The sequence below is a fragment of the Lactuca sativa genome, chromosome 8, assembly GCF_002870075.4.
Source record: "Lactuca sativa cultivar Salinas chromosome 8, Lsat_Salinas_v11, whole genome shotgun sequence".
NCBI classification, from domain to species: Eukaryota; Viridiplantae; Streptophyta; class Magnoliopsida; order Asterales; family Asteraceae; genus Lactuca; species Lactuca sativa.
This window is the reverse complement of record NC_056630.2, coordinates 127,233,419-127,305,507: the sequence shown is the minus strand read 5'-3', so window position 1 is coordinate 127,305,507 and position 72,089 is coordinate 127,233,419. Positions and strand designations below refer to the sequence as shown.

Here is a 72,089-nt window from a genome sequence, read left to right as displayed (position 1 = left end):
GTCATATCAACATGGTTACCCGACTTACAATATGTATTAATATAAGTTTATTCACAGCTTTGGTTTTAGAATATATATCTAGTTCGGGATAGTGATCCCATGGTTTTATCAAACTATCATGTATCTAGTCCGGGATGGTAGTCCCATGGTTTTCAGTCTATCGAACTTGTATCTAGTACGGGATGATAGTCCCATGATTTCAACCTATATCTTGTACGGGATAATAATCCCATGGCTTTATCCATCTATCTTATATCTAGTTTGGGATAGTGATCCCATGGTTTTATCAAACAATCTTATATCTAGTTCGGGATAGTATTCCCATGGTTTTCAATCTATAATTTCAAGTATATCAAACTATCTTATAACTAGTTCGGGATGATAGTCCCAAGGTTTTCAAACTACATTTTATCTACAATTCATGTATATTAAAGTACTTCATATCTGATTCGGGATAGTAATCCCATGATTTTCAATATATAGTTTGTGTATTAAACTATACTTTGTGTTATTCAATCAATCTTACATTTAGGAAAATATGGGATTTTCCTGGGGTTAACATATAACGTGTAACTGAACTATGACGAAAGATAACTAAACTGAGAAACATAAGAAAATATGGGATTTTCTTGGATACCAAACCTTTTCGGAAAACTAAAGGAAACCAATACATTTTCATAAAACAAAACCGCTTATGAACTCACCAGCTTTATGCTGATTTTCAAACTACTTGTATTCTCAGGTACACATTAGACAGGTACCCAGTGATCTCTTTTGGTGAAGATAGAGTGCGTGGAAGACTCGTCTCGTTTTGTTCATATGATATATGTATAACTTTTGTACAATTTACTTTTGAACCAAATGTAAACTTTCATATATATGTAATGTAATGGTTGTTTACTGTGATTACTATGTACATTGGATTTGATACACAACTTGGAGTCAACCCCGAAAATGTTTCCGCCTTTGATTTTTGGGGTGTGACAAATTTGCAACGAATTTGTTTACGAAAATACATTCCATTGTAATTTTGCCACCAAATTAAATATTATGGTTAATTTGAAGTTGAATTTTCTAATGGAAAGAAATCCCATAGTTACTATGCTATGGAAGTAGCATTCATATCTATTTACCTACGAAATTATGATACAAAATTTTATTTATGTTGCTTGTTTACTATGGAAAAAAGGCCTAGCTACATTGTTAGGAATTTCACTACGAAATTAAATTTTTGATCAAATTTGTTGAGGAGTTCAAATTCATTACTATTTAGATCTGGAGTAAATTAACTGTTGTGTTTTGTTACAATTATTGTTATGGAATGAAATTATGTTGGTATTTTGATGAGCTCCATATGGTTTCCTGTATATTTTTGTGCCTAGGGGTTTAGGATTGAGGTCTAGTGGTTATAGCTTACGACGTACGTATTGCTTGTAACCCTTAAATGTTACATTGCATATGTATTGAGCCTTACGCCCTACATTGTAAACTATAAACTATACACACTAAGTCTTATACCGTAGACCATACAATGTAATTTATAAGCGATAAACCATAACCCGTAAACCCATAATTATAACCCTTAAATATTAAATTTTATTTGAGTACATGTTAACCTTATTAACAAAATTTAAATTGTAATTTTGAATAAAAGAATACATTTGTGTTTCCATAGGACAATTTATATAATTAAATTAAAGCTAAAGGGTTTTGGAGTAATTTTGCAAAGTATTTTTGCCACATTAGGAAATTTATTTTCATAAACCGGGCCTTCGAGCACCCATATTCGAAACCCACAAGCCAAACTGTAACATCTAGTTTCGAATGGTCCTGATTTCAGGATAATGGATCGTGATTTGACCGAGAAAAGGTTGATATGTGCATAATTAGTTCATATTAAGTATACATTTTTATTCATTTATTAGCTTAATTATCGCATATTATGGACAAAAGGTACTTAAAAGTGTTAAATTATGTTTTTCAGTCCAAAGATGAAGCTCGGAAGCGAAAGGAAGCGGGAGAAACAGTTAGAAGATCGAGAATGGAATAAAGAATAAAAACACTATAAAAGGAACCTACTCGGCGAGTCAGATCGACTACTCGGCGAGTCCAATCGAAGAATCGAGAAGATAATGACTCGGGATCCCAGAGAGTTATCGCAATACGGGGAATGTGAGAGGGACTCGACGAGTCGATTCGTATATTTAAAGATAATTCCACAGATCGATTGAGGAGAGTTCTGGGACGATTCAGAAGTGCTTTGCTACGATTGAGAAGCCAGAAAAACCCTAGAAGACGACGAAGGAAGCTAGAATTCAATTCCGGAGAGTAATTAAGGCAAAATTTCATCATTCCATTTATTCTTTTGTTTATTCATTATGATTAAGCAACTTGACTTTGTTTGTCTGCTGTTATTTACTTTAATTATGAGCTAAAACCTTTAGACTTCTGTTTGGGGATACAAAGTTGACAATATGGTTTGATTGATTGGTAGGATCAATTCCAAGTTGGTGAATTTTTGTTATTTTAGCTTGTTAAAGAACCTTGTGTGTGAATAATAATTAATTTTCTGTTAATAGGAAGATAATTGATTAGCATGAACATCTATTGATTATTGACCTCATATGCTATGTGATCACTATGCTATATGTCTAGGATTAATGAATATGAAACTAGAATTAATAAGAAAATTGAGTAAATTCATGTGCAAGCTTGTAAGATGACTATCAAACAAGAGGTTAATTAAAAAGAATAAATTAGTTAACTATTGCAAGTCTAACTTAACCCGAATAATTAATCTAGTGAATATAATTAAATTAGACAATTGGCCACTGTTTGAGTTAGTTTATTTGCTAAGGATTAGGGTAGTGAACACGAATCTAATCACTTGAATCGGTAACCAACGAAAGAATTAATCCATTGCACTATTACCTTGAAATCAACCATAGAGTTAACCAAGTTGAACTAAACAGAAGTTCCTTTCCAATTATTAAATGTAGTTAAATCGTTATTTTCTAGTCTTAAATTAGTAATAGTTAGTAAGTTTCTAGTCTTGTAAAACTAGAGAAAAACCCCTACTTCTTAATTAACTTAGATTAAATTAGTTTTTAGTTTAATTTGTCGTTCCCTGTGTTCGATACCCTACTTATTTAGCTATACCACAATTGATAGGTTCACTGCCTTTTGTGTGTTATTTGATAATTAAAAGTAGGTTTAAAACTAAGTGAGTTTGCACACATCAAAGGTCGTGGGTTCAAAGGAATAGATTTTAAACCTTATTCGATGTTAATAATGTTGGTTAAGTGTTTTAATCCCTCAAACTATGCATTGGAGCAAAATGGGTAAATTGGGAAAAGTAATATTCTATACTTTTGTGTGTACTAATAAATTAATTTATGTATGATTTAAGACAAAAATAAGTAGATAGAACCGTAAGGCTTGTCAATACATTGGTGCACATATAAAGATCACTGAAACGGAGTTACGATCGTTTTGAAACTGAAGTTGAAAACCAGAAAAATCTAGAGTTTATCGGAAAACGTGAAGCGCCCTTTAAAAGTGTGAGGCACCCCTGGCCTAGTGGCTTGCACGTTTTCTAAGATTTTTTGAGGTATTTAAAGGCTATTACTCTTATGGTTTGATCATTTCTAGCCTCCAAAACCTCTATATCATTCCTTAAGTGAAACCCTAGCCTCCTTTGAGTAAAGTGAGCTTATCCTATCTCCTTGAATCATTTTTGGGTGCATTTTGGTGGTGATTTGATGAAGACTGAAGATCAAGAAAGTCTAGTTGGTTGCAAGGAATATTTTTTCAAGCTTGGATCCATAAATTTCATACCTTTTTTGGACTTTTATAATTAAAAAGCTGTAACATTTCCTTTCTAGTTGTTAGATCTTGCTAATGGTCCCTTTTATTCACTTTTGGTCCATTTTATGGGTGATCTTGGATTTGAGTGGACTCTATCATCTTTTAATCAGCTTGGATTGCTTTTTGGAGCTCATGGACTAGGAAAGTTATGAACTTTTGCCTTCCCTTTAAGTCATGCAAGTTATCTTGGTCCTTTAGGTCATTTTGGTGTATTAAAATTTAGATCTTGAAAGTGTGTGGCATTATTATGGATAAAGTTGGAAGCTTTATCCATCTAAACATCATGTTCATTTAGATATGAAGGTTGGAGACCTGCACTTAATGGATTAAGTTGAGAACGATATATTCTTGGCGCCTTTAAGACTTAAAGTCAAGATCTTGGTTGTTTAGGCCATCCTAATTGATAAAGTTGGAAACTTTATCCATTATGAAGCTATTAATTACCAGATTTGAGGTTATGAGTCTATGTTTTTAAGGATTAAACCCTTAATGAAGAAAATGATTGAAGGTTTGTATTGATCAGATACACTTCAAGTATAAAGACTAAAGAGAAACTTAAAGAACAAAAAATAAAGAACATAATTAAAAGACGCAGAGAGTTCTCCAAATTGTTTCTTTCACCATAATAAAGGTTTTGTCCTCACCAAGAAGACAGTTGTCCCAAAGACAAATACGACACCAAGCCGTGTTCTCACAACTTTAGGGTTTTCCCTAATGTTGTATATATACTTATCTATACATATCAATCCCATGATTAAATGGATTGTATAAGAACCGATCTGATCACAAAGATACTGGATCTATGGTCTATTTTATAATTATCTATATCATTACCTAATATACACAAGAATACATAGAATAACTATGTTATACGCTAACACAGATAAGCATGATATGTTGGCGATGTCGTCGTAGTTGAGGCTGACATTGATAGGTAGTGTAGAGTGTTTGACTCATCAGATCATAAGGTGTGACCTTACAGTCTCCCCCTATCAGATGATGCCAAAACTAATCTTCAATGAATTCTTTAGTCATTCTGCCCTTGAGAATAGGAATGAATGTTTAACTCATCAATGTTAATGAGTGCTCCCCCTGAGAATAAAAGTGACTTCCCATTTTTTATTTTTCAAGCAGTTGAGATAACAAATTTGACATGGTTATGAAGAACAACAAACTAACAAAGACACGATTAGTTGAGGATGAAAATATCAACAATCAACTTAACTCCCCCTTAAATTGAGAATAGTTCCCTTTAGCTTAACTCCCCCACAAATTTAGCACGTTCCCTTTAACTCCTAGTTGAATATCCAGTTCTCCCCCTTTTGATATCAGTAGGAGAACAAAAGTGAAGGAGAGTATCGGTGATGCAGCTTTGTAGTAAAGGATTATGATGGCTCCTAATAGTGTAGGTTTAAACCATCATTCATCGACATAGTATTGCAAGATCTCATCAGCGTGTGGTGTCATACACTGATTCATAAATCTCTTTTATTAGAAGAAAAATGGCAAGAGTAGATAGGTGCGTGTAATATATCACAGACAAAGATATACACATCAGCACAAAATTTTCAAGCTCTCATCAACGTATGGTACATTACGTTGAATCATAAAACTTTAAAGAAGAATATAAGGGAAATAATGGATTCTTTCAGTCATGCAAAGGTGAAATCAACGTGAATCCCTAACGGTTTAACTCATCAATAAGAAGTAGTTTAAGCTTCTGTATCATAGATTAAGTTGCAATCTAGAATAAAATATTCATCATTATTTCATAATGGTACCACATCATACCTCAAACTATGAGGTGAAGGAAATGAACAACCATTTTTCATTAAGGACAAGACAAGTATCTCTTATGCTAATGACTATGCAATCAGGGTAAGCCATTTGGTTTTCCTCAATGTTTCAGCAGAACATAAGAATTGATGCATACGACAAACATGCGTCATGGGACAGAGTCAGGTAAGTTAATTAATTTTAAAATAAACACCCAACCCTTAAGATAACTTTTTTATTAGGACCAGGAAATCTCACATTGAAAGTTTAGACAATGCTAGACAATCAGTGTAAGTGGGTGACTCAATGTTCTCAGCAAATGGTCTCGCTGATGAGAAACTTAGAGAGATTTTGTCACATACAACAACATGCTTCTAGTAATGATGATGCGTCAAAACCTGCATATTAGGCTTAAAGTTGCCACCGTCATATTCCTTTTCATAAAAATGATACATAATAAGAATACAAAAGAGTTAGTCAAACAAGGAAATATGTGTAACTTTTTCGAAAAGGAGATTAAACCTTTTCCATTAAATCTTTGGAATTGAATGGTCATTAACGCATTCCCGTTTTCCAAGATATCTACCCCTTGAATTTTTAGCTATAAAAGAAAGCATAAGAAAAGATAAACTCATCAGTAAACATCTCATTATGAATCAAGAGTGATGAGGCCATTTATCATTGAAGAATTTCATATGCTTTCCAAGGTTCATGTTCAACATGGGCAAGAGAAGAGCCATTTGTAACCTACAAGTTAAATGACTCAAATCCATAAAAACATTGTGTCTTCAAGATCAACAGGAAAGGTTTTATCAGATTATGATTCAGTAGATGATAACAAGAATTATTACTTTGATGGTTGCTCTTTTGTAACGCCTACAGATTCGGGCTAGTCAATTTAGAGACAATACGCGTTCAAAATATTTTTTTATAGAAGAATATTTAGAATAAATAATCTTAACCAAAGTTATAGCATATGTCGCAACGATTCCATACATATAAAGAGCACTAAAATTCAACTTATAACAAAGAAGTCATGACCCATTGAAGTTATGTGACTATACCGACACAACGTCATGTAATGTAAAAAGTGGACTTTTGATAAACAACTTTTTAGCCTGAGAGATCTAAACAAAATTCATAGTTTATGTTAAACCGAGAGCGTGCATATAGTGAACGTCAAAATTTGACTTTGTTTGTGGAAGTTATGATTTTTTTTCTATGATTTAGCATAGCAGTGCACAGCCTGGAAATCGAATTTTAGATTGATTAATTTTTAGCCAACACAACCTAAATGAGAATTACATATCTCATTAATAAGAGCTCATCCATATAAAGACAGTCGAAAAAGGATGTCGGATGACAAAGTTATGAATTTTTAACGGACTTTAACTGTCTAAGCCAATTAAAATATAACTTTAAAAATAAAGTCAAACTTAGCCGACGGAGACTAAACTAAAGTTGTAGATCCCGTCGATACCTATGGGTGGATATAAAGAACGTAAAAAACGGAGCTCGTATGCAAAAGTTACATATTTTAGAAGATAATTAGTTTTTGGAGTAACTAGCGAGGGACATGTGGTGTGATCTGAGCCATGGCTTCCTCCTCACGCCTTACCACCAGATGGTGACACATGGCATGAGTATGCCCAGTGTACCCATCGAGTATGCCCAGCGTACGACCTTCGGGCATGCTATAAATAGGGGCGCAAATCACTTTATTCATTCACACATTCTAACCCTTTCTCTCCCAAACACTCCCAAACCCTCTATGCCTTTCCCTAGCACCTCCTAGGTGTTAGAAGCGAGTCCCAGAGCGCCATAAAGCCCCGATAAGAAGAGCTTTCAGCTCAGAAGTTCTATCCACATAGAGCCCAGTTCCTAGCTAAACTCCCTTGTAAGTGAGTTATGATTACCCTACTTTAAGTATAACTTATGTTTAAGTTCATTATCATTATTATGAACCTATAAACAAGATTTATCAATGATTCCAAGTTGTTATATTGATTGAACTACTTACGGGGATGATGTCGAGGTTGTGATTTAGTGAGGTGTTTAAAGTGGGATTTCCGAACAGTATACTTTGTAAACCAAACAAACCCTACCTCTAATATAATCCTACCTGGTTGTTCTTTACTTGATAGATCTTGAAGTAGATTTTTAGTTAATGATGAATCTAGACTAATAATTAGTCACAATAAATATTAGACTAAAACTTAGCGATAATAATGCTTGGTTACGTCAAAGGAAAAGACAGTTGCTAGAAGCGAAGTGCTACCCAAAATTCAAGTCGTCACTTTAACAAGTGAGTGCATAGTACCTTTCATGAACATGATTTTAATACAAGTGTTAATAAAAGTATTATATATATATATATATATATATATATATATATATATATATATATATATATATGTTGAAAGTTTACTTGTTAGTTATATGCTTATTATACGGGAATATGTGTTATATGTATATTTGATGATATACGCTATGCGAACTAAACATGGTTCTATATGTGTTGAGATGTATTTACATGATAATAATCATAGAAGTATTATAAATAAGAAGATAAATGTATGTAAATACTTAATACTCTGTATAAAACATTACGAAATTGCTGAAACAAAGTTAGTATTGAAAGTTGATTATAAGCATTGTAGGCTTGCTTAATGATGAAATACGACTTAAAAGATATGTTTAGTACTATTAAGTTTGGATATTGGGTAGTATCATATTAAGGGTACGCGTGTGATTGGAATAGAGAGTAGAAACTTTTTTTGAGGAGATTGATGCTCGATGGAGTATGTCCTACGTACAAAAGTACTTTCTATGTACCAAGTCCTTTTTCAAAGATTTGTGTCTTTGGTTTTGCTTGTGCCGGGGTATTATTATGTTCTAGGGTACGAGTCCTACTCATGCCAGGGTACTATAATGTGCCAGAAATAGTGTCATGTACAAAGTCCATCTTTTAGACACTATTGTGTGTCGGGGTACTGGAGCGTACGAGAGTGCTTTATTAGTATTTCCCCATACTTTTTATATTGAAGAGTTTTGGATTTATCATTTCTTTTATGAAGTGATCGGACGAGCTTCATGTGTCAGCATTTCCTTTCACGAAAAATTTGAGGGAACTTCATAGACTACCTAATAGAGTGTGTCAGTAATAGACCACTACCAGGTATGTTCGATGTTGTATTTCTAGATAGGGTACGTCTGGGGGGAAAATACCTGACGGTGTCAGACCACTGCTAGGAAAATTGTGATGTTGTATTACCGGATAGGGTTAGTCTGGGGGTAAAATACCTCGCGGTATCATACCGCTACTAGGCATAGTTATCTAGATAACCATCCGTTACTTAATTGTCTTGTTTTACGAACAGAGGTTAATGGTGAAACTTATTCCATTCCCCTCATTTGATGTATTTATTGATCCTCATTTTCTGTCAGGGAATTTCCAAAACAGCATCGTCAGTTTTTTGTTCATATTGATCGTTTAGGCTAGATCTTGTAAGATCATTGTATAGGATCTATACTTAGGAATCGACGAAATATGATAAATTGTTTTAGAGATATGATATATCTATGTTAATGATAATAGTTGGATTTTCAAGTTTGAGTTATACCTTATTATCACATTGTAGGATTGAAATCCATATGTACTTACCAGGTTTCCCAACCTGACCCACTCAGTTTATTGTATCACAGGTGGCTATATGAAAGATACATTATGCTGAAAAATTCAAGGAGTATTAGGCCATTAGTTTAATTACTGTAAGCCTTGTAATATTTCGTTATACTTATGTTTCTTTATTGACGATGACATCCTAATGTTTTAATACCAATAAAATACATTACATCAGAAATGATTTGATAATATCATTATCATGCTTTATGGGAACAAATTTCGCAATACTATTTTTCAAAAAGGATACTCTTATTTTAAAATTAGAATAAACAAATCGGTCTTTTCTGGATGTGAAAATGGGGATGTCAGAGTTGATATCATAGCACTAGTTTAAGCGAACTAGGAGTAAGGATTTATTTCTAAACTTAAAATTAGAATGCTAAGTGATGACTGTTAGATGAGTGTATGCTATGTTTAGGATGTATGCCTGAATAGACACGAGCACTAGCTTATTTAGGAGGGATGCCTAAATTGCTTTATATGTTAAATGATTTATGTTATAATATGCCTTATATGCTTTACGATGCTATCAGATCAATGGTCTATTGCCAACCAGATTTGGAAATTTTATCTGTTCAGATTTATAAAGTTTTAATTACGATACTAGAACTGGCATGTAAGTCTTCAGAGTGATAAGGAGATTTATACGTCTATCATAAATAAAGATTTCCCTATCTTAATTCTCGTCACTGCACACCGAACGTCTGATTTGGTGTATAGATCGATATGGTGAGAACTCGAAGTGGATTTGAAAACGGTAATCATGTAACGCCCGTGTTTTTGGGCTTGTCATTAATAGCAATGTAATACTCTAGGTTAACCCTTGTAACCCATCTTGATATAATAAAGATGTATTATTTGAGTATTATGTGTTTTGTGCTTAGTTGTGTGACTTAATTAAATTAAAAATGAAAATAAGCGTCAAAATAAAATGTTAGATAAAGTGGATATATATATATATATATATATATATATATATATATATATATATATATATATATATATATATATATATATATATATATGGATAATGTTGTAGTAGTTGAAACGAGGTTTCTGAATATATAAAGAATGCCGAAATCCGAGTTACAACGAAGAAGTTTTAACCCCTCGAAGTTTCGCAACAGAACCGGCAACGCTGAATGACGTAAAAAGTGAAATTTAAGTTAGAGCGATATTTAGCCTTAGTGATCTAAACAAAATTCGTAGAGTTCGTTAAACCGAGAGCGTGCATAAAAAGATCGTCCAAATCTGACTTCGTATGAGGAAGTTATGATTTTTCGAAGTTTCGACTTAACAATATGCAGCCCGAATACTCGATTTGAGACCGAGTGTTTTTTAGCCGAAACAATCTAAATGAGAATCGAAGATCTCGTTAATAGTAGTGAAACGATAAAAAGATAGGCAAAAACAGATGTCGGATGAAGAAGTTATGAATTTATAACGGAGTTTTCCTGTCCCGGCCTACTAAAAATAAATAATAAAAATAATGTCAAAATTAGCCGACGGAGTCTAAACGAAAGTTGTAGAGCGTAGTCTCACCTACGTGTGGATATAAATAACGTCGAAAACGGTGCTCGTATGCAAAAATTATGAATTTTTGAAGATTGTGGCATGCATACCAAAGCTTATCCGAAGGAGTCGCTGATCCTATCCGAACTATGCCCAACGTACATCGAAGCATGACTCGCCTCGCACTCGAGTGCTCCGATGACACATGCAGTGAAGATCCGAAGCGTACGCCTTGCACACCGGAGCATTACGCCCAGCGTAATGCGAGGTTCAGCCCCTATATAAGGGCATGCAAGGCTGCTGATTTCTTTTGCCATTTTCTTCCTTTCTCTCTAAGTTTTGCATCGTTTTGCGTGCCAATCATATCCCGAAGCCCCGGTATTATTCCCGAGCCCCGAATCAAGTCTCGAAGCCCCTAAGATCCCAAGAAGTGCAGTTCCCGAGCCGAAGCTCTGCCCGCAAGGAGCCCGGTTTTTGTGAAGATCTTCCAGATTTACCGAAGAATACTACTTCTGCAAGTCGTAGTGCTGTCCGATCATCTTCTGATCAAGTGAGTGTGTAGTCACTTTCTTCTAATGCATAATTATGAAGTATTTTATACGAAATACGTGTTATGTGTATATTTTTTGTTATATGTGTGAATGTATATTCACTTTCTTCTATCTCATAGATATGAGTTATTCTCTATGTAATACGTGTTATGTGTTTGTGTCTCATCTGTTGGTTGGAATATGTATCGAATGGGAATGCTATGTAGGTTTTAAACTATGTATAAAAATACATATTTATATATATTTTTATCTACTAATATGTTGGGTAGAACATGGGTAGATAGTTGATGTGTGATAAAAAGATGAGAGGCCTCGATGTTGTTTTTGATTCAGTCATCTAGCGGAGTTTAGATGACGACCACAGACTTTTCTAGACAGTCCTGTGGAATGCCAGCAGGCTCGCCACTTGTAGGTGTTAATGAACTTGGGTGTTCATTCGCTGTACTCCATCCCCCTCATGGTTGCCTTATTTGACATATATTGCTGGGAAACCCCCGAACACATGTGTTGTCGCCCCGATGAAATATTCTTAGACTAGGTCCCTTGTGTTAGTTGTTTTAGGGACATAAAGTGAGAATAACGGGAATGGGTAATTGGGTTATTGTTGGTTAATGAAAATAAAGTTAATTACTTATTATGGGTTGAAAACCCTATATGCTCACCAGGCTCCCAAGCCTGACCCACTCAGTTTTATTTGTATTACAGGAAGTGGCGCAAGGGCATAAGATGGATGAATCATCAAGTTGTTTTGTTTATAAGTCTTTATATGTATATATTTGTTGAATGACTTGTAATGTTATCGTTTATGCTTTATGGTCTGTATCGGAACATGACATCCCAAGTTTTGATTATATAATAAAAATACATTTCTTTATGAAATGCTTTGGTAAATATTATTTTATCATACTTTGTTTTTGGGAACAAATTCCGCAACTCTTTCAAATCAAAAGGATTTACTCTGAAATTATTTTAAAAGCATAAATGAAAAATCGGTCTTTTTTGGCCGAGATTTTGGGGATGTCACAAATCAACAACCTAAGCCATGAGTGATTGAGTTTGCACCAGAGGTAGTAGCTGTACCCGAGCCAATCACGATGGCAGGAGTCCAAGAAATGATTCGGGCTATGATGGACGAACAAAGGGAAGAGATGAGGAAAATATTGTTGAACAATAAGGATGAACCATTGGCACCCATTACACAACCTGAACTAAACATTGAACAGTCAGAAGAAGGAAACTATAATAGAACCATTAGTCAAGCCAAACCATAAGTGGTTAGGATAAATAACCAGGATGAAGGAATTAAAAAGAAAGAATGTAAGTATAAAGACTTTACGACTTGAAAACCATCAACCTTTACTGCGAAAGAAGATCCATTCAGAGTTATGGACTGGATCTCTGAGATGGAGCTAGGTTTCATAACATGTGGTTGCAAGGGCAAGCTGCAAATCACTTATGTGTGCGTCAGTTTAATGGTGGGGCTGTTCGTTGATGGAACACCTTAGGAAAGATCATAAGCCCCAATGAGCCACTAGAACTGACATGGGCAGAATTCTTGGTACACTTTAAACACAAGTTTGCTCTGTCCAAAACATGCTAGAGCTAGAGAACCAGTTTCTGACATTAAAAAAGGGAAATAGGTCCATTGATGAGTACACTAATGCCTTCACAGACAAGATGGAGTTTTCTTTGTGCATCGTCCCTGACGAGCTAACAAAAATCAATAAGTATACAAAGTGACTGCCATGGGAGTACACTATGCCAGTGCGCCATGCACCTACTCTTGAGGCAGACATCTGGGCTGCTAAGTCTGTTGAAGAAATGATCAAAGGCAGAACCGCCAATACTGTTGAAGTTGGCGAGCAGAGGAAGTTTGAGGGGTCTTCGAGATCCAAAAAGAAAAATAGGTTCCCGAAGTCTGACCCTAACAACAAGATGTATGGGGATAGAAATGAAGAAAAGTGGTGTGAAAAGTGCAGAAGGAAGCACATTGGGAGATGCTCTAAATAGGTTACTAGCTTCAAATGCGGGAAGACTGGTCACTATGCCAACAAATACACAACGAAGAGAGAATTATGCTTTAAGTGTGGTGAAGAAGGACACTTCAAGCAAGACTGCCCAAAGAGGGAAGGAGCTACAAAGCGAAACGCACCGCCAAAGCCAATGGCAAGAGTGTTCCAAATGATCCTTAATGAAGCAGGTGAGGATGCAAGGGATTAGGAGTAAGGATCTATAAAGTAGCCATATAAGTAGTATCATGTGGTGTAGCCTAATATAAGAGGCATAGTACAGGGTGAACTTGAACATCTATGTAATCGTTTCAAGAAATAATATAAACCTTGGTATGTTATGATGTGTTACGTTGCTATATGATTTTTCATTTTTTGTGCCTTGGAGAATTACGAGACAATACTTGGGACGAGTATGAGTAGATGTGAAAGGTAGTAAAGGCCTATACTGCCGGAATCGCATGACTCACACTTGGATCAAGGAAAGTCACAAGGTTACCAAGGTGCTATTAATTGATTCTTTTTTATTCATGTCTGTCGTTACCACCATTTCGGCAATGACTAAGAAAATTATTATTATTCCTACCCTAGTGGTCATATCAAATCGAGTCCAGATAAGATAAGTATGTTACGTGATTCGGAGAACCAAGATCGATGTAGCATCTGACTTAAGCCAGAAGATTGAAGTGAAAGATAATTGAAGCGATCAATAGAAGTATTACGATCGTTGTTAAGAAGCTTGTAGCTAGAAGTGCTACATGCTAGAATGTGATTATATCACATTATAACATGAAGGAAGGTATATTACATTCTAGAACTTGACTCTAAAAGACCTAAGTCTAAGCGTTGCATCATACGATGAAAGGTCATTAGAACATGACACATCGGTCTGTTACGATAATCGAAATAAAGACCTTATATTAAGTTAAGTCTGTTTAGGTAGAAGCAGTAGTCTCCAATAAGTATTGATTTTGTAACTCAAAGGTTACGATTGAAAGTCCAACATAGGATAAAGAGCGGGTGCAAGATTACGTACCGTCTGCAGTCAAGAAGTTCAAGAATTCGATAGTCATTTGACAGGACAAAAGAGTCACGATTATTAACTAGGATGAAAAGATAACTTATGGAGTCATTATTGAAGCAATGCTTTGTTGATGATTCCAGGACGTAATCATCGTAAAAGGGAGATAATTGTAACGCTCGCAGATTCGGGCTCGTCAATTTAGAGACAATAAACGTTAAAAATGACTTTTTGATAGAAGATTATTTAGAATAAATAATATTAACCAAAGTTATTGTATATGTCGCAAGGATTCCGTACATATAAAGAACACTAAAATCCGACTTATAAGAAATAAGTTATGACCTGTTGAAGTTTCGCGACTAAACTGGCACGACGTCGCGTATCGTAAAAAATAACTACTTTCTAGCCTTAGAGATCTAAACTAAAGTCGTAGTTTATGTTAAACTGAGAGTGTGCATATAGAGAACGTCTAAATCTGCTTCATTTGAGGAAGTTATGATTTTTCTAAGATTTAGCACAGTAGCACACAGCTCGAAAATCGAATTTTAGATCGATCGATTTTTAGCTGACACGGCCTAAATGAGAATTAAAGATCTCATTAATGGGAGCTCAACGATATAAAGACAGTCCAAAACGGACGTCGGATGACAAAGTTATGATTTTTTAACGGACTTTAAGTGTCTAAGCTGTTAAAATATAACTTGAAAAATGAATTCAAAACTAGGCGACAAATTCTAAATGAAAGTTGTAGATCCCATCGATACCTATGGGTGGATATAAAGAACATTAAAAACAGAGCTCATATGCAAAAGTTACGGATTTTAGAAGATAATTAGTTTTTGGAGTAACCAACGAGTGACACGTGGTGCGATCTGAGCCACTGCTTCCTCCCCACGCCTTGCCACCAGATAGTGACACATGGCATGAGTACGCCCAACGTACCCATCTACTACGCCCAATGTACGACCTTCAGACATGCTATAAATAGAGGCGAAAATCACTTCATGTCTTCAAACCTTCTAACCCATTCAATCCCAAACACTCCCAGACCCTCTAAGCCTTTCCCTGGCACATTCTAAGTGTTAGAAGCGAGTCACAGAGTGTCGGAAAGCCCCGTGAAGAAGAGATTTAGACTCAGAAGTTATGCCCGCGCGGAGCCCGGTTCCACGCAAAACTCCCTTGTAAGTGAGTTATTTGTACCCTACTTTAAGTATAACTTAGGTTTAAATTCATTATCGTTATTATGAATAGATAAACAAGATTTATCAGTGATTCCAAGTCGTTATACTGGTTGATCTACTTATGGGGATCATTTCTAGGGTGTGATTTAGTGTGGTGTTTAAAGTCGGATTTCCAAACAGTATACTTCGTATACCAAACAGACCCTACTTCCGATATGATCCTACCTGGTTGTTCCTTACTTAATAGATCTTGAAGTAGACTTTGAGTTAATGATGAATTTAGACTAACAATTAGTCGCAATTAATATTAGACTAAAACTTAGCGATAATAATGTTAGGTTACGTCAAAGGAAAAGACAGTTGCTAGAAGCGAAGTGATGCCCGAATTTCAAGTTGTCACTTTTACAAGTAAGTGCATAGTACATTTCATGGACATGACTTTAATACAAGTATTAATAAAAGTATTAAATATACGTTGAACTTTTATTTGTGAGTTATATGCTTATTATCTAGGAATATGTGTTATATGTATATTTGATGATATACGATATGCGAAATAGACATGGTTGTATATGTGGTGAGATGTATTTACATGATAATAATAATACAAGTATTATAAATGAGAGGATAAATGTTTGTTAATACTTAATACTCTGTATAAAACATTACAGTATTGCCGAAACAGAGTTAGTATTGAAAGTTGATTATAAACATTGTAGGCTTGCTTAGTGATGAAATAAGACTTAAAAGAGATGTTTAGTTCTATTAAGTTTGGATATTGGGTAGTATCATATTAAGGGTACGTGTGTGATCAGAATAGAGAGTAGATACTTTGTTTGAGAAGATTGATGCTCGATGGAGCATGTCCTACATACAAAAGTACTTTCTATGTACAAAGTCCTTTTTCAAAGCTCTGTCTCCTAGGTGTTGCTTGTGTCAGGGTCTTATTATGTCCGCATACACTTGGGCAAGAATGATATGGGATCTTGAATTCTTTATGAACAAAGTATTGTCAATCTTTACTCGATTGTATCCATTTGAAAGAAGATAGATTGCCAATGTGTCAAGACGATACACACGGTTTGGAAATTCGACACTTTCGAACCCTGGTGGTTGCTTTAGAAAAACATTTTCATGAAGATCACCGTGTAGAAAAGTAGTGTTGACGTCCATCTCATAAAATTTGAAGTTCTTGAAGGAAGAAAACACAAAAAACAGGGAAATTGCTTCAAGTCTAGCAACAGGAGCAAAAGTTTCATCATAGTCCAACCCTTCAAGCTAATAGAAACCTTGAGCCAAAAGTATAGCTTTGTTTCTTATAATAATCACATCCACATCAATTTGTTCCTAAAAACTCAACGAGTGCGAATGATAGTCTTCCCTTGAGATTTTGGAACAAGAGTCCACACAAGATGTCTTTGAAATTCATTCAGCTCATCCTGCATAACCTTGATCCAGTCAACCTATTTCAAAGCATCAACAATATTTTTTTGGTTCAATCAATAAGATAAATTGACAAACATGCATAAGTTGTTGTTGACTTTGCTGCGGGTGAGAATTCCAGAATTTACATCTCACTAAACTAACACTCACAAAATGGGTCTTACATAATGGGAGTCACTCACTTCCTAATTAGAAGAAAGACACAACCCATTTACACATCCAAGAGGGTAAGCCTAAACTCCACATCCAAGGAGAACTTTGCACCTGAATATTCTCCCCCTCAAAGTTAGGATTGGATGTCCATGCTTTAGTTTCCAAACGAGCTTGCGTGATCAAGACCAACTCCCCCTCGAACTAACACCAATCTTCAAATCCGCAAATGAATACCTGAGAAGCTTCTAATACCGTTTATTCATTCTCCCCATTTTTATAATCAACAAGTGATTATAAAACTCACAAAGGACGAGAAACGCTTGAGGAATAAATATGATGAATCTCCCCCTCGATGTGTACCAAAAATGAAACTGCGAAAATCTTGCATGAAAAATAATCACAAAAAGTCAAGAAAATTTTCCAAATTTTGTGAAATTTTTTGACTTTTAGGTGAAACTTACAAGAATTTCAAAATCTGGGTATAAACTGTCAATTTCATAATTCTGTAGAGATCCGTTGCGCCAAAACAACTTTCAATTGCAAAACTTTACTCCAATTGCGAAGCCGGACATAAAGTGTCAAGTTGCAAAAACTGCAAGGGACTGAGCTCGAACGACAAGTTTTACATATCGAAATCGATTTCGAAATTAACATAACTCGACTCCAAAACCTTTAACTCCAAATCAAGTTTTGTTTAACACCATTCGAATTCTAACTTTCTGCTTCAAGCTTTCATTCCCAAGACTTATTACGTTCGACTCCAAGTATATCCAAATCAGATACGTTCGACACTCATGGCTTTGACTTTTGATTCCTAGTCTTCTTTTAATCGTCGATTCCAAATCAATCAACTTTGGAGAAGTCGTTTCAATCACCTTCCCAAACTATGTTCATCATGAAATATCGAATTGTTTTCTTCCCCGCTTATTTCACAATATCAGTCAATATGAATTTCAATCCCAAGCAACTGATTCGAATTCAAAGCATTCGATTCCAAGACTACCTCTGCTTTCGACTTGGACTCAATTAACAAACACCAATCGAAATTAGGATGTTTGAAATTTTCATTTAACCATCGAAACACCAACTGTCGATTCCAAGACATTCAATTCCAAACAACAGTCAAATTCGACTCTAATCCAAATACGACCCTAGTCAAAATCGTATCCAAATACAATGACTTTCAACCATTGACTACCAATTTCTCAAAATTCTTTCAATTCGAACAGCAAACATCCAGTTGAATCTATGTTCGGCTCTTAATGGACTCAAACCAAGTACAACTCCAGTCAAAATCGAAATTGTTTCCACATTCATCGAAAACTCATTCGATTTCACCTTCTTTCTATTTACAATTCGACTTAACTAATTGCAAATCGAAATCAACATTTATCGATGATAGGTACTATTTGAAATCGATTTCAAACATCTTAAATCAAGTTTCGATTCAAGCAATTTTACAATATTCAAATACAAATAGCAAACAACAGTCAAACTTTGACTTTCATACATCTCATGCCTCTGATTTCGAACAGTGTAACCAATAATCTGGGATTCAAAAAATAATACTGTTTGAATTTGGGCTCAAGAAATCATGGATCAAACGAATAGAGAAAGATTGAGTTATGTGGGCTGAATATGGATTGATGAACAAGTATGAAGGTCAGATTATAATTTTGGGCTCATATTTTGTTCAATCAATGGACAGTAATATAAATCAAATGAATTTTAATGTTTTCTTTAAACTTGATCAAATTTTTTTTTATTGGATCATCAATGGGATTTGAAACAAAATAGATCCAATGAATCAAAACGATCAAAAATAAAAAACGAAACGAATAATTGATTAAATTTGAGTTTTGAGAAAAGCCTTGGTCGTTCATCGTTGATCTCAACATGAATTTTCGCAATCCATTTAAGAATTTGAGACACCTTCTTGATGATTGTTTTTATGTTTGTAACACACAAAGCAGTCATTGAAGATCTTGGTTCTTTGGTTGGAACAAGAAAATCTCCAATATTCACATTGTACCACCCACAATGCATGTTGTACAAACCGTTCTTCGTGTTCTTTGACGATCTAACATCATCTTCATAAGAACCATCAACACTTTTGGGTTTTGAATTCAAATTCATTGCAACACTTGATGATTGTTGCTTTGGAACCCAAATTAGCTTAAGAAATTTCAGATTCATAACAACTTTTGAAGCTTTTTGTGAAGAAACCCAATTTTTTTTTGCTTTTGATCTTTTTCTTCTTTTTCTTCCTTTTCATCATTTTGGATCTTGAAGATTTGAATTCAAGAACAACTTCAACTTTGCAAGTTTGAATCAAATGTTTTGGAGTTTGATACATTTGGACTTCTCGGATTGAAGGCTTTTGATAAGGCATCGTTCCTTCAAACGAATCATAAGAACTCAAGCAATCACCAATTTGAACTCCAACTGAACGAAGAAATTTCAAATATTCATCAAAATCACATTGAATTCCCATTCTTGAAATTCAACAAACTTAAGAACATGAAGATCTTCTGGGTCTTCAATAAGAGAAACATATTCCTTCTTGAATAATTCTTTTTCTTTTCCTTCCTTTTGATTTTCACACCAAGGTAACATAATCATGGTGATTTCAATCAAACTTCCAATCTTTAAAAGTGGTTGAAATATCAATCTTCCATGATCATCTTTCAAGCCTCCATAGGACATCAAAGTTTCCCATGTAATCAATCCGCATTTCAACAATAACCCACAAAATTGTTTCTCATTCACTTTGTATTTGACATCTCCATTTATCACAACCCAAAAACCATAAGCCAAATACACCATGATCACAAGAACTTGAAAATTTTATAGAGAGAAATGGAATATGAATAAATATTCTAGAGAGAGAAACTTGAATTTTGGATGAAATCAAGGAATAAATTCGATTTCTAGAACATAAACACTCTGAATCACGAATAGCTCACAACAATGAAGATTCTCTCAAATCATATAGTCATCATGGACCAATTCGTGAGAGCTTCAAGAACACCCGCTATGATACCAATTGTAGCGATCTTAATTATGATGACATGTGCGGAATTGAAAAAATCTAGTGAATTATACAAAAATCAAGAACACCAAGAGTAAATAGTCATGTTTAAGCTCTATTAGAATAGTAAGAGTACAAGTGGGTTTGTTCTTTCTCTCACTAAACTAACACTCATAAAATGGGTCATACATAATGGGAGTTGCTCACTTCCTAAATATAGGAATGACTCAACCCATTTACACATCCAAGAGGGTAAGCCTACACTCCACATCCAATGAGAAATTTGCACCGTAACAAAATATCAATAGATTTATTGGACATATTGGATGTGTTTTGGAATGTACCATCATAGCAGCATTTACAAGCATATGCCTCATAAGATATCAAATATTCATGAAAACTTTAACTAAGGAGAGTTTTCTAGGAATATAAACTGATAAAGGCACATAAAACTCATAAAACTTTCTATTCTCCCCATTTTTCTAAATAAATCATCAAAATACAAACAAAAACGGATCTGAGTAGATCTTCTTAGGTCTGAGAAATGATTTGATGAGAAAAAACCAAACAGATCTGGATATATGAAGGAAAAACGAGGTAGATCAAGAGATTTGAATGTTTGGTAAATAGATCCGGACAGATTTTGGCGAGAGTCAAACGAATCTGAACAAATAATGGTAGAAATGAACAGAGCTGAGCTAATATGAGACAAAGAACAGTTAATCTGAACAGATCAGAGGCGAAACTGAGGTTGAGACCAAGAGACGATAACTATTTGTTCTTTGTCCCATGGATGGCACCAAATGTTGCGACATGTGCTCAGGCTGTCGGGTGTTCTGTGTTGGATCCGGATCGGAGATCCGGAGGAGGTGCCGTCAACAATTTTTCGGTGAGGTACCTAAGTTGCAGTCCCAACAAAGTCATTAGAGTCGCCCTAAGGATTGTGCCCTGGGAGCAAGCTCCGACGATCAGGTCAGATTGGTTGGTAGAGATGAGATGGTTCTCCCTAGCTGGAGAGAACCATCTTGGTATGCGTTTTGTGTATGTTTAGCCATGGAGGCTGATATGAAGGTCTAGGTTATAGTGGGTGACTAGAGGTTGGTTAGAATCTCTAGGGTTTCAGATCCCTCCTCACGGTGGATATTATGTTCTATTTATATGGGAAAATTAGGTCAAGGGAGAGGTAGGTCAGGCCTTGGGCCAACCGAACTTAGGTACAACTAGCAAGGAGCTGGGAGAGATCGCCCGGGCGCAAGTCGAGTGCCAGTGCGGGCACTAGGCGAATGTCATGCGGGCGCCAGACAAGACTAGAATACAAGTTCCAGGAGAGCACCAGGAAAGACTAGCGCACCAAGTCTTGACGTCTGGGCCAAGGTAATGGACCATACGTTAACATGTACCATCCTAATTCATTCATCAAATAATTTACTAGAATTAGCATAAATCCTAAAGCATTTCTTTATTAACACATAATAGGCATAAAAGGCATTACTCTAATAGGAATTCTAGCATGCAACCCTAAGAAGATTCTTAGCATAGTACTAGCATACAACTCATATCATATCATGCTAAACATAAAATTCATGTATGTTTATTCTGGTAATTAATTACTTGGGCTCGGTTGATTGCATGCATCACACCCCATTTTTTCTTTTGAAAACCCCTTATTAGAAAATGTTTTCTTGTGAAAAGATTTGTTTTAGTTCAAACGCACCCTATGCTAGCTTGAACCCTCAAACCAACGCTCTGATACTAACTTGTATTATTCGACAAATACTAGAAAATCTCTAAATTTTAAAGTAAATAAAACCATTCAATAAACTTCAGAAGTCAAGTCATCCAAAACATAAGTATATTTTTGTCATAAAAATATGAGAGTAATCCCAAAATCTCTTAGTGTGGAAATCGTTGATGGATGCAACACAATCATACTTGCTCTTTTCCCTTGCTATTGGTGGTACCTGAACATTTAAACTTAAACTTTAAGCACAATGATCAGTGACTTTCCCATAGTACCACATACCATACATAAAACTGGGCCCTACGCTAGGGTGTATTTTAACTTTTGCGCATTCTACGATCCCACCATAGTCTTACAATCACTTCTGTTGCTATAGCTCCACTGCAATGTTTTCGGCCATAGTCTCACCATGGTCTTTCCATGAAAGTATTGTGATCCAAACACAGTCTTTTATAAAAGTGTTGTGTTCCCACCACAGTTTTTCATGTAAAAGTCATATATATAATCTAGCATACCACGACACCTAGTGTCCTACATAGTATAGTGAGAAAACTCACCTGATCAAAGAGTTATAATCCACTCGAAATTCCACAAAATCAACTATAAGAACCACTTAAACCAACCAGAAGCCAAACCTCATGTCATAACTCAAAACCTCTCCACGTTTGACCAAAAGTCTATGTGGTCAAAAAGTTAACGACCAAAGTCAACATTCAACCATCGTGTCGTGGCCAACCAGTGACCACGCCGTAGTAGCCACTCTACAAAACAGTCACGATGAAACCCATCACCACGTCATGGCGAGCCATACTAAGCGTCATGGAAACTGTCCCAAAACAGCTTAATGGATTAAGCCCTTAATCCATTAAGCCAACCACTGATACTTTCTAAAAGGTTTCGTAGCACCTAAAAGGGTCATAAAAATCATAACTTTGCGGACATGCACACCCATGCATGTCTTACACCATTCTAGGTAAAAAATAGTGAGAAATGAGACCATTATTGTTTGCATGGTCCCAAATCACTCCCTAGTTCCAAATCTAAAATATAAAACACTCAAGGGACACTATATATTGGTAAAGTTTTAAGCTTTACCTGGAGTTCTTCCATAAGTTCTAACAAAATCTAAAAGAAGGACTCAAAATGCTAGATCTATGAATTTAAAACCATAAATTGAAATTTTGAGCACTTACAATGGTTTAGAAGGTAATAAAGGTGTTGGATCTTCCACAAGATACTCTAAAAATCCAACGAGTGGTGATTCTTCCTTTAAAATGGCACATCACACACACACATACAAAAGGCTTAGAACACAATAGTGGAGTCTAGTGTTTGGAGGAAATGTTTTAGAAAGATGGAGGTTGGGGTTGGGAAGAAACCCTAGCCCCATCATTCCTTAAATAGGGCTCAAGATTCGAGCCATAGGTTTTGAGCCCATTACGGGGCCATGGCGTGGTTATAGTAGTCACCACGCTGTGGTACGCTTATCACCACGTCGTGGTCTGTGTTATAAAGCCAAATCTCAACTCTTTTACTTAGGCTTACAAAGCATAAAATGATACCTGGAGTGGATATTAAATTTTGGTCCATATTTTTGACAAAAATTGCAAAAATGGTCCTTATGGTTGTCAAAATTATATGGTTTTGGTCCAAAATGTTTGATGGTGCATTAGTGGTCAAATTTTGGATACTTTGTGCATTTTTTTGTCACAAAACATTAACTTTAACAGGTTGTCTATTAAGTTTTTTATAATGTCAATTTTACCCTTAAGGACCATTTCTACCACCAAACTATAAGGACCATTCATTCATCTTTTAAAAAAAATATTCAGTTATTGTACATTAATTACTTTAGCTAATTCTTTTTCAATTTCTTTTTATTGGATTAATTCTTTTTATTGAAATATTATATATTAATAGATATTATTTTTAATATATAATATTTATATTTGAATAAATATTAATTTATTGGATTATTAACCTATTTAATTAACTCTTTTTAGAATTTCTTTTTTAATGGATTTATTTTTTATTGGACTGTTATATATTAATAAATATTATTTTGATTGTATAATAGTTATATATTAATAACTATTAATTTATTGGATTGTTAATTTTTTAGTTAATTTTTAAATTACATTTTTATTGTATTAATTCGTTTTTTTTTGGACAACACTACCACCATCCTTATATTATTTTTAAGAATCCCACCCAGAATGGGTGATGGTGGTGGTGTTTGATGGGTGTTGAACCCATCAAACAAGGAATCATATTTGAACATATGATTTAAAAATAATAGTAACAGTCACAAACATTGTCAATTTATGAAGTTGGTACTTGAATATACTAACAAGCTCTAACATCTTCTATTCACGAAATTGTTTAATCAAAACAAGCTCTTCGAATTAAATCAAACCTTAATAACTTAGTCTAAACAACATCTTATAAATAGATTGAAAGATAACATTAAGTTTTGTGTGAATGTTCCCAACAACGTTCAATGCTTCTTACAAGGTCGGAAGCGTAAAAACATGCAATTTTAGTTTACATTGAAGTTAATCCCATCACAGAAACAATAAAATGTTTGTCACTTAGCACCAATTCATAACACAATTATAGATTTTACAAATCGAATAACGTGAATGAACTAATTTCAATTCAAGCGGCCAACATGAACCAGATCAAGAATAAAACATTGGGTTGTAACAAAAGTAAAATGGCTAGAAAGAATAACAACGTAACATCAAATAATTTAATAATGATATATATATATATATATATATATATATATATATATATATATATATATATATATATATATATATATATATATATATATATATAAAGAGAGTTCTAACTACAAACCGGGTATGTTAAGTCCACTTGAAATTTAATAAATTAAAAATAACTTAATCAACATTCATATTATAATCGTGTAATTGTTGGAAAAACTTGAACATAGGTTGGGAATGTGCAATAGTTTTTCAAATATTTTTTAGGTTTGTCTGACTCATTAACGAACTTGTCAAATAGTAAGTCATATTTATCTAGCACTTCAATTGCAAACTTTCAAGAATGACATTAGAATAATAAAGAAAACTATTTAAAACATTCAAAATCATAACTAAACGAATAGTAATCCACTAAAATAACTTTTATTAGTAAATAAAGAAAAAACATCATAAATGGTCCCTGTGGTTTCCCAAAATCTGAAGTTTAGTCCTCATGGTTTAAAAACCTCATAGATGGTTCCTATGTTTTCAAAACTTTTGATGTTTGGTCCTTTTTGCTAACTCTATTAAGTTTTATCCGTTAACTGAAGGGTATTTTCGTCATTTCACTACCACAGTGACTATTTATGATGTTTTCTTTTATTTTATAAAATAATAATAATAATAATATGCTAAGGGGTTATACTCTCTCTCTCTCTCTCTCTCTCTCTCTCTCTCTCTCTCTCTTCCTTTCGTTCTTATATCACCAACCATCACCACCATCGTGTTTCTCACTCTTTTGTTGCTGATCGAAGCTAGCCAAACATCCTCACATGTGCTGTTGTTACTACTTGTGTCGCTCCATCGGACTAGCTCCCTCCAACCACCTGCCACCGTTCACCACCCCTCCCTTTCAGTTCACGTCGGCAGAAAACAAATGAGCAAGGCAGTGGAGCTGTCATTGCACACCGCCACCACCCGCTGCCACCGTGAGGACTCCAATCACCACCACCTACTGTCTCTTTCTTTCGTCGATCCCATCACGACCCATATTTTCTTCTCTATTCTTGAACCTAGTTCTCGTTCGGTTTTATGGAGGTTTTCCCTCCAAATCTTGATCCTAATGTTTCTACGTCATTGGAAGGACAATTGGATAAAGCAAAATTAGGCTCAAAATCGGTTACTGGTTTCACCTCGAATCTTCCTTCTGGTTCTTATCAAGCTAATAAAGTGTCTATATGTGTTAAGAAATTCAATCCAGATGAAAAATTTGGCTAAACCTAGGGTTATCAGTTTGGAAAACAGCGATCTTCTGAAGAAATTGAGCTCCAATCCTCCGATTCAGTTACATTACAAGTATGCCCTCCCTCCCTCTTCACTATTTTTTATTCGATCAAAGCCACTCCTCCTCTTTTCCTTTTCGTGTTTTCTGCAAATTTAATGGGTATGCCCTCCTCCCCTATCTACAACTAGGCTCCTTACCCCTTCTGATCATCTTGATATTTGTCTGATCATCTAAGGAATAATTTAAAAACCCACACGCACACACAAATCAGTACCTGATGTTATTGGTTAATTTTTTGATGCCTCTTCCATCCAAAATGAAGTTTTGTCTTAAAGTTTTGGTTTCGTTTGACTGTGTTTGATTCTTGGTTTGTTTGTTTACAAGCATTAAAATCGATAGCTCCTCCTATAAATTTGATTCTAGTTTTTGTTTAACTGTTTTTCATTATCAGCTTGCTTCTTTAATTCTCCGCTCTGTTGGATTCTTGGGTTGTTTGACTGTGATTGAAATCAATTAATTCTTAGTTTGTTTGATTAATCATGCATATGGTTAAGGATTGTAAAGACCTCTTATCTCCTCTTATCTTGTCTCAAACAGCCGGAACTTTGTCAAATCAAACAGTTGGAGACGAATTGGGTTCAAGATCATCGGTGCTAAAAGGTTGCTTTGGTTGGAGATGATAGGAGGGAAAAGGGGGGTCGTGTGTGATGTTTCTGGAATAGAGGGAGGAGACATGTGTTGTTTTTTCAGGATGGAGAAATCAATGGTCAGTAATGGAATGGTACTCACCGGAAGTACCTATGTCGCTCTTCTAGAACAGGGCACCTGAGAGAGAGAGAAAAAGAGAGAGAGAGAGAGAGAGAAAGAGAGAGAGAGAGAGAGATATTATATATTAAATACTTATATATCGTTTTTTCTTTAAAAAAAACTGAAAATATCATAAATGGTCCCTGTGGTGGTGAAATGACGAAAATACCCTTCAGTTAACGGACAAACTTAACGGAGTTAGCAAAAAGGACCAAACATCAAAAGTTTTGAAAACACAGGGACCATCTATGAGGTTTTTAAACAATAGGGACTAAACTTCAGATTTTGGAAAACCATAAGGACCATTTATGATGTTTTTTCGTAAATAAATGTTATATATTAAAAATAATATTTATTAATATATAGTAGTTCAAAAAAATCAAAAATCCAATAAATTGATATTTATTAATATATGAATATTATAAATTAAAAATAATATTTATTAACATATATTAATCCAATAAAAAAGATTTATTTCATTAAAAATGAAATTAAAAAAAGAAATAATTAAATGAAATTAATAATCCAATAAAATAATATTTATTAATATATAAATATTATATAAAAAATACTATTTATTAATATTTAATAACAAACAAAATTGTAAAAATGGTCCTGTGGCTAGCAAAAATTTTTAATTTTGGTGAAAAAGGTTTTGGGGATGTAGTAATGGTCCAAAATTTTATTTTTTTTATTGGTTTGGACCTTAACCACTTAAAAGACGTGCATACTCTTTATATTTGTTATATTAATTTTAATGATTTTAAGTAATTAAAAGTTAGATAATGCACACTCCCCCCCCCCCCCCCCCCCCCTCATACTCTCTCTCTCTCTCTCTCTCACACACACACACACACGGAAACACACACTCAAAAACACCTTGACTACCACCACCATCCGCCAGCATCGTCTGTCGGTGATCTGCAGATTCTTACGCTAGAAATCGCCATATCTCTCATAATTTTGATAGACATATGAACAATTTTTGCAATTTTGTCATTAATAATATAAAAAAAATTAATCGAATAAAAAGTAATTAAAAATTTATTTTAAAGAATAAATATATAATATTTGAATAAAATCCAAAAATAGATATGCATAAATTGTTCTTATAGTTTGGTTGCAGAAATGATCAATTATGGTAAAATGTCATTTTAAAGAAAAGTTAAGTAACAACCAAATTATTAAAATTAATTTTTTGGTTGCAGAAATGATCAATTAGGGTAAAATGTCATTTTAAAGAAAAGTTAACAACCAAATTATTAAAATTAATTTTTTTTTGGACCAAAAACGTACAAGATATCCAAAATAAATTAGAGTGCTGGTGCTTCACCAAATATTTTTGGACAAAAAAACACAGCATTTTGACAACCACAATGACTATTTTTGCAAATTTTGTTTTAATTTTTTAAAATTTTGTTTATGTAATGTTGCTTCTTTTATGTTTTTTTTTTTTTTTTTTTTTTGACGCTTTCTGTTTTTATGTTATTTAATTTTTGGAATACGTTATTTTAACTGTTTAACCAACTCGATAATTTGTTATTAGAGTTTTATGATGTGCAATGTATAAATTCACTAGTTTCTTTTTCTCAAACCACAAAATTTGATTTCTGTTATTTACTCTCATTAATTTGATTTGATATAGTAGATAGTCCTTTTCACATGGAAGAAGAAACAAGCCAACAACCCATGGGCATCATCTAGTCGTGGAAGATATCTTCTTCATGAGCTCACATTCAATTAAAAACAAATAAGAAACGTTGCATACAACAACATACAGAATATACTCATGCCACAAACTACATATTACAGCAGCATCATTACCATAAGAACCGCTTATTGCAACATCGATCCATGACTGTTACAGAAACTTTAACTTTCACAAACACAAAGAGCTTTTTCTTGCAACATCGATTGATGTTATAGACAAAAACTTCAACTTCATAAAAGTACATAACCGAAAAAACGACTAGATTTATTATTTGTAAATGCCACTTATCATTATGCCTTACCAAAGCGTTTCTTGAAAAATGCAAGCAGGCGTTCTCTTGGAGGTAAGACTTGATTGATGACTTCAAGGTTAACAAAGTCATCAGCCCATTCGGTGAGTTTTGGAAACTTGTCTTTGGTGACTAATGTTTTTTCGGCTGCTTCTTGGATTATTCCAAGCCAATAGGCTATGAAATCAGCAGCAATGTCGACCAGGTTAATGTTGTCACCTCCAAAGAACTTGGTAGCTTTGACTTTCAGTTCATTTTCTAGTATTTGTAGTTGCTCGCAAGCTTCTTTATCAGTCTCCTCATTTCCATCGGGTCCAAAAGCCTTATATAGTGCAGGAATGCACTGAACAAAAACAAAGAATATAATCGTCAATGTAGGAACAGAAGTGTTAAAGACAATGATGCATGATCAGTCTGTTCATTTCCTTCTTCCATAATGCTGAAATCAAATCATGTGCATACATCCACTAACAATTACATAACCATACGTATAAAAACCAGTAGCATAAATGAAGATCAGGGGAGAAGGAAATTATTAGCTATTACCTTCTCATCAATAAATTTGGCCCAAAATCGAGCAACAACCTTCTCATAAGGATCCTGAGGCAAAATCGGAACTCCTTTCCACACTTCATCAATGTACTCAACGATCAGCAGAGACTCTGAGATCGGATTTCCGTTATGAACCAGCACGGGTACTTTCTTATAAACAGGATTATACTTGAGAAGTTCGGCACTCTTGTTGCTGAGATCTTGTTCCAAGTTTTCGTACTTGATTCCCTTCATATTCAAAGCGATTTTTGCTCTGCAAACGAATGGACTTCCTGCAACGGCATACAACTTCACTTCATCCGCCATTTTCCGTCGATCTGAATCTATCAGCAACTCCTGATTTCAGGTTTCTAAATATTAGTTGGTGAAGGGCCATATAAGTACTACTGCGATAGAGTCACCTACCCCTCCGTCATGGTCGACGTATGTTGTAGCCTTGTGGGTTGTTCGAGCGTGTGGACGATATAATTTGATTTTTTATTATATCAATCAAAAATATTTTTCAACTTTTATACACAAGTATATATTGACGACAATAAATGATATATTGTTTTTATCTAACGATATATTATATCAATCAATAATATTATTTAGCATTTTTACACAAGTATTTATTGACAAGAGTAAATGATATATAGCTTTAATTTCTCTATTGAATTTCAAACAACTTGGAGCTTGTTTCAGCCCTTCAAAATGGCTGGAGGGGACTTATGTTGGGTTAATCAAAAAATGTGGGACAATTTAAGTCCAAGGGGCAATTTTGGAAGCTTTTTTTTAAGCGTTATTTGTGTTAGTTTAGGATACTATCTGTTTTAGTATAAATAAGGGTATAGGTTTAGATTTCTTTGTTTAGGTTTTCCAGCAATAAAGACTCTTGTTCAGCAAGTAATTAGAAAGCTCTCCCGTGTTTTCTTATTCCCCTGTTTTGCCCTGTGTTCACTTCTTCCTTCCTGTTCTGTTCTATTTTTCTTAGGCAACAAGGTTGCATCACAATTATCATCATGTAGATATCTAACATTAGGTATCAGAGTGAATCTGGTGCAATGTTGAACAAGGAAGGATCGGTTACACTTCAAGACCCAATGCTGTCTAAGACGAATTACACAGCATTGTCTACTAAGATGAAGGTTTACATGCAAGCGCAAGAGGTGTGGGAAGCGATTGAGCCGAAGAACACACAAAACCCGGTGGGTATGAAGATAGACAAGATGACAATGGCTGCCATCTACCAAGCGATTCCGAAGGAGGTTCTATTGGCGATAGCGGAGAAGCAATCGGCAAAAGAAGTTTGGGAAACACTCTAAGACGATGTACTTGGGAGCAGATCGAGTCAAGACCACCAAGGTTCAAACTCTCAAAGCCGAATTTGAGATGCTGAACATGAGTGAATCAAAAACAGTGAATGATTTTTCTGCAAAGATAGGGAATATTGTAAGCAATATAAGGGCTCTTGGCGAAACGATAGAAGAATATTACATAGTAAAGAAAGTACTATGTACTGTACCATCAAAGTTTCTTCAATTAGCATCGCCCATTGAACAATTAAGTGATGTCAACACTATGACTTTTGAAGAAGTGGTAGGAAGATTGACGGAACATGAAATTCGAATCAAGATTCACCAGGAATCTGATGAGAAAAAATTATTGCCGACACACGAAGAATGGGAAGAACTAGCCAGGAAACATAACCAAGCAGATTCGAAATCAAAGCAGCGAAACAACAATAATAACCATGGGGGAAAGGGATGAGGTCAAGGCAACAACCATAAGCACGTAGTAAAGAAAGTACTACGTGATGTACCTTCAAAGTTTGTTCAATTGGCATGGACCATTGAAAAATTCGGTGATCTCGACACTATATCTTTTGAAGAAGTGGTAGGAAGATTGACGACACATGAAATTCGAATCAAGTTTCACCAAAAACCTGATGAGAAAAAATTATTGCTAACACACGAAGAATGGGAAGAACGAGCCAAGAAACAGAACCAAGAAGATTTGAAATTAAAGCAGCGAAACAACAATAATAACCATGGGGGAAAAGGATGAGGTCGAGACAAGAGTCACATTCAATGTTACAATTGCCAAGAATTTGGGCATTATGATGCAGAATGCAAGAACCCAAGATGAGAAAGACAAAAATACGAAGCAAACTTATCACAAGGTCACATCGATGAAGCGGATTTACTACTGGCAGTACTCCACAATAGTGAGCCCAAAGATGAAGTTATCTTAAACGAAGAAAAGGTGAACCCAAAACTTAAACCGGATGACAAAAAGAAAAATCAGTCTAAGGTTTGTTAGCTCGATAATGGCGCGAGTAACCATATGACCAGGGATGAAGACAAATTCCATGAGCTTAACCGAGCGGTTCAAGGGTATGTGATGTTTGGAGATGGCTCAAAGGTACGTGTCGAAGGAAAATGGTCAATTATATTCGAGTGTAAGAATGATGAGCAACGGATGCTTCAAGGAGTATATTACATACCAAAAATATGTAGTAATATTATTAGCTTGGGCCAACTAGCACAAAACGGTGATTGTATCATTATGCTTGGATTATACCTATGGATACAAGATAAACGGAATTCACTGCTCAAGAAGGTAAATCAATCTGAAAACCAACTCTATCAAATAACTTTGAATGAAATCGGACCACGATGTTTATTTAATGAAGTTGAAGAATCTTTACTCAATCAAAATCAAATGTTTGAAGAAGTATTGGTTTGTGAAAAACCGATGATTGAAGTCACCACAAGTTGGTATGAAGGATGTTTGGTAGAAAATATAGTTCATAAAAAACTATGTACATCGGTTGGAGGAACAAGAAACATGTACTCATTGTTAGGTTATGAAGTAGGCGACTTTCAAGTTAAGGATGTTATCAGTAACACTCATCCCAAATTTGATAGAAAATACGATTCAGATTCACCAGAAGAAAAGAATATCTTAGGAAGAGTAGTTGAATGTGAGAAAGAAAAGACGGTTATGTCATATGCTACTCAAACTTCATAATTATTGCACAAGAAAAGATCAAAGTCGCAGCATTTACTTGATCTAGTTTTATGCATCATGCGTATGAGAATAGATGTGACAAGCTGCCATAAAGATGAAAGGTGGAATGAGTACACTTCAAACGATTTTAGCTCGCCTGGTACACTACAAAGTGATGAACCACAACATACATCATGGACGGTGTGAATGACGATGATGCAATGAAGGATGAGCTAAAGTCAACTAAGAAAAAATGTATTTGGCAAGACTACTAGGGCTAAGGTGATAACCTTGCAGATGCTAAGGATTGGTCATCAAACATCTGTGACAAAAGAGACTTTAAAGGAAAAGATATTGTTTTAAATGTTATTCCTAAATCTTATATTTATGGATGCTTGAAACCTCAAAAGAGAAAAGAACAACTCAATGAGGATGGTCAGAGTAAATTTTGTGAAAAGGTTCTAGTGAAGTCTAGGAAAAGAAAATGGATAACAAAGAAAGATGACATTGATTTGAAGGTTTTTAGAGGAAGAAACAAGTTTAAAAACATGAGAAAAATGATAGGAGTGAAGATGGTGCAAGTTTCTAAATTAAGGGGGAAAATGTCGAGTTAATCTAGAAATATGGGACAATTTAAGTCCAGGGGAAGTTTTGGAAACTTTCTTTTTAAGCGTTATTTGTGTTAGTTTAGGATACTATCTCTTTTAGTATAAATATGGGTATAGGTTTAGGTTTATTTATTTAAGTTTTCCAGCAATAAAAACTCTTGTTTAACAAGCAATTAGAAAGCTCTATTGTGTTTTCTTATTCCCTCGTTTTTCCCTGTTCACTTCTTCATTCTCGACTATTGTTTTCCAATCGGCTGTTTTTACATTAATTTCTACTTCATCATTGTTCTGTTTTTCTTAGGCAATAAGGTTGCATCATGTATCATCAGGTAAATATGTAACATTATTCCCCAGGTTTGCGAATCATAATCGTATTTTTTCCTTTTATAGTGGTGGCTGGACATAGAATGAAAAAACTCGAAAAAACAAAATTAGAAGAGCTTGAATCCAATGTGGATGCCATTCACATGAAATCCAAAGTTATACCTTTGAACTTGGAGTTAGCTATTCAGTGAACAAGATTAATCGTAGCCCAACCAAATTTTCTTTATTGTTTTAAATGATTATGGGAGTTTTCTTTTATGTATCGATGGTTTCTTAAACCTTCAAATTACGGATTAAATAGGAGAATATTCAGAAGGTCCCAAGATGGATAAGGGCATTCACTACACGCCTGCACCTTAACGCAGTAAAAGCCAGATTACTACATTATGTAGTGATACCACACCCATAACTATGATACCGTATGTTTTTAAAACTAGAATTATAAAACATATAACCATGATACCATATGCATGTAATAACCATGATACCATATGTTTTTAAAACTAGAATTATAAAACATATAAAAGACCCTTTTTACAAACCTCAAATCTATGCAATCCGTTTTGAAAAGCACTGGCACATCTCTTATATGCACTAGTGGGATAAAAGATATCTAACCGTTAGTGTTATCTTTAGATGGTCGGGGTGTATTCACGATTTCTATAACCAAGTTATAGGGCGATTACACATGTTTTTCAAATTGGATGATTTGATCGAAAATCTTTTGTGATAAAGGATACCTAAGCAAGAGAGTTTTGAGGCATTGATGGGATCAAACATGTCTAATTAAATTTGTTATTAGCGACCCCATAAATCTAGGAATTATATAGTAATATATAATTGATAATTGATATCTACCGGGTTGAATTCAAATGGATGAGATAAAGGATACGTAACCATTTATTTGTTTTGCAGCTTGGATCCTAGACTATGATAATTAATGTTTTTGGAAACTAAAAGGGTAATTATCAAAGAGTTTAAATACTGAAAATACTAAATGATTTTTTTAAAAAAAAATTGTAGTTAAATAATCCATTGTCATTACTGGATTGTCATTTTCTTTGATGGCCTAATGAAACATAACATGCACTAGATACAACTTCAATGAATGAGTTCATGTCTTAAGAGACAATCTCACAAGAGATATGAAATTGTATAGACTTAAAGGTCCTAGTCCTAAACTATTTGCTTTGCATAATAAACCTAAACATGATACCTAGTAAATGCATCATTATGATGCTAAAGATGTTTCTAAGATCAAACTAAGAATAGTTCAAGCCCCTTAAGAATCACCTTGTGTGATCTAAGAGGCCCATATTTTATGGACTGAACACCTCTCAGCCCAATAAATCCAATAAGGCTCACATAGATGGATCTTGTTTCTTTTATGGAGAAACTGAACATTAGAAGATGATTTGCTCCTCTTATTTAGAAAAAAAGTCAGGAAGAGACTAGTATTTCAAGTATCTACTAGATAGAACTCATAATATCATATAACACTTAGGTTCTTGGTACTTAAATGTTAATCTAATATTGGTAAATTGCTTACAGGTATTTATAGAAGAGTTACTGGCTGAGCACAATCAAGTTGAAACTATACTCTCAGAGTTTAGTTTATTAATTATGCTAGGAACATAATGTACATGTAGTATAAAACAATGTTTGTTTTGGAACAATGTATGTTTTGATTTAGGTAGTCTAAATATGTGTCTTAGTTTAATTTATGAATGATTGACTATTTACTTAAATCGTTTATAAAACGATCACCTTCATATTCGGAAATGTTTAATTTTTTTTTCATGAAACTAGATCTCCTAATAAGAATTATAAAGTAAATATAAATATTTTATAAATGACAAGTTCTATATTCCAAATACTTTTGACTTAAACTTGTATTAAATTAAACTCAACTTTGACATTGTTATCTTTATTATATAAATAACCTTCACGTATTCCAAATTCAAGAAAGGGATCTTTGAAGGAAAATAATGTTGTTTATCTGGCATATGTAATTCTAATTTATATATAAAGTATTACTAATGATACTTTCAATAAGTAGTAGAGAAAATAAATTATTAAGGGATTATACACTATGGTGTATGACTTCCTTTCTAATGAATGTCTAAGATTTATCACAAGATACCGAATCAACTTTATTAACAACTACAGTAGTTATAAATTATATTTTACATGTTAAAACATAATTGGGAAATATTTGCTTAATTTTTCAAATATGAAGTTCAAATAGAAATTGGTAAGAATTATCTAAGGCGTTAATGATAATAAAAGATGAATTAAATCTTACTTGGTATGATTTTCTTTCTAATTAGTAGAAATGTCTTTTTATTTCCTTGGGATAACACCTAGAACACTATCAATTGTACCTTGAGTACAAACACCAACTAACTAGTAGATATAACATTTTCTTCATAAGATTTTGTATGGAAAGGCTTCATCCCTATCTTATTAAATGTTTTATGGATTTAAAGCCTATGTTGGACTAAATCTTTTGATCCCAAAATCTAATAGATACATATTTGTATAAAAATCTAAATGTGGCTTAGATTATTATATGCAAACCTACCAAGAGTAAGTTTTCTTATCCCTCTGATAACTGAGTTAGCAGAATGCAAGCTTCTGATGACAAAGCAAGTGCAAGGTACATGGAACTTGAAGCAGCATAAGAACCATAGCTTCATCTAGTTATAATTGGCACTAGTTTTAACATGGATTGTTAAACTTGAATAATAGCTATTCACAAACACAAATTGTTTGCATTAGTGGTAGAAATCATCTATAACTTGAGAAATGTGGAATCTCTCATTGATGAGCTTTCTTGATGATTTCTGGAAACTTTATCAAATACCAAGATGCTATGTTAGATCTTAAATCTGATTAATGACTTAGAGTCATGAACATGAGATGTAGTCCATGTATGATAATTAAGAATGGTCTTAATTGAACTTCCTCCCTATAGCTAGGCTAGGAGTATGTGATTCTTCAAGAAAGAATACATTACATGGATAACCATACACATTTAAAGCAAAACTTGTTATAAAAGGATTTTCTCATACTCATGTTATTTACTATGGTCCTTATCATACTCATGACATTGACTATAATCAAACTTTTTTCACAAGTAGCTATGATTAGATCAACAATGGTATTGTTTATTATAAATTCATATTCGCGATAGGAAATATAGAAAATAGATTTCAAGATGATCCAAAGAACTACAAAGGTTGTGATTTCTTCATTTTCTTCTTTGGTGCTTGTTTAAATCTTTCTACAACTTGCAAAAATGATCCTTGGTGGGTTTAAACTCGTTTTATATAATTCAAAATTACAAGTCTTCCGTTGCTAAATATTATGTTTTGAAACTAGTTTTTTGAATAAAAACCCAATGCAAACTAGCATTGATGATGATTATCCAGATAAATTGTCAACACTAACATCCTCCATCAATTGGAAAATAGGGAAAAATCTTTTGGTAAATGAAATTACAACCGAATGCATCAATAGAAGCATGGACGGGAAAAATGCACCGTTGAATAAAGGGCTAGTGAGAATATTGATTGTTAAGGTTTTGGCTTCCATTATGTCATGTAAGTTCAAATGATGTGTAAATTAAACCATAGTTTTTTTCAAATATAACAGTTGGCCATTTTTATGTTCTATGTTAAGCATGTAAACCCGCCTACTGTTGGTGATTTGTATCACCCATATTTTAAGTGTAATGAGACAAGTTTGTTGACCAATGTAATCTTGATCAATATTGAACAAGTAATAGTGGTGCAAAGTACACACTTCTTTGAGTTTATTTTGATTTAAAGTAGATTGTTATTTAAGGGCAACCCCCTAAACCTCAGGGGTTTGCGGGCAGTGCCCCTATTAGTGAGGTCCAAGAATAGCAACCCCTGGATGGGTTAATATTGCTTTAAGGAAAAAAAACATGAAAATATGAAATTGTGTTACATACCTGATTTTTTTCCTTATCTTTAGACTCGGTTCTATGGTAGTTAACTGATGGTTATGAAACAGTTTTTGTCACTTTTTAGACATTTGTTATTGTTCTTGTTTTTTTAATTTGAATCCAATACGCAATAAGATCATAACCTTATACATTCTCTGTTCTAAAAATAACTACGTTTTATTCAGTTGAGGTTTCAATTTTACCATCAAAATATTGCAATATGAAAGTACATCATAACTGTCAGTGAATCCAATAAATCTAAGTGCCCAAATTTCAAACATCTACATGGCATGTCATGTACTATGTTAAGTAGGTAAACCATTATACATGACATGCCACATAGGCAAACTCAGTTCGAGTTTCATCCACGTGGTGCTAACATAACATTCATATTGTTTTTTTTGAACTAAATTAATTTTTTTATTATCAATAAAAAAAAGATTTTATATAAAATCGATTTTATGATCAAAGAATAGTAACCCAGAAACTAAGACATCAAAGATATTTGTGAAGATTTTGAAGCCATATGATCATGATCTCCAAGCTAAATATAATGGTCTTGTAAACCATAGGAAGGATTTAATCTCTTTATCACACAAGGTTATCCATAGTAGTGGAAAACATGTTCAACTTATTAGAAAATTTGGTTACCAACTTAACCTATTAAAGTCGTTGTTTTTATTTATCCTTGTCTTTCTCATCGGTAATAGATTCATTATAAAAGGAAACAAGAAAACAAAAATCACTAAACCCCTCCCCCTATATGTGAAAAATGGGAAAAGGGTCGATGGTGGCTTGGTTACAAATCCATGAGAAACCTTGATCAAATATAAAATTAATTAACTTCTTCTTTTGACGAGGTAAATGAAATAGTAGCTATTAACTTACTTACTTCTGATCCAGTTTCCAATGTTTCAAATTTAATAATGTTGGAATTGCAATTGTTTAAAAATGTAATATCTAATGTTAGATATGGAATGTAGCTCTTTTCTACAAAAAAAAGTTTCAATAAGTTGGTTTCATTTGTAATCACTATCTGGACACATTTAGCAACAAAAAATCTCCAAACATAAAAATCAATAAAAAATCGAGAGATGTTCTTCAGCCCCTAGAAATGTAACACATTGTTTAATATAATTTGTTACATTCTAGACATTACATAATTTACATTATACGTTCAAATACATGGATATGTACATTGACATAATGAAACACCTCGTCCAATGCTAACACAAATCCCAACTCCACCGACTCTTTCTTGGCATTTTGTAGCGCAACATTTTGCATAACATTCAAAAGAACAAGGCCCCAGTGACATATTACAAGACCCTGTTGGATGCACTTGAGCTTTGTTGACAGATCCTTCCGTTGCATACACCAACATGCTATCTGTGTTATGTTTCATATCAACAATATTTACAAGTAAACTAATTTGCAAGACTTGAAGTATATTGAAAATACAAAATATATTTTTTTGCAAAATTTAACTTAAAATAAAAGAAGTTTTGAATAATCATGTTTGCTCTTTGCTTGACCCTTGTCCGGAAATAGAAAAGGGGGAACAATTAACATCATTGTAACATGTTATATGATTACTGTAAAATAGATGCACTAGTTTTCAACAAAATGCCAACTTAAACAAATTTTATTGCTCAAAATATCCATTCCAATTTCAATCTCGACCATAAATATTGATACTGTTTTTAAAACTTTTATCAAATATTGTACGGATATTTGAAAATAACTATAGACGTGCGAATAAATTATCATAAATTGTTTCTTTTTCAACGAATCTTACATGAAAGAACACTATTTTACCAAATGCTTGATTAAGTTTATAAAACCAATTTTGTCACTTTTAGAACTACATCATCAAATGATAAGCTTGATAATTTCCATAAACACATACACATACATACCTTTTTTTTAATAGCTAACACACTTTAAAATATAAGAAATAATATACCTGATGTTACAAGGAAAACAAATATGACGTTATATTTGATCAAAACGTTCGCCATATATAGTGAAATACAAGGAAAATTGTTTGATGATATATTATGTGAATCACAATATAGATGCTTGATGAATACTCATACTTATAGTGTTGACTGCCTACGACATCTACAATGCAGGTGGAATGAGGGGAGTGATTCGTCATTAAATGTCACTTGAGGTTGATGATTTTGTATTGAATGGTGGTGTTAAAACAATTTTCTACTAATTTATTTTCTTTATAAAAAATATTTACGGATTCATTGTAATCTCAAAATTAATTACTAAAACAAAGTAGATGTTATCTTTTGGTAAGTCTACCTTGTTTACAATTATTATCGTGGGTAATTAAATGACATATGAATATATGATTATATATACCATTATTTTTACAATATAGTGTTTAGAAAAAAAAAAACAAGTACTCATGTTCTTATTAATGTGTGTTAATGTCGTATGATTATATGTTACTAAAATAATAACGAGACTAGTTGTCCTTAAAATTTTAAATACCAAAATAATGGCGTAAATATTTTTCAAAAAGACTATATATAGATACAAAACTGGGTGTTAAACATTAAAGTTAAAAAAATGACCCTCATTTTTAACAGTAAATATAAAAAAGTAAATTACAAAAATGGTGCTTGTTGTTATCCAAAATCTCGAATTTGGTCCATTTCTAAAGAAAACAAATCCCAAAAGTTTATGAAAAGTCTTAAATTTTAGGGTATTATAGGGTGTTTGGGATAACTTTTAGAGTGAGTTTTAATTTTTATCTTTTTCTAAAAATCTAAAAGATGTTTGCTAATCCTGACTTTTCCAACTTTTTCAATAGAGTAAATGTCATCTTTTTGAAAAGTCAGGATTCCATCTTTTTGAAGAGTCAGGAAATCCTGACTTTTCCATCTTTTACAAAAAGGACTTTTTGGCTTTCAAAAGCTAAGCCAAACACCCTCTACAAGGTGGTGGCAAGGTTAAAGAATTCGCTATTCTATACTCGTCCGACCGACTGCTGAGTAGTGAGTACTAAAATGCGCATGCTGATTTCACTTCGTAAAATACTCAGATATGCTAATTAATGTACAAATACTTTTAGGGAAATTATATATGTCAAAATTATAAGTTAAAATTACAAGTTTATTGACATATAAAACAAAATTAGATACATATGAAAACATAAAAACTAAAATATGCACGATGATCTCGCTTCGTAAATAGTACTGAAAATTTAAGATATATATATATATATATATATATATATATATATATATATATATATATATATATATATATATATATCAGCGTTGTAGAAATCGGCCTTGGCGGCCGATTAATCGTTTAACGGCCTTAAACCGATTACGATCAGGGTGCTTGACGGAAATTGGTCAAAATCGGTCAATTTCGGACTTGGCGGTCTTTGACTGTCTCGGCGGTCATAGGCAGGAATTTTTTAAAAAATTAAAAAAAAAAGAATTTTCAAATATTACACCAAAATTTTAAATTTTCAAATTTTAAGCTTTCAAATTTTAAAAAATTAAACTAAAATTTTCAAAATTATAAATTTTTAAAATTTAAATTTTCAAATACTTAGTTTTTTAGAGAATATTAATTTTTTTTAAATAATTTTATTAACAATTAAGGGTCCCCGATTACTCTCCGATTAATCCCCGCCTAGTCCGATTAATCGCTTATAGTCAGTCGACCGCCGAGTTACCGCCGAACGATTTTTACAACCTTGATATATATATATATATATATATATATATATATATATATATATATATATATATATATATATATATATATATATATATATATATATAAATCCCCGCCTAGTCCGATTAATCGCTTATAGTCAGTCGACCGCCGAGTTACCGCCGAACGATTTTTACAACCTTGATATATATATATATATATATATATATATATATATATATATATATATATATATATATATATATATATATATATATATATATATATATATATGGAAAATGAGACTTTAACACATTAAAGTTTTGTCATTTGTCTGATTTGGTCACTAAAATAATTTTCTTGCGCATTAGACCACTAAACACGTATTTGACATAACAATTAAGTCATTTTTGTCAAAATGAACCGGTTACCAGGTCACAAAACTGATGTGACATTTAATAATTAATTTGTCTTTATTATTTGTTAGCCACGTCATTAATCTACTGATCTTCATCGATCCTTCTCGTTTACCTCATCTCCATCTATCTTTTGCTTTCCATAACTTCGAAATCTCATTTCCTATGACATCTTCTCTAATTGCTCTGTGAACGAGTTCTCCGATAGCCTAAGCTCGAACAAATTCTTACACACACCAAGTGTTCAAGGAATTTCCCCAGAGATATTGTTCTTTGAAGCTTCAGAACATTCAAACCAGTTAGATTCCCAATCTCTTATGGTATCTCACCGGAAAGCCTGTTTTGGTCAACCGGAGAAACTGTTATTAGTCAAATTGAACAACAAAAACAAATCAGACACCACAAGAAGCAAAATCAAAAAAGAAAAAGTAGGATAGGAAGAGTCGTTGCCACTCGGTACCAGGAGAAAGTGCCCCGGTAGGCGATAGCGATGGAACATTCTTCTTCGTCTTTGTCTTGCTCGAGCCGGAGGAGAAGCTTCAGGTGTAGAAGAAATCTCTGGTGCAGGAGAGATTACTGGTTCAGGAACCAGTGGATATTCAATCGTTGGAGGAGAACTCACTGGCACCGCAGCAGGACGAGAATTCACTGACACCGCAGCAGGTGGTGAACTAACTGGTGTAGGAAGAGAAACCATCAGAGGAGCAGAAACTGGAGACTTCATCGGCAGTGCTACGGTTGGTGAAGCAGTAGGCATTGTGATAATCGAAGGAGGCGCAATCGTCGGTGAAGCAGGGGCTTGACCTCTGACAGCGGCGATAATGGCGCGGATAAATGCTAGAACGACGACTTTCTTCATTTCCATGTTTGTTTCTAGAGAAAGGGAGAAAGAGAGGCTGTGTGTGTCTTAGAGATAGAGAGAGAGAGAGAGAGAAAGAGAGAGAGAGAGAGGGAGAGAAAGAGAGAGTGAGGGAAGGGATGAAGAGTAAAGGTTAGATAAATCAGGAATGGAGCCTAAAGGGTGTTGTTTGCTAAATTTAAGATTTCGGGGGACTGAAGTTGTCCAGTTCAAGAATTAATTCCACCTTCAATTAGATGACGTTGCTACCAAATAATAAAGATAAATTAATTATTAAATGTCACATTAACTTTGTGAACTCATAACTGGTTAATCTTGACAAAAATGGCTTATTTGACAGGTCAAATACGAGTTGAGTGTTCTAATGTGCAATAAAATTACTTTAGTAACCAAATCGGACAAGTGACAAAACTTTAATGTGCCACAGTGTCATCCCCCCCCCCCCCCCCCCCCCCCCCCCACACACACACACACACATATATATATATATATATATATATATATATATATATATATATATATATATATATATATATATATATATATATATATATATATATATATAGTAACAGAGGTTGTAGACGGTCCGACAATGGTGGTGGTGGTGATTGAGTGATGGTGATCGTACTGTCTAAAATAAGTTATCTTCCAAATATTTAAAACAAATTATGAGAGGTGGAGTGGGTGAGATTTTTAAGTATTTTTATTTAAAATAATAAAGAAAACAACTAAAAGAAAATAAAAACAATTATACAAATAATATTTATTATAAATAAAAAAATGAATTTAAAGTAATAATCCAACAAAAACAATTAACGCAATATTTTTTTTTAAAAAACATAATTAAATGAAATTATATATATATATATATATATATATATATATATATATATATATATATATATATTAAAAATAATATATATTAACTTATAATAAAAAAATAAAAAATTAATACAATAAGAAATAAATTAAAAAAATAATTAAAAGAATTAATGTACAATAATTCATTAAGATAAAAAAGAAAAATTGCATAAATGGTCCTTGTAGTTTCGTAAAAATATAAAGCTACATAAATGATCCAGAAGGGTAAACCTGTCATTTTCAAAAAGTTAATAGCGAAGCAGTTAAAACTAACGAGGTAGGGACCAAAACCATAACAAAACCACCAAATAATGACCTTTTTTGCTAATAAACTTTTTTTTGACCTTACCGAAAGAAATTCACAAACCATAGGGACCATTTTTACAATTCTCTCTCTCTCTCTCTCTCTCTATATATATATATATATATATATATATATATATATATATATATATATATATATATATATATATATATATATATATACTAATAAAAGAGTAACTCTTTTGTCATGTGTTATCATATTAGACATTTTAATTAATTTGTTGCCATTTGTCAATCTATTAGTTTTCCATTTTAAATTTGTTAGACCTCCTCATTAATATGATTCTATTTTAAATTTTAAATTTTAAATTTTAAATTATTGTTTTCATTAATTCACTAATAAAAAAAATATCTAATATATATTAAAAATTAATTTTATATATTTATTTGAATCAATGATTATAATTTCACATAACTAATAAAAAATATCTCTTAAATTAATAATTTATTTAAAATAACTTATTAATAGTTTTTAGTTTTTACTATAAAAGTTTGATTAATTTTATAACCGTGGTTCTCACGGGTTATAAACTAGTGTATATATATATATATATATATATATATATATATACATATATATATATATATATATATATATATATATATATATATATAACAACCAAAAAAATGTTGCTAAAATTTTCATTTTTAGAGTAAATAAAACATCCATTTTAACAAAATTACATCCAGAGAAACCCGTTTGTTCATAATTCGTTATTTCAAAATTAGAGTTAAAAGGAAGACAATGTGGAATCTCAAATCGTAAATTGGTTGATGTATATGTACAGTCTCACCTTTGCAATCCAAAAAGTACCTGCATAATATTTAATCCACAACTATAAGTGCAAAGCTTAGTGAGTTCCCAAAAATATCACATACATCACAACATAATAAATAGCTATGGGTTATCAACAACATTGGGGACTTTCAAAGGTCCTAGTGGGCTAACAGCATGCCATATGGTTGAATAGGACACCTCGTGGGTTATCAACAACCCTGGGGACTATCAGCAGTCCCTTAGATTCACATGAGTCTAGGAGTTATAAAAAACTCGATTCACACATAACAAAAATCAACAAAATAAGATGCACATAGTCAACAAGCATATACTACCACATAAGCAAGTATAGTAAGAAGACTCACCTCGCAGTTAGCAACTAAAACACAACAACTCTCACATGGTGAAGACGGGTACTAAAAGACACCTAAATACCAATAAAGAAGTACCCGGTCAGTCTACACCATAAAACATCTAAATTCACCAAAAATCAACCTTGGTCAAAAGTCAACGGTCAAAGTCAACAACCAGATCTCCCATTGACTGACCCTCATGCCGTGACCAATCCTTGGTTACATCGTGAGAAAGTGAGTCCAACTCGATCAGTAAATTAGTCTCGATTCAACTCGATCATCCTCAAATTGATAGAGCTTCTATCACGTGATGAGAATCCTCAAACAAAATTTCCAGGACACTTAGCCTTCCATTATGTTGTGAAGGCCAACCCTTCATGTCGTGAGAACTGATCTGACTTCCTAATTGCATTAAGTCCTTAATCGTTGTATCCACTCATTTGTAATTTCCCAATGGCTTTCCTACTCTAAACACAACATAAAAATTGATGCTTTATGGATTTGCATGTCCAATGCATTCCCCTTTCACACTAGGCCATAATCATAGAAGAAATGGACCCAAACTTGCACTAGAGATCCAAAATCCTCAAAAGGACATAAAACTAGAACATACAACCTAAAAGGGTCCCCAAGGATCCAGAAAGTTAACAGCTTTTTGGAACTTTGTCACTCAAAACATCACAAACATGGAGAAAAGGAGCAAAGGAGGCTAAATCTAGCAGCTTATACGCATAAAGGTGGAAACTGGAATCATACCCAAGGTCTAAAAGATACTTAGAAGTTGAGATCTTCTTATGCAAGGCTCCAAAACTCCATCTTGAAAGAGATTCATACCAAAATCCACCAAGAACTCCAAAAATAGATGAGAGAGAAGAGAGAGTTGGCTCAAAATGGTGAAAGGGAGGCTTGGTTTTATCTCAAAAAGATTTAGGCATGAAGGAGAGTGGAAAAATACCCCAAAAGCATGAAACCACCCTTTAGATACATAGAAAACCCTAAAATTCTTGTGCTCGGGCTGCCTAGTTCTCACCTCGTGACAACCTGTTTGTCACGTTGTGAGAATATGCTCTTCACGTCGTGAGAATATGCTTCTCACCTCGTGACAACGGAGTTTCACCCAATTCCGTTCCAACTTCAAACAATCATAACTTCTTCATTTCAATTCCATTTTTGGTGATCTTTGTAAGTACGGAAAGGTATTAACGAGCCCCACAACCCTTTCTAATTTATTTTGAATTAATATAGCTCGAACTAAGATGATAATGCACGTAAGATGCCCGAAATATTACTTTTCCCATTTTATCATTTTTCTTTAAAGAAAAAATCGAAAGCTTTAATCACTTAACCAACCATTTGAATATCTGATAGGGTCTAAACTCTATTCCCTTAAAGCCCAAAACCTTTGCTTTATCCATTTACAGATCACTATACTGAAATTAGAAACATTTCGAAATCAGGTGTTATAATTCTTCCCCACTTAAACTGTATTTCCTCCTCCAAATCCGACTCGATTAGAATTATATGGAAACTATACTAAAACCGTCTACATGTTCCCTCCAATTACTCCATATAATCAAGACATCCATTGTGAACTCGAGAGACCATCCAAAACCCAACTAATGCCAACAATCAACTCAGTCAATTGTAGCACTCGACTGCAATAACTACATCCCTCTTAAAACTCGAATTCCTAACTCATACCGAGAACAACTTAAAATGGAAACTCTTAGAATTGGAACTACTAACCACCTCCATCCATGTACTTCACAAAATTGGAAACCCATCAGTCTAAACTTCTAGAGAGATACTTGATAACTGACGTTCATCCACTCGTTATACATACCCCAAGTCTCTAACCAGGAACACCACAAAACTGTACATAACAATACTCAAAACATTTCGATCAAGGATTCCACCCCATCCTAAAATTAAATATCGCCTAAAAAGTTCTCAAATACACACTTGAATTCCTGATTAGTCATGTCTAACCATTTGCTACAACGAACGCAACCATGGTCAATACAAAATCTTGTCTGACACTCATACTCCCACAATAGCTCAAGTGCACAACCATCTACCAAAACATCCAAGAGACTTATAGTCACCCACATCACTAATCAAATGGAATTCCAACCAGCATAACCTTACCTATAACATACATAAAATTCATGAAAAGTTAAAACTTTTTCAAGCATTCAAAAACCATTAATTATTGCAAAATGTTTTCAAAATCGTTCCATATCAAAGTATCCTAGAAATCAAATCATAAAAATGCGAGGAGGTGCATGATCACGCCTTTTCCTTCCCGCGATCATCTGAAGTACCTGAAACCAAATCCAAAACGGTAAGCCTAAAACTTAGTGAGTTCCTCCAAAATACCAATGCCATACAAACCATGGCCATGTAATAACAAACAACAGGCATATAGAGTCTACAGTATGACTGGACCGCCCTCACCGGGCCTTCAGCCTATCTGGCCCACTCTCAGAACCTTTAGCATGTCTGGTCCGCCCTCCCGGGCCTTCAGTCTGTCTGGACCGTTCTCCGGGCCTTTGGCCTAACTGATATGCCCCATTGGGCCTGCAGTCTATCCGGCCCCCTGGGTATGTTGGCCTACAACACAAAGCAGGCCCGCCTCAACCCACCCCCAAACACACAATCAACACATAGAGAACAATGCTAGTATATACAAACAATCAGACCGATCTAACAAATCACTACTCATAGCATCATACTATAAACCAGGATACCGACCAAACAGGTCGCTCAATATAGCTTCATCCTATATACCAGGATACCGACCTAACAGGTCACTAAGCATATCAACATGCAATAACCATGGTAACAATCCAAAAAGAAGGGCCGACATTGGTCTCTTCGACCCTGTTAGTATAGTGAGGACAACTCACGTCACAATGTCGATCATAACTGAAATATCAAACTCCCGAAACACGGGTTTAAACACCAACACCTAAAACCACCAATGATCCACTTCCATAAATTCCCAAATTACCAAAATACCCTCAAAAGTCAAACTGGTCAACACTTGGTCAAAGTCAAAGTCAACGGTCAAGGTCAACAGTCCATGTTGACCCAACTCGTTGACTTCCTTCAGACGTGACAGAGTTGTGAAAACCCCAGTCAACTCGCCGACTTACCAAGTAACTCGTCGAGTCCATTAAGCATCCAGAATATCAGGAAAACCCTAACCAACTCTTCGAGTCATCTCGCTAACGCGTCGAGTTCTTGCAGAATCCAGAAAGTAGGAAACCCTCATCCAACTTGTCGAGTTCCTTCATTCCTTATCTCTTTCAGAGGTTTCTAGGCGAAACCAAGGCCCCAAACTGTAGATCTAAACTCCTAGGGTTAGTTTCCATGTAAATTTGCTTACTTTATGTGCATGCAAGGCTTCAAAAAGCTAAAACACTCAAAACTAGCCTTAGGAAAAAGGTTTAGGGAAGGAGTGATGAGATTTGAGCAAATTATCAATCGTATAGTGCACATGCAAAACCTTAAAACTTTGGATCTACGTTTATCTAATTGTACATGCAAATTATCCAAAGCTCATAAACCCTAGATCTAGCATACTATAGTTGAATTAATATATGTAAATAGGGTTTAGATCTTACCTTGATTGTTATGTACCAATAACAATCACAAACCTTCTTGTAATTGGCTTCTGAAAGCTTAGTGTCACAAATGTCACACCTCTAATGGCTCACAAACACCAAGAGCAAGAGGATGAAGAAGGAGAAGAGGAGAGACACTCAAAAATGTCTAGAAACCTCCTTGGCAGTTGTTTAATTATTTTAGTCAAAACCGGTTCTATTTCCTTTTTCCCTCTAAATGCCCTATGCATTTGGAAATTTTAGAACGGTCGAATATTACAGCATATGCAATTGATCCTATACCCGAAGCGCATGGGATACAATTTGTAATGAAAAACGTGATACTTTACCAGTTTCTTACTATAATATCGTCGTAATATTTCTATTCGCCGTGTTCTCAAAATTTGAACTATGAAGAGGGACGCTGTAATCATAATCGTATTTTGAGAATGCAAATAATAAATATACCCTTGACTAAATACAATTAAAATTTCTCAATCTAAGCTTTTAGATTGGAAACGAAGTATAACATTCTCTCCCTTAATTATAACAAAAACAACTTTTCTACCCCTACAAGTTTGCAAAGTGAAACTTTTTTTTTTCTATAATTAATATTGCCAACTTGCAATACTTAAATAATAATCATGCTTCCACTAACATGATGATTATGTCTAATCCAGCATAACATTTATGCTCCCACTAGCTTTGACATGTATTCAGGAACCAACTAAACTTCTAGAAAACAATACTTATTGACTTCCAAAGTTCATTGTTTCTAATACGATATGCTTTGATAAGCCTTTATCTAAGCTTCTCAAAATCACACACCTTTCCTTAGACAGCTCACATGTGTGTCTAAACTAATTCAAAACTTATTTTACTACGTCCCAAATGTTTAGACTAATTGCCAAATCTCACAATTCGAACTATGAAGAGAGATTCCGTAATCATAATCGAATTTGAGAATGCAATTTACATAATCGCTATCTTCTTAAAATCTTTCTTAGTGAAAGCGTTTCCTCACAATCATTTTAATGAAGGAGAGAAACCTTATGACTCTTAGATTTTATGGTGCATGTGTTCCTATTCATGTGTATTTTCCATAACCATAATTGAAAGATAATGTTTGTGACAAATTCAAACTCTTATGGACAGAACTTGCTCATTCTTAATTTCTTGCCATCAAGGGTCCCACCATTGCTTCCGAGTTATCTAGCAACTCACCTATGCCAGTCAATGTACTTTCATTGAGTAATGTGCTTGCCTTATGCAGTCTATTGAGAACTCGTAGAACTCATATGCATAATCACTCAACATGATTGGCACAGAAATAGAATTTTGTCAACACGATAGGTTACAAACCTCAAGTCGTGTGCTAGTGTTTAATAGGTTTACTCTTGATTAATTCTTGAATCTTTTCAAGATTTTCAGACTCCCGCTGACCTCTTGACATATTATATTCTCTTATCAACAAACATTTCTTAATAAACAAATATCCAAGAGTTAGTGTGTGTTTATATCAAGAAAAAAACATTACACACATTTGGTCTTAGTTGATCTTTATCTTCTCCAAGACATCTCAACTTACCAATTTCAAACGTGCAAGAGTAAGAAAAACAATTTTCTACTTCACATTTGATTAGTGTGTGTCACTCAATTCACAATCTTGGAGTACGATTTTAAGACTTGATTTTGGAATGAAGTATGACTCATCCTTTTGATTTAATCATTTCAACAATTTCCGGTTCCTTTTCTTAGCCATACTAGTGCACTAAGATTTCCTTAGAGGATCAATTGTGATGTGGTTCTTAATCATTAAGATGAACATAAAGTCCGATACAGAAGTACTCTCCCTTCTTCTTAGATTGGAGAAACTTTTATCTTTCTTCCTAATTGATTCTTCTTATTCGTTCTGCCATTCATTGAAACTTTTCAATGATTCAAAATTACACTTAATCTTGTAAGTATAACCACATGTACTAGAGTTTTAGTAAATTATGACGAATAGTCTTATTGTTATTTGTGGTGGACTTGACTAGTGCACACCATTGTGTTCTAGTCCTTTAGTCCTTCACTTGACTCACATACTTGTGTGATCAAGGAATTAGTCTTAATTTCCTAAGTACCAAGATTTCCATACTCACATACTTGACTCACACCCATTAAGATACCATTTTATAGGCAACAACCTTATACCCCCTTATAGGCCGTCTTCATGAATGAGGCCTACTAACAGTAAAATGTCTTCATTATATATATATATATATATATATATATATATATATATATATATATATATATATATATATATATATAATGAAGACGTTTTACTGTTAGTAGGCCTCATTCATGAAGACGGCCTATAAGGGGGTATAAGGTTGTTGCCTATAAAATGGTAGCTTAATGGGTGTCCACTCTCACCCACCGCTTCCTTGATCGGTGGAGGGTCGTTAGCCGAACGGGTAGGACAATGACTTAAAATTATCATTAAAAGTATAACGATTATTATAAAGTAACTAAATTTTTTTATAAATTCCCAATCTTAGTTACTTTAGGAAAATGTGAATAAGGTGCTAACCCATGAAATTACACTTTGCACTTTGATTAAGTCGTTAGTGGAGCGTGTGTGGTTAATCGACACACTAACTTGGACTTAACAAGGTAGGCAAAGGGTGCTTAAGCTTTTTCATAGGTCGGTGGAGCGTGTGTGGTTAACCGGCACATCGATTGCGTGAAAAACATTAAGGGTGCCAAGTAATTTGCATGGTTACCTCACACCTTGTTTTGTGATCCTCGGTATCCCTGTCACAAAACATGAATGGCACACTCGAGATTGAAACATGCCATTGAAAAGTTCAATGAATCTCAAAAGAATCTAGGAGTTTCTAAAAACCAATTAAAAACCTAATAATTTATATTTTGTTTTTCATGGTGGAAATTGGTGATTCGTCATTCACCTACCTTTTAAATATGTTATAGTTTATATTACGACATCCCTCTTCTAAGTTATGATATATTGTGATTGGATCCTAGCCTTAATAGTACATTCGGGTGTTTTATTAAGGACTATCCTTTTTTATAATCTAAACTTATTGTCTTCTTTTTCAGATGTCTTTCAGCAATGCTGCTTCTGGCTCAAACCCTACATGTTTCTTCTCTCTCATGAACCTTTGTGGGAGAGTCATCTTTGATGGATCCAACTTTATGTATTGGATCAGAAACATCAAGATGGTTAATCGGTAGGAGGACAAGGAATATGTCCTCGAGAAGGAGCTTACGGTACCCAAGCCATCTGCCTCTCCTGAGGAGGTTGCTGAATATGAGGCACATGAAAGAGATGCTACCAAAGTGGCATGCATCATGTTGGCCACTATGACAGCCGAGCTCCAGAAGTCCTATGAGAACTACTATCCTTTTGAGATCCTCCAGGATTTGATGGACCGCTACCATCAGAGTGCTCGTCAAGAGCGATATGAAATCATCTCGTCCATGATAACAACCTGAATGAAGGATGGTGAACCCATCATGGGCCACATGCAGAAAATGCAAAGGTATGTGGACCGTTTGCTGAAGCTAAATGTGAACTTCCCCGAGGAGTTAGCAATATATATCATTTTGCACTCCTTACCATCATATTATGATCAATTCCGCATGACATACCACATGAACAAGGAGGAAGTTACCCTCATCAAGCTTCAAGGACTCCTACAGATCACTGAAACAGGTCTTAAAGGTAAGTCGGTTGTTACCACTACTACTTCTACTCCAAACTCCGCCCCTGTCCTGGCAATCGGGAAAGGTAGAGGGAAAAAGTGGAAGAACCCTTCGAAGGGTACCATGGGTAAGACCCTTGATGGCTCCTCTTCAAGTGGAACCAAGAAATGTTTCGTCACTCCTTCTTCTGACCCAAAAGAGGCTGAATGCTTCTATTGCCATGAAAAGTCGCATTGGAAGTGGAACTTCCTAAAGTACCAGCAAGACATTAAGGATGGGAAAGTGAAACCCACCCATGCAGGTATTTACACAATATTGTGTAATAACTCACCCTATTCTAAGTCTTGTGTCCTTGATGCAGGATGTGGAATTCATATATGTTCTGATTTGCAGGGACTAAGAAGAATTGAGAATGTGGAGCATAGAAAGATAAAATTGATCATGGGGAATAGGAAAGCTTCACCTGTCACCAAGATTGGAGTTTATTCTTGGTTGCTAAGTAGTGGGTTTACATTAGATTTGAATAAATGTTGTTACTCACCTGAAATGGAAAGAAATATTATTTCCTTTCATGCTTTGTACAAACAAGGGTTTACCATTTCTTTTTTTTAATGAAATTGGTGGAATAAACTCTTTCTTTAATAATGTTTTTTTTTTCTATTTTAAAGCATTACGTTGTGATGGTGTGTATGAAGATGTGTCTGTTGTAGATAACCTAGGAAATAATATGTTGTGTATTGATTCTCCTAATAATAATAACTTGGATAAAGCATCATTATGACATTGTCGTCTTGGACATGTAAGCAAGACACGCATAGGCCAACTCCAAAACGATGGAGTCTTGGAGTCATTTGACCTAAAGTCAGATGACAATTGTGAATCATGCTTACTTGGAAAAATGACAAAATCACCCTTTACTGGTTCTTGTGCAAGGGGTGAAGGTTTGTTGGATCTAGTGCACACAGATGTGTGTGGACCCTTCAAAACTGCCACAAGGGATGCTAATCGTTATTATGTGACTTCTACATAATCAAGCATAAGTCAGATAGTTTTGAAAGGTTTAAACAGATTAAACAAGAAGTCGAGAATCAAGTGGGCAAGAACATTAAGATGCTTCGATCCGATCGTGGTGGTGAGTATCTTAGTACACAGTTCCTCAACTATCTTAAGGAATGTAGGATTGTCTCACAACTGACACCTCCTAGGACACCACAGTTGAATGGTGTGGCTGAGAGGCGTAATCGAACCTTATTAGATATGGTTCGTTCCATAATGAGTCGAGCTTCTCTACCAATATCTTTCTAGGAGTATGCCTTAGATACTGCTGCCCATATCCTTAATCTAGTCCCTATATATAAAGTTGCCAAAACTCCTCATGATATGTGGACTGGAAAAGTTCCTAATCTAGACCACATCAAGATTTAGGGTTGCGAGGCTTTTGTGAGGCGTGAGACTCACGATTAGCTCAAACCTTGAAGTGAGAGGTGTATTTTCATCAGCTACCCACAAAAATCCTATGGTTACCTCTTCTACAGACCTAGTGATAATGTGGTCTTTATAGCAAGGAGGGGTGTCTTTCGAGAGAGAGAGTTCATAAGCCAAGGAAACAGTGGGAGACAAATTGACCTCGAAGAAATTCAAGAGTCAAGTGGTGAAGGAACTTCAAACCCTAGCAATCAACCTGAGGAGGAAACTCCTGTTGATCGAATTGACGAGTCTGTACCTCTGAGGCGTTCCATAAGGGTTAGGAATGCACCTGAGCACTACTATGGTTACCATATTACTGTAGAAGGCGAGACACATATCAGTGATGAGACACTGGTAAGTCTGGATGAACCTAACAACTATGTGGAAGCCATGGCAGGCCCCAAGTCTGCTAAATGGAAAGAGGCAATAGACAGCGAGATATAGTCCATGTATGACAATCAAGTTTGGAACTTGGTTGACAATGTACCAGGTCGTAAGACAGTTGGGTGCAAATTGATCTTCAAGAAGAAGACCGAAATGGATGGTAATGTACACACGTATAAGGCACGACTGGTTGCAAAGGGCTTCTCTCAAACTCCAGGGGTTGATTATGAAGATACCTTTTCACCAGTAGCAAAGATTAAGTCCATTAGGGTCCTGTTAGCCATTGCTGCATTTCATGATTATGAAATATGGCAAATGGATGTCAAAACCGCCTTCCTTATTAGAAGTTTGGCTGAAGATGTTTACTTGTGTCAGCCATAGGGTTTTTTTTAGTATAGAATACCCTAATAGAGTGTGTAAGTTGTATAAATCCATCTATGGATTGAAACAAGCACCTCGTAGATGGAATCTTTGTTTCGATGAGAAAGTCAAAGAGTTTGGCTTTTCGAGGAGTGAAGATGAATCTTGTGTATATGTCAAGGCTAGTGGGAGTATAGTCAACTTTTTGGTACTGTATGTGGATGACATACTACTCATAGGAAATGACATCCCAACCTTGTAGGAAGTGAAGTCCTGGATTGGGATGTGTTTGTCTATGAAAGACCTAGGAGAAGCTGCCTATACTCTAGGCATAAGGATTCTGAGAGACCAGGGTAAAAGACTAATTGGACTTAGTCAGAGTACCTTCTTGGATAAGGTGCTGAAGAGGTTCAACATGCAAGATTCCAAGAAACAAGAGTTACCCATCCAGAGTAACGCCAAATTTAGTAAGACTCAAAGCCTGAGTACCGAGGCTGAGATAGCATAAATGAGTCGAGTACCTTATGCTTCTGCTGTAGCCTCGATCATGTATGCTATGACTTGTACTCGTCCTAATGTGGCCTTTACCTTGAGCATGGTCAGCAGATATTAGGGGAATCCTGGAAACGCTCACTGGACCGCGGTAAAGAATATCCTCAAGTACCTACTAAGGACTAAGGACCGGGTCTTTACCCTCGGTGGGAGTGATGACTTGAGAGTTATAGGGTACAGTGATGCTAGCTTCCAGACCGATAGGTATAATTTCCGCTCTCAGTCAGACTGGGTCTTTACCTTAAACGGATGAGCAATTACTTGGAAAAGATCCAAGCAGGAGACCGTGGCTTATTCAACTTGCGAATCCGAGTATATAGTAGCAAGCGAGGCTACAAAGGAGGCAATATGGCTGAAGAACTATTGGGTTTTGAGCATTCTAACACTCCTATGGTGTACATGCAACCCTATAAACCTTGGATATATGTTTTCTCTATTTTACATGCAAATATTAGATATTCCAAGGTTTCATCCTAACTAACATATTATGAAGCACCTATACTACAAAGTTCTAGTTAGATGACATACCTGTTGATGTAGCTTGATATCTTCAAGCTTTAAGAGCTTAGCCCCAATAGTGTGGAAGCCTCAAGTGGAATCACAAATCACCAAAAAACCTTGGAAAACCTTTTGAGAATATGGATACTTGGCTCACACTTATGAAATTGGTTATTGCCCTCTTTAGTGTTTCCACACTAGCCACTAGCACAATTTCATGAACCATAGGACCCTTTATATAGTGTAGAGGATTAGGGTTAAACGTTAATACCCATGACCTTTCATTTCCTAGGATCCATGGGTTAAAGCTCCATGGACTATCCATGATAGCTTAGCCCAACCTAAATGAACTTGGCCCACTACATATATATCTAAGAGTCCATATTTAATTAGTTCCTTTCGATCAATTAATTAATCATAAATTAATTCTTGATCAATACTAATTAAATAATATGATTCCATATTAATATATTAGAACTTCTAATATATTAATATAAATCATAAATATACTATTCTCAAAAGACTAACCATATAAATTGTGTCAGTGAAGTACAACCCAAATGGACCATGCTGAGTCGAGTCAAGTACATACCAAATATAGTTATGGACTTAGACATTAATCCAACAGTCTCCCACTTGGATAAGTCTAATACTATTATTGAGTACGACTTCAAAACCTAAATGGCAATCGTAGCTCTTAAAGCCGCTGTCGAACTCTGACCTTTGTCAATGACTTGTCCATTAGATAAAGGATCATACATTCCTCCATTCTAGATATCATATGGACTGAGACATGGATTATAAATCATTCTCTCTATCCATTTGTTGTTTCCCGATTTCCGATGCATGACTACTGACTATTTGAACAAATCAAATCAGTCCTGGCTTGGCCAAGCACTCACATGTGTCATCATTAAATCATCGAGGGGCCCACAAATATCGCTTTTATCTTGAAGGTAAAAGGAGCGAATAAACTTTGACTCATATGGCTTGTTCTACTACTTGTTGAATCATACACAAAGGCACGTTTTATAACATCGAGTTACCAATGTGTTTTCGTGCAATCAATGTATAACCAACTCATAGTAACAACTCATATCTCTAGGTTTGAAGAATATAAGACATTATCGTCTCATGATCACTCGTGATAAAATTCATGAAGTGATTCCAATGAGCACGGGTTGAATCCAATACTCAGAACTTATGAGCATTCATGAGTGTTGTAGCACAACTTTGTCCACCAACTTGGACGTCTACAAGCCAACCCATGACAGTCTTGATTCATATCTACTTCCAACATATGACCGATTGTGGATGGTTTAAATAACTTAGTCATTCCGGAAGAATAACCTAGTTATTATGGAAGTCAAAACATGCAAAGTGAAACACAAGAAAAAATGAATCTAATATGGTATCAAAACCTATGAATATAAATAAAGCACATTCTATTTATCACCATACTGATTACTCATTATTCATTGTTTCAGTTTTATCAACTTTATACTTGAATTAAAACACTAGATGTGCCATGCTCCAAGCATGTACACTATGTTTTTCTAAACAATAGCTTTGCCATACACCAGGTATGAACTCTATGTTTGTCTATGATACTTTTCTTTGTGAACTCAGATCAAATGAACATAATTTCAATGATTCTCATTTCACACTCCCAATTCCTTATTGCAAATGCAAGAATTCCAAACGCATGCCATTTACTAAAATCTGTTAGATTTTAAACTTATATGCATTGATCCTCTTGTAATGATTATGCACAAAGTCACAAAGACTTGACATCAAACATTACAGAGCATTCCAAAGGAGATCAACTCCTTGGAAACATCCTTCTTGCATTAAGTTTCCTAATCTTACACAAATTTATTGAACAACTTCCACCTTCCCATATTCCCATTTTGACTATCACTTCTGAACAAGAGTTGCCTCTTTTCAGAATATGTCAATATGGTCCTTCCAAAAATTAACATTATACTTCCAACTGTCCCTGAGCAACCAATCTTTTGTAAACCTTATATTGTCCTCGACAATTGCTTAATAATTTTAGTCATATCCAATTCTAGACCTTTTCCCTTCTTAATGCCCTCGACATTTCTAAAAAGGATGAATATTATAGCAAATGCAATCGATCCTATATCCGAAGCATATGGGACACAATTTATGATATCTGACATAAAGACATGATACTAGACCAATCCTTTTGCTACAATATTTCTATTTGCCAAGTTCTCATAATTCAGATTAAGAAAAGGGATGCCGTAATCATAATCGAATTTTAGAACTCAAATAATAGACCCATATATAGAATTTCCTTATGTTGAGCCATTCCAACACAAAATTCATATATATCCTTGACTAAAGATGAATAAAACCTCAATCTAAGCTTATAGATTTGAGATTAAGTATAATTTCCTCTCCCTTAATTATAGCAAAACAACTTTTTAACCCTTGCAACTCCACGAATTGAAACTTTTGTTTTCTATAATTAAAATTGCTAACTTGCAACCTTTATCATAAATATCATGCTCCCACTAACATGATGATTATTAGAAATAACACTTATACTCCCACTAGATTTGACATTTACTCAGAAATCAACTGGACTTCTAGAAATCAATACTTCATTGACTTTCTTACCAAAGTTCATATTTCTAAGAGGAGATTGCCTTGATAAGACTTTATCAAAATCATAGACCTTATCTTAGATAGCTCACAAGTGTGTCTAAACAATTTCAGAACTATGAAAAGGGATGCCGTAATCATAATCTCAATTGTTTAGACCTTTTGCCATCTACTTCAAATCTACTTGGTGGAAGTGTTTCCTCACCATCATTTTCATGAATCGGAGAGAAACCTTATGACCCTTAGATTTTATGGTGTATGTGTTCTTATCAATGTGAATTGTCAAAACCATAGTCACAAGACAAGGATAATGACAAATCCAAACTCATATGGACAGAACTCAATCTTATTTTCTTGCCACCTGGCAGCTTAAGGGCCTGCCATTGCTTTCAAGTTGTTATGCAACCAATTGAGAACTCTAAGAACTCATATGCAAAGCCAACTTTAACTTGAATGGGCATAGAAATAGAAATATGTCAACACGATAGGTTATAAACCTCATGTCTTGTGCTAATGTTAAACTACAGGTTTTTATTCTTGATTAGATCTTGAAATTCTTCCAGGAACTTTAAGACTCCCATTATCCTCTTGATACATAAGACTCACTTGCCAAATATTCAAGAGACAGTTTGGATTCTTTATCAAGACAAACACTTCACATAATTGGTCTTAGTTGGTCTTTGTTTTATCAAAAACATCACAACTTACCAATTTCAAATGTACAAGAGTAGGATACTTTTACTCTTACATTTGACAAGTGTTATAAGCCTATATTTAAGATATGTCACTCAAGTTAAAATCTTGGAGTATGACTCTAATAATTGTTTTGGAATGAAGAATGACTTATCTTCTTGATTTAACCATTTCAACAATTCATGATTCCTATTCTTAGTCATAAGAATGCACTAAGATTTCCTTAGAGGACTAATTGTGATATGATTTCTAAATCATTAAGATGATCACAAAACTTGATACTAAAGTACTCTCCCATCTTTTCAGAGTTGAGAAACTTTTATCCTTCTGCCTAATTTGATTCTTCTCATTCGTTCTTCCATACATCGAAATTATTCCAATGTATAAGAATTACACTTAAACTTGTCAGTGTAACCATATTTACTAAACTTTAGTAAATCATGACGAATAGTCTTATAGATCTTTTGTGGTGGACTTGATCAATGCACAAGAATGTGTACTCGATCCCTTAGTCCTTCACTCGACTCACATATAAATGTGAACAAGGAACTATTTTTAATTTTCCAAAGCTGAAAGTTCTCATTCATCATACTGTACAACTTGTATGATTCAATGTTTCTATCCAACTGAAACTTGGGTGATGAGAATCTTTCTTTGTTAGGTAAATTTAGACACTAACACAAATGAAAGAACCAAATCCACTTTCCAATATTGCTATCAATGGAATCATATAAACAACAATTTTTCGCAAATGCCATTGTAAGGATACTTAGAATAAATAAAACCAAAAATTTTATTTTAAAACGTTGCGGAAAACTTATCCTTACAATGCAAAAACATATAAAAAAACTTGTTGTTATCTACTCCTAAGCAATATTACATAACTCCTAAGTAACAACTCAAAATTCTGATCACCGAACCATGCGATCGAAATCCATCTTCGCGATCAGAATCAGCATATACTTCCTTCTTCACTGTTTCTTTTATTCTTAAAACATCAATATGTGACCCAGTCACATCATGTAATAAGAATCTCAGAATAGAAACTTAACAGAGTTTGAGAGTGGACTTTACCTGAAGATCTTTCAGGTAAATTTGGCAGCTTCGTAACCAATGCCCTTTACCATGTACCATTGTCAATGTCCATGTATGTTTGGGAAGTTGATCTTCTAATCAAATTTGCTTTACTAGTCTTCCTAATCATTGCTGATTTAGAAGCACCCAGCAAATAGATAAGATCATTAAGGGTCATGTCATAGTCTGTTCCATAGTAGTCCCAAAGGCACTCACTATGTGACATAGAAAGTGATTGAACATCCAACTTTCTCAAGACTTTGACACCCAACTCTCGTGGCTTGTCAATACGTGACTTTATCTCCAAGATGTGAGCACACATATACTTTTCTTGCCAATAGGGCTTGAGTGACCTTGAACTTGTGGGTTAGGGAGAATAATTGGAAGAGATGGAGGAAGTGAAGTTCCAAGAGATTTGGGAAGATCATAGATGTTTGAACTGGACGTCTTTTGGGAGATATTAAAGGGGGTTGATTTAAAGTCCTTAATATAACACCCAATATGAAATATTAAGATTAGGACCCAACACAATATTTTATAACTTGGAAGAGGGATGCCGTAATCCAAGCTATAGAATATTTGAAGGTAGGCGAATGACGATTCACCAATTTCCACCATGAAAAACGAAATAATTTGTTAGGTTTTTAATTGGATTTGAAACTCCTAGATCTTTTGAGATTCATTGAACTGTTCAATGGCATGGTTTAATCTCGAGTGTGCCCTTCAGGTTTTGTGACTGGGATGCCGAGGATCACAAAACAAGGTGTGAAGTAACCATGCAAATTACTTGGTACTCTTAAGTGTTTACCCCTCAATCGATGTGCCGGTTAACCACACATGCTCCATCGATACTATGATAAACATTAAATTACCCTTTGCCTACCTTGTTAAATCAAGCTAGTGTGCCGGTTTACCACACACGCTTCGCTGACTGACTTAAGCAAAGTGCAAAGTGTAATTTCATGGATTAGCACCTTATTCACATTTTCCTAAAGTAACTAAGATTGGGAATTATAAAAAACATTTAGTTACTTTATATTTATCATTAATACTTTTAATGAAGGGAGAATTCTAGTCCTTGTCCTACCTATTCGGCTAACGACCCTCCACCAGTCAAGGAAGCGGTGGGTGAGAGTGGACACCCATTAAACTACCATTTTATAGGCAGTAACCTTATACACCCTTATAGACCGGCTTCGTGAATGAGGCCTACTAATGGTAAGACGAATTTCTCTTATACATATATATAAATATTATTAACTTATAATATTATAAAGTATAAGGGTTGAATTTTAACTTTTAAAATTCTAAGGGCTTAACTTGGAATTAAAGTACTCATGGGAAAACTTTACAAATTCCAAAGCTTGAGGGAAAGTTTTTGAAACTATTCAAAACTTTTCATTTCATAACCTTTGAGTTTAATGGTTCATTAAAATGAAGACTCTTCATTTTTTATGTAACCTCTTATTCTTTAATAGCACTTTTAAAGAAGTGACTTTTAAACGTCCATAACTTAAGGACAAGTTATGGAGTCATAATACTATTTAATGAAAAAAAAACTCTTCATTTTTTTATGTAACCTATGACACTTTTATGAGTTTTAAGATTCATAAATGTGACATTTTATGTAACTTGAGGACAAGTTAGACAAACACATTTTATGAACTACCTCTAGATTAATTAGGATTGAAAACAACTAAAACACAATTTTTTTCCATTAATCTAAACTAACTCATAAATCAAGGAAACATAAAACTTTTGTTAATCCATAAGTTATGGAGTTAAATGCTTGTTTTATGATGAAAATTTTCATGTTCCATAACTTAAGAATAAGTAAGTTATGGAATTCATTAAAACATTAACACCAAATTTAGTAACTCCAGAAAAACTTTGAATCAATTTTTTTTAAAACCTTTTCATATCCATAACTTATGGAGGTTTCAAAAACCAAAAAAAAACTATTTAGATCAAACTTTTAAAAATATTAAAATAATCATATAATTTTATCTTTTACTAAATTTGACCTAATTCAACTCATGTAGCAAACAATTCAAATTTTACAAATAATTAGTTTTTCTCAAAAAGATGTAATTGTCTAAAAATTTGACAAACGTCATGTTTTTTTTCATTTTTTTTTCCAACTTTGAAAATAAACATTTGCATCAATATAACAGAAAACAATCCATGGCTCTGATACCACTGTTGGGTTTTGAGCATTCTAACACTCCTATGGTGTATATGCAACCCTATAAACCTTGGATCTATGTTTTCTCTATTATACATGCAAATATTAGATATTCCAAGGTTTCATCCTAACTAACATATTATGAAGCACCTATACTACAAAGTTCTAGTTAGATGACATACTTGTTGATGTAGCTTGATGTCTTCAAGCTTTAAGAGCTTAGCCCCAATAGCGTGGAAGCCTCAAGTGGAATCACAAATCACCAAAAAACCTTGGAAAACCTTTTGAGAATATGGATACTTGGCTCACACTTATGAAATTGGTTATTGCCCTCTTTAGTGTATCCACACTAGCCACTAGCACAATTTCATGAACCATAGGACCCTTTATATAGTGTGGAGGATTAGGGATAAATCCTAATACCCATGACCTTTCATTTCCTAGGATCCATGGATTAAATCTCCATGGAATATCCATGATAGCTTAGCCTAACCTAAATGAACTTAGCCCACTACATATATATCTATGAGTCCATATTTAATTTGTTCCTTTTGATCACTTAATTAATTATAAATTAATTCTTGATCAATACTAATTAAATAATATCATTCCATATTAATATGTTAGAACTTATAATATATTAATATAAATCATAAATATACTATTCTCAAAAGACTAACCATATAAATTGTGTCAGTGAAGTGCAACCCAAATGGACCACGCCGAGTCAAGTCAAGTACATACCAAATATAGTTATGGACTTATACATTAATCCAACAAGAACTTCATTGGAGACCTTGGAGTCGTACCAGCTATAAAGTAGCCATTGGGAATTTTCTATGATAGTGAAAGTGTAGTTGCCTTAGCGAAAGAACCAAGGAATCATGGGAGATCCAGACACATCGACAGAAAATACCATTTCATCAGACATCGAATAGAAGAAGGACTCCTCATGGCAAAGAGGGTATCATTGGATGAGAACTTAGCATATTCCCTCACGAAGGGACTGGGTAGGGTGAAGCATCTCCAGTATGCGAGGCGCATAGGGTTGAAGGATGATATTAGTGTTAGTAGTTAGATAGCTCTGAAATGTGTAAAGTGTAATTGACATTTGATGATGAATAAAAGTTGTGTTTATTTATGAGTAAAGTGTTGCTATCTTTTGTCAATCATTTACTATATTTCTTTTGCATGTTTTAACTTCCAGAATAATTATGTTTGGTATATCATATTATTCGAATTCTCCAGAGTCGGTCATATGTTGGAAGTAGGTATGAATCAAGACTGTCATGAGTTGGTTGCAGAGGTCTATGTTGTTGGACATGGCTACAACACTCATGAGTGCTCATAAGTTCTGATTATTGGATTCAACCCACGCTCACTGGTATCACTTCATGGAGTTTATCTCGAGTGATTGTGAGACGGTAATATCATATAAGTCTTCAAACCTAGAGATATGACTTGTTGCCTATGAGTTGGTTATACATTGATTGTACGAAAACGCATTGGTAACTCGATTTTATAAAACATGCTTTTGTGTGTGATTCAACAAGTAGTAGAATAAGCATATGAGTCGAAGTTTATCTATTCCTTCTTGGATTAGAAGCGATATCTGGGCCCCTTGATGATTTTGTTTTGACCCATGTACCGGGCCCGGTCAGAACTTAATTGATGTGTTTGATTTTGCTCTTTATCAAACAAATCGGAAATCGAGAAACAAACTGCTGGATAATAAGTAAGACATTGTTCCATGTATTTGTCTGGATGATATCTAGAACAAAGGATTATATGATCACTTATCTTAAATGGCGTATCATCGTCATCTCAGTTCCGAGAGACCTTAAAAGAGCTCCGATTACTGATCAGTTCCTGAAGTCATACTTGCAGTTATAGTTATTAGACTTATCCAAGTGGGAGACTGTTGGATAAGGTGTCTAAGTCCATAAGTATTTATGGTATGTACTTGACCCGGTTTGGCATGGTCCATTTGGGTTGCATGGCATTATGCATTTCGATAGACTAAAATGAGAGAAATAACACTTAAGATTTATTAATATATTATAAGTTGTAATATATTAATAATATTATTTAACTAGTATTGATCAAGAATTAATTTGGAATTAATTAAGTGATCAAAAGAAGACTAATTAAATATATGGGTTGATTGTGTAAATCACTCATACTTGTATAGTGGGCTAAAGCTCCATGGATTATCAAGTTGGGCTAAAACCCATAGGATGCTCCATGGATGTCAGTATTTTGACAATATCTCATGAACCGCAACTTCGATTGATGAGATTCAAAACGCTCTGAAAACGATACACAATTTCAAATGACTTTCATGTTTTTGAAAAGGTCCAAATCTACGATTACATAGGCCAAAAATGCGATCGTATGTGTGATCACATATTTTTTTTTCCTACGATTGCATGTTTGCCATGAAGTTTCCCAAGGTCAGAATAAGTTGTCTGGAAGTCATCTGAAGTAAAAAAATCAAAACCTACGATCACATATAACCAACTTGCGATCGCATATTTTGATTTCTTTCTCTAGAAGTTTCTTCCTTGAGTATAAATAGAACCCTCATTATCAGATGCGGAGGAGAGACGGTTCCAGACGACAAAATACCCTTCTAAAGATGATTTTTTGATACCTTTCAGCGACTTCTGGAGATCTGAAGGCTGCATATCATCTCATTCATTTTGTTTTTCTAGATTTATCAGTAAATGTTTCTTTTTACTAGTTTTAGTTCATTTTTAGCCATGTCTAGCTAAAGTTTTGTTTTAAGTTCTGCATATACTAGTACTTTTCATGTGATCAGTTATCAGATCTGGTTTTCATTTTGTGTTTCTATCTGCATTTTTCTGTGTTGAGCATAATTAATGTTTGGTGTTAAATTCTTGTTAGTCTGATCTCCGAGCAAGTGTTTTTATTTGTTATTTTTTTTATCATTCCAGTTAATCAGTTAACTGCATCTGTAATTCTTTTTGTCATTTGGTAATAAGTAACAAATATCTGATTGGTTCTGTGTTGGGATTTAACTCTAGTATAAACTATAACATCATACCTTTTCACTTCTGAGCTTGTGAGAAGTTTTGGGTATTGTTGGGAATTTTACACAGAACTTAATGCAATTTTCCTAATTTAATTAAGAGCTTGTTTAATTAAACAGTACAATGTTAGGGTTAATTCAAAGAGCTTTTTTTTTTAAAACTAATTTAGCTGGAAGAGATCATACTAGAGCTTGTTAGTTTTTCTCAGTACCAGCTTAAATAGAACACATTCTGAATAACCAGATCTGAACCAGTTGCATGATTAGGATAGTCGCATCAGAACTGAAATGGTTTTTAAAATTGATTTTCGTTAAATTTTAGTATCACTGCAAATTTTAGTTTTTTTAGTTAATTCAAAAACCCCTTTTATATTTTTTGTTTCTTCACTAGATTGTGTCTGATGCAAAAAGGCCTTGATTGTTAGGTTGTATCCCTAAGGATTCGACCCTGCTTCCATGTGTTATATTTTTAGTGTTACCAGCAGTGATAAATTTATTTGTTTAATACCCCCGCGACAATGTGCCAAGAAATTGGCGCCGTAGTCGGGGACACGATGCTTTCTAATAGTTTTATGTCTATAATTTTTCGTTCAAGTACACCTCTAGTTTTTTTCAAAAAATCGAAAGAACCCCAAGGAAACTGAAGAAAGAAGCAACAAAGAAAGTTGGTTTCTTTGGTTCATCATCATCCTCGTGACCACCAGAAATTACCACACCACAAGGCAGTCCCTTGTGGAATTAACCAGATCCGAATTTTCATTCTTTTCTAAAAGTACCCCTGTCTTCACCTTTAAACAACCTATATAAAACATCCCCCCCCCCCGGTTAAACCTTAAACAATAGATTCTTCAGAAACCGAATCTGAAGATTCAACCCTAAATGGATATGAAGTAGAAAATACTCTCAGAGATTAGGCCACAAAAGAAGTCAATCAGCAGCCTCTTTGTATTACTTTTCCAGAAGCTTAGAACTTTGAGTTGAAATAAGGGTTGATACATCTTCTTCCCATATTTAGAGGTATAGAAAACGAAGACCCACATAAATTCCTCAAGGAATTTCATATCGTTTGTTTTGGAATGAAACCTCATGCTGTTACTAAAGGCTAGATAAATCTAAGGGCATTCCCATTTTCACTTCAAGATTCAGCAAGGGAATGGCTGTATGAACTCCCATCTGGTTCCATCACGTCTTGGATGGAACTTGTGAAGATGTTCTTAGAGAAATACTTTCCAGAAACTAGAGTTTCTAGTCTCTAAAGAGAAATCCTGGGTATCAAACAAGGAAAAAGAGAAGCTTTATATACTCACTGGGAGATATTTAAAAAGCTTATGGTTCGGTGCCCACAACATGGGATTGACGACTATCAACTCTACAATTGCATTTGTGAGGGTTTGACACCCATGGAGATGTTGGAATAGTGTCTAAGCCCGTAACTATATTTGGTATGTACTTGACCCTATTATGCATGGTCTTATTGGGTTGACAAGGTAATTTAAGGAGAAAGAGAGAGTATTATGATTTATTAATATATTATAAGAATAATATATTAAAGGAGGAATCATATTTATTTAATTAGTATTGATCATAAATTAATTAGGAATTAATTTGGTGGTCAAAAGAGACTAATTGAATAAAAGGGTATAAACTGTCAAATGTATGATAGTTGAGTTTTAGGTTAAGGAAACTTAATGGGCTTAAGGGGGAACGAAATTATGATGGGTATCCATCATATTTTCATCCAAGGCCTTATTCCAAAAGGTTCCATGGGCTGCTTGGTGACTAAGCTGTCCATTAGGGTTTAGACTGAAACCCTAGTAACCTGTAACTATAAATATGACCACTAGGGCATTGAATTCGGCTACCACTTGATTCTAAGAGTACCCTAGGCCGATTTCTAGCCTCTCTCTCTCCCTCTCTCATATTGCCTTCTTGCTTGTGGGGTTTGTGAACCATTAGAGGAGTTGCATTTGTGACTCTAGGCTCAAAAGAAGAAGATATACAAGATCTAAGCCAACTATTGAAGAGGTAAACATCTAGATCTGATCCTATATGTTATTTTCGTTGTTTATATGCTAGATTAGGGTTTGTAAGTCTTGGAATCAAAGCATGTTCAATAGTGAAACCTAGATCCAAGCATTAGGGTTTGTATGTGCACATAGGAATGTTTCTTATGCATTAAACCCATCAGTGGTATCAGAGCTTTGATTGGTTTCAGTTGTATGTGATGCTTAACTGCTTTAATTGCTGAAAATCGATTTTTTGGTCCCTGCCCGACTCAACTCGGCGAGTCAGTATCTGGACTCGGCGAGTTGGCCCCTACTCGGCGAGTCCAGGCCTGACTCGGCGAGTCAGTTCGTCAGAATTAGGGTTTTTCGGGTTTTGGCTGCTGTTTTGACTTGGACTTGATGCTTAATTTGTTTTATGAAGTTAAAATCTGAATTTTATCTTAATTAAGTGTTTATCCTTGCCAAAAGAATAGATAATTTCAAATCTTTTTAAATATTAGTTGTTTATGTGATAAATATGGATTATTTAAAATTAGTTGGTAATTATCTAATGACTAAAATCAAGATTAGGTCAAATATAGATAATTATGAAATTAATTGGTCAATTTGAATTATTTGTTATTTGATCCCTTGTGTTTTGAAAAGTTCAATTCTTGTCCTCAAGTTTTGAAATTTGAATTCATGATTGAAAGTTTAATTTTGAGTAATCTTAATTTCAAACCCTTAGAATTTTACAAGTTTAAAATTCAACCCTATACTATTATATATATTATTACAAGCTTAATTAATATATATATATATATATATATATATATATATATATATATATATATATATATATATATATATGTATGTATAACTTAAATGCTAGTCTTACCGTTAGTAGGCCTCATTCACGAAACCGATCTATAAGGTGGATATAAGGTTGCTGCCTATAAAATGGCGCTTAATGGGTGTACACTCACAGCTACCGCTTGCTTGACTGGTGGAGGGTCGTTAGCCGAACGGGTAGGATATGGCAACCCTCTCCTCATTAAAAGTATAATGTTGAATATAAAGTAACTACATGTTTTACAAATTCCCATTCCTAGTTACTTTAGGGTAAAATATGAAAATGATGCTAATCCATGGAATTACACTTCGTACCCTTGTCAAACGTTGATGGAGCGTGTGTGATTAACCGACACATCAATTTGGGGATGACATTGGTAGCGAAGGGTTACTCGATGTTTGTCATAGATCAATGGAGCGTGTGTGGTTTACCGGCACATTGATTAGGTGATAGAGACATTGAGTGCACCACGTTGATTCGCATGGTTATTCACAAATTTGTTTGCGATCCTTGGCATCCCAGTCGCAAATTTGAAATGCATATCGAGATTTAAACATGTCATTGAAAAGTTCAATGAATCTCAAAGATCTAGGAGTTTTGAATACATTTAAAACCTAAATTTCCTTTTTCGTTTTTCATGTTGAGAATTAGTGAATCGTCATTCACTTACCTTCAAATTATTTACTTTTAGAGTACGGCATCCCTTTCTAAGTTGTAAATAATGTTGTTGGATCCTAGCCCTAATTTCTCATTTGGGTGGTTAATTAGGGATTCATTTCTAATCAAACTTTGTTCCCTTCTTTTTCAGATGTCTGCAAACAACAACAACAACAACGCTTCTGGGTCATTCTCGTTGATGAACTTGTGTCAGAAAGTGACATTTGATGGTTCAAACTTCAACGATTGGATGAGGTATATCCGCATGATCACACGCTACGAGGACAAAGAATATGTCCTCGATGAAAAGCTTGAGAAGATCATCCCAGATGTTGCTACTCCTGAGGAATTGGCCGCCTTTGAGGCCCATGAGCGTGATGCCACGAAAGTTCACTGCATCATGCTGGCCACCATGAACCTCGAACTCCAAAAGTCCTATGAGGACATGTATCCATATGAAATGTATCAGGATTTGCTGGACAGGTATCACCAGAGCGCAAGGCAAGAGCGCTATGGGATCATTACTAACATGATCATTGCTAAGATGGGGAGTGGAGAATCCCTAACCTCTCATTTCCAGAAAATGCAGAGGTATGTTGATCATCTTCTCAAACTTAAATGTTAAGTTTGATGAGGATTTGGCTATCGACATAATCCTCCACTCCTTGCCCTCCTACTACAATCAGTTTAGGATGACCTACCATATGAACAAAGAGGAGGTTTCCTTGAGCTAGCTCCAAGGACTCTTGAGGACTGCTGAGAGCAACCTCAAAGACAAATCCGTTGCACCGTCCCCTGCTGTGGCTGCTCATGTGATGGCGATAGGTCAAGGAAAAGGTAAAAAGTGGAAGGCTCCATGTAAGAGCCACCATAAGGGGAAACCCCGTGATGGTTCATTCTCAAGTGGGACCAAAGCAGGCCCCGTTAAACCCTCATCCGATCCTAAAGAAGCAGAGTGCTTCTATTGCCACCAAAAGGGCCACTGGAAGTGAAGCTGCCCTCAATATCTGTAGGACATAAGAGATGGGAAGATCAAGCCCACTTTTGCAGGTATGTATTCTATTAAATCTAATAACTCATCATTTGCTACTTCATGGGTTCTTGATACAGGGTGTGGTTACCACATTTGTTCTGATATGCAGAAACTAAAAAGAAGTAGGGAGATGGAACATGGGAAGATGAACCTGATTATGGGAAACAGAAGATCGTCGCCTGTGACCAGAGTCGGTGTTTATTCGTTAGTCTTAAATAATGGGTTAGGGATAGATTTAGAGAATTGTTGTTATGCGCCAGATATGTCAAGAAACATTATTTCTTTTCACATGTTGTTTAGACAAGGTTTCAGATATTCTTTTGATAATAATGATGGTTCTATTAACGTTTATTTGAATGGTGTTTTTTTTTTCAATGCATTACCTTGTAATGGGATTTATGAATCTGTGATGATTGTTGATAATTTTGGAAATAATGTTTTGAATATTGATTCGTCTACTAGTCTAGACAAAGCATGCTTGTGGCATTGTCGCCTTGGCCATGTCAACAAGAAACGCATAGCCCAACTCCAAAAGGATGGAGTGTTGGAGTCATTCGACCTTAGGGACGATGACACGTGTGAATCTTGTTTACTTGGGAAGATGACCAAGTGACCCTTTACTGGCACTTGTGAAAGGGGTGAGGGTTTATTGGATCTCATACACACCGATGTATGCGGGCCCTTTAGATCCACCACAAGGGATGCTTGCCGCTTCTACGTGACTTTTACAGATGATTATAGCAGATATGGATATATCTACTTGATCAAACAAAAGTCGGAAACCTTTGAAAAGTTCAAAGAGTTTAAGAAAGAAGTGGAGAATCAGCTGGGCAGAAAAATCAAGATGCTTCGGTCAGACCGAGGAGGAGAGTACCTAAGTCTTGAGTTTCACGACTATCTAAAGGAATGAGGAATTGTTTCACAATTGACGCCTCCGAGGACGCCACAATTGAATGGTGTGGCTGAGAGACGTAATCGGACCTTGTTGGACATGGTTCGTTCTATGATGAGTCGGACTTCGTTACCAATAGCTTTCTGGGGGTATGCCTTAGAGACTGCCGCCCACATACTTAACTTAGTTCCCACCAAGAAGGTTTCCAAGACTCCTCACGAGATGTGGACAGGGAAGGCTCCCTCGTTGGCACATATCAAGGTTTGGACTTGCAAGGCTTTCGTAAGACGAGAGACTCACGACAAACTAGAACCTTGTAGTGAGAAGTGTTATTTCATCGGTTATCCGCAGAAGTCTTTTGGCTACCTTTTCTGTAGACCGAGTGACAATGTTGTCTTCGTTGCTAGAAGAGGAGTTTTCCGAGAAAGGGAATTGATAGGCCAAGAAGACAGTGGGAGGCAAATTGAAGTTGAAGAGATTCAAGATCAAAGCGATGAAGGAACCTCTGACACTGGCACTCAACTTGAGGAGGAAACTCCTGTTGAACCTGTTGACGAGTCCCTACCTCTTCGACATTCCACTAGGGCTAGTGTTCCACCCCATTTTTATGGCTTTCATATTACTACTGAAGGGGATACATTTATTAGTGATAGTACACTAGTAAATTTGGATGAACCTAGCAGCTATATGGAAGCCATGGGAGGCCCGGAGTCTGCAAAATGGAAAGAGGCTATGGACAGCGAGATTCAGTCCATGTACGACAACCAAGTTCGGAATTTGGTTGATAATGTACCGGGTCGTAAGACAGTCGGGTGCAAGTGGATCTTCAAGAAGAAGACGAACATGGATGGGAAAGTGCATACTTATAAAGCGCGATTGGTTGCGAAGGGCTTTACTCAAACTCCCGGAGTTGACTATGATGAGACCTTCTCACCAGTTGCGAAGATAATGTCTATTAGGGTGATGCTTGCCATAGCTGCGTTTCATGATTATGAAATATGGCAGATGGACGTGAAAACCGCTTTCCTAAATGGAAAGTTAGCTGAGGATGTCTACATGAATCAGCCAGAGGGGTTTGTCGATGCGAAGCATCCAAATAGAGTATGCAAGCTTGAAAAATCCATTTATGGATTGAAACAAGCATCTCGCAGATGGAATCTTTGTTTTGACGAGAAGGTTAAAGAGTTTGGCTTTCTGCGAAGCGAAGATGAATCTTGTGTGTATGTAAAAACCAGTGGGAGTATAGTAAGCTTCCTCGTATTGTATGCCGACGACATACTACTCATAGGAAACGATGTCCCAACCTTGCAGGAGGTCAAGTCCTGGCTTGGGAAATGTTTCGCTATGAAGGACCTCGGAGAGGATGCTTATATTCTGGGAATAAGAATAGTAAGAAACAGGGAAAAGAGACTGATAGGACTCAGTCAGGATACATACTTGGAAAAGGTACTAAAGCGTTTTAGTATGGAAAATTCCAAGAAAGGGGAGTTGCCAATCCAAAGCAATACCAAGCTGAGTAAGACTCAGAGCCCGAGTACAGAGGCATAGATAGCCGATATGAGCCGAGTACCTTACGCTTCCGCAGTAGGCTCTATCATGTACACTATGACTTGTACTCGCCCTAATGTGGCCTTCGCTTTGAGCATGGTCAGCAGATATCAAGGGAATCCTGGTAGAGCTCATTGGTTTGCAGTTAAAAATATTCTTAAGTACCTTCGGAGGACCAAGGAATGGTTTCTAGTCCTCGGTGGGAATGATGAATTAAGGGTACGAGGGTATAGTGATGCTAGTTTTCAGACAGATCGGGATAACTTCCGATCGCAGTCGGGCTGGGTCTTTACCCTAAATGGAGGAGCATTGACTTGGAAAAGTTCCAAACAAGAGACCGTAGCTGATTCAACGTGCGAATCAGAGTATATTGCGGCGAGCGAAGCGTCAGAGGA

At 34.8% G+C, this 72,089-nt stretch overlaps 2 protein-coding genes across 2 annotated transcripts; both read right to left on the bottom strand.

The window, feature by feature from the left end:
- Positions 1-28,494: 28,494 nt before the first annotated feature.
- On the bottom strand, positions 28,495-29,694 carry LOC111917048 (probable glutathione S-transferase). The gene is made up of 2 exons (XM_023912701.3): positions 29,323-29,694; positions 28,495-29,119 (listed from the first exon to the last, which is right to left on the bottom strand). Exons 1-2 carry the CDS (start codon positions 29,632-29,634, stop codon positions 28,778-28,780), a joined length of 654 nt encoding a protein of 217 aa, XP_023768469.1. The 5' UTR covers positions 29,635-29,694; the 3' UTR covers positions 28,495-28,777.
- An 11,558-nt stretch (positions 29,695-41,252) lies between these two features.
- On the bottom strand, positions 41,253-42,309 carry LOC111917035 (classical arabinogalactan protein 9). The gene is made up of 2 exons (XM_023912690.3): positions 41,791-42,309; positions 41,253-41,667 (listed from the first exon to the last, which is right to left on the bottom strand). Exons 1-2 carry the CDS (start codon positions 42,193-42,195, stop codon positions 41,656-41,658), a joined length of 417 nt encoding a protein of 138 aa, XP_023768458.1. The 5' UTR covers positions 42,196-42,309; the 3' UTR covers positions 41,253-41,655.
- Between the last annotated feature and the right edge of the window lie 29,780 nt (positions 42,310-72,089).

Coding starts and splice junctions, on each gene's coding strand:
- LOC111917035 (XM_023912690.3), bottom strand. CDS start 42,195: ATGGAAATGAAGAAAGTCGTCGTTCTAGCATTTATCCGCGCCATTATC.
- LOC111917048 (XM_023912701.3), bottom strand. CDS start 29,634: ATGGCGGATGAAGTGAAGTTGTATGCCGTTGCAGGAAGTCCATTCGTT. Junction 29,120..29,322: donor CCAAATTTATTGATGAGAAG/GTAATAGCTAAT, acceptor GTTTTTGTTCAG/TGCATTCCTGCACTATATAA.